This window comes from Rhinatrema bivittatum, chromosome 7, assembly GCF_901001135.1.
Source record: "Rhinatrema bivittatum chromosome 7, aRhiBiv1.1, whole genome shotgun sequence".
Taxonomy (NCBI): Eukaryota; Metazoa; Chordata; class Amphibia; order Gymnophiona; family Rhinatrematidae; genus Rhinatrema; species Rhinatrema bivittatum.
Window position 1 is genome coordinate 56367635 of NC_042621.1, and position 72089 is coordinate 56439723.

The window sequence follows — 72089 nt, forward strand, 5'->3', positions numbered from 1 at the left end:
CTACTCATATGTTGGCCCACAGGCTGGACCTTGATTTTGTTGTCTCAATTGCAAGATCCAACTTGTTTTCAGTTTCCAGTTCTATGGTATGACCATGTTTTTCTTTCATTTTTTTTTATCCTTGCCCTGCTAAACCCATTAATTCTTCTTCACGTAAGTGGGTGCTTTAAAAGAGGCTTTTTTTAGGGAACTTACTTATTGGGATCTGGATGTACCAGAACAAATGCATCCAGATCTAATTCTTGTGTCTGTATCTTGGGGTGGTTAGGGTTAGTTTTTGGGGTGTAGAGGGGAATAGACATGAGGAAACTCAAGGAAAAATGGACATTTGTAACATGGAAAGGCACTAGTAGTCGTTCAGAGATAGACTGTTGATTGTTTATATGTATTGTTGCCTTCTAGTGTATATGATGTTTCTAAGGAAGTCTTGTTGACTTTGTCTGCAATAACGTGTCTTAATAAAGATATTTAAACATAAAAGCTTTATAGATGTTGATGCCCTGGGAAATATCCTGACTTCTGAATTTTCAGGTTTCAATCATTATGATGCCATTTCTGCTGTCTCCATGAGGTTTACTTTACTTAATAAGGCCTTGGATAAAATTTCCCACCAAAGCCTTGTTGTATTCATGATAAAAAGCTGCTGAAATGGATGGCCAATGATATTTATGAATGCGGGCATAAATTGAACAAGCTTGAGCAATTATGGCGTCGTACCAGGAGTTTGGAATCCCTATTGGCTTATAGAGAGCAGCTAGCTGTATACAAATTCTCAGTTAATGAGGCAAAGAAAGCCTTTTTTTGGTTCCTAAATCCATGCTGCTGGCAGGAATGGTTCTTAGAATGTTAAGAATATGACCAGTTCTCCATCAGATCAGGATATTAGTGCTGATCAGTTTAGTTGTGATAATGCAATTCATTTTTTTTTATTAAAAAGATTGACATTTTGGCTACATTTGTGTCCACACCTCATGGTTTCATGATCTGCCTGAGAGCTGTCCTGCTAAATGGACACAGTTTGAGATATCAGAATTTGAGATTATGCAAATAATTTAATCTCTTAATTCTTCATACTGTATTCTAAATTCCTGTGGGGTTGATATCTTTAAAGCATTAAAAGATACAATTGCTCCATTTCTTAAAATTATTGTTAATTTGTCTTTTATACAGGGTTATGATCCTAATTTTTAAAACGGGCTTCAGTTAGGCCACTTTTGAAAAAACATGGCCTAAACACAGCCAATTTGCCCAATTATCAGCCCATCTCTGTTTTTTTTTTTCATTTCAAAGGTTTTGGAATGTCTTGCATTACAATAAAAAGGTTTTATTGAGCATAATCAAGTTCTGGTTCTCTACCAATTGGGTTTAGAAAATCTTTTGAGTACTGAGATTCTGCTGCTCTCAAGCCTTGATGCCATTAGAAGAGATCTTGACATGGGGCAGGGCTTCGTTCTTGTGTTACTAGATATCTCAGTGACACTTTGGAGCAGAAAATCCTACTTTATAGGTTTAGAAAATGTGGCATTGTGGGGCCTGGATTGAGCTGGTTTGAATCTTATTTAGCTGACAAATCCCAATAGATTTCAAGAGGTTCTGACAGGTCTGCTTGGTTTCCCATCTGAAGCAGTGTCCTTCAGGACTCAGCCTTGTCAGCTGCACTTTTTAATATTTATATTGCCCCAATTTACAAGCTGCTGGCTGGGCTCTGTGCGGGATACTGCTTGATGACATCCAATTTTTTATACCATTACAAACATCATGAACTGTGCAAAAATGGTTAACCCATACTAAGCTATCGTTAAATCTTTCTAAAATCGAGATCACCATTCTGCAGCATTTGCAAATGGACAAAATCCCTTCTGTCATACATCTTGACATGACCAAATACCAATTGTTCGGCAGGTTAAGAGCCTTGGTGTTTTGATTGATTCTAACTTGACATTTAATAAACAAATCAAGACTGTTGTCAGATCAGTGTTTTGTTTTTTTTTAAGTTGCATGTAGTGCGGGGATTGAAACCATTATGAAGAGCTTCAGATTTCCAGCTTGTGGTTCAAATGCTGGTCCTGCCCTTGCTAGACTATTGCATCTCAATTTATATTGGGTTGCCTGCTTATCCTATGAAGGCTTTACAAATTTTGCAGAATGTTGCAGACCAGCTGATATCTGTTTGTGCCTTTAGACAACATGTCACACATATTCTTTATGAGCTACACTGTCTCCCAGTATAGTGGCAGGTTCAGTACAAAGTAGCACTGATGTGACATAAATTGCACAGTCTGGATTCTTTACTAAGGACTAATGCAATGCTTCAGATTTATAATCCATCCCACTCATTGCATTCATTGGATGTCCCATCAGTAAAATTTGCTAGACTGGCTGAAACACAAAAGACCTATGTTGTGGAATTCTCTCCCTGAAAATCTACAATTGATGTCTTGCAGAAAAACTTTTAAGTCTTTTCTTAAGTCATTTCTATTCCAACAGCCAACCGATGTTCCTATTTTTTTGTTTTTATTTAGTAGCGGATGATTTCTGTTTTTGCCATATTAAGGATTTGTTGTTTTTATTTGATCTTACATCATTTTATTATATTGTTTTATTTTTATCTTTTATTTATGTGCATATTTTATTATGTATGTATTATTATGTAAGCCAGCTAGAGCTTGGCAACAGGCGGCACATATAAATGATTGAAGTAAATTAAACAAATAAAGCATTTGATCAGCTGGTTAATGGAATAAGCAGGATTGTTCTTATTGCTTTTACTTTATTGTTTGGTCAAACCAAAGTGAACTGTGTGCATTTGGAGGCTTGAATCTGAATGGCTTTACTTGGGTACACTCATAAACCGGACGAGACCAATAGCCAGTAAATAATGAAAGAGAATCTGTAAAGAAATTTGAAGACAGTAGGGTCAGAAGCAACAACACGCAAAGGCAGCAAGAAAGGTACATAGCAGCAGGTGCACCTGCATCGGTGCTCGAGGATAGTCATAGCAGAACAATGCAGCAAGAAGAACAGCATCAACATACCAAGGCAGAGAGTAAGGGAAAAGGCAGGAACAAAGAGACACATCACAATCTTAAAGCGCCAAGTGCAGCGCGAGGCAGCAAGCACAGTGTTCAATACCCCGAGGCACAAAGTGAGGAGTAAGGCAGGAATAAGAGTAGCATCAAAACACAAAAGAACCAAAAGAGGGACAAAGGAGCACCAACAACAGGGACAATAAAACCCCCTGGCAATAAGTGAGAGACAAGGCAGCACAAACAGTGGCAAGAAGTCCCAAGGCACCAACAGAGGGATAGGAAAGGCACCAAGAAAGAGGGAAAGTGGTACTTTAGAGGAGTCTATTTAAGGAATTGTAGGCTAGCAGTCAATATTCCTTTTGAGATGAAGGTGCTGGAAAGGTGGTGATTCATCAGATAACACTGTTTGTGGAAGTCGGTGGCAATTCAGATATCATTTTTTCACCGGCTGCACAGTCTCCCCTTCACCAGTGGCCCTCAGGAAGCCCTGCTCCCAGCTGTGCAAGTCACAACTTTCCTGGACTTCTGATGTCTCATTCCCAGCCCTATTTAACCCAGCCTCTCCAGTATCACAGAGCCTCTTCATTGAGTCACCTCGGCTCTCTGACCTAGCCAGCCTTACCTTGTTATTCTGCCTTGTCTTGTAGCCTAACTAGGCCTCCTATCTTGCATTATGGCCTCTTTTGGCTTCTTGCCTTGTTCTGTGGTCTCTCTTTGTCCTCTTGCCTTGATTTTGCCCTTCTAGGCCTTCTGGTCTTGCTCCGCAGCCTCCCAGGCATAACTGCCATGTTCAGTGCCCTCTTGGGTTTTCCTGCTCCACCTTATGGTCTTCAGGCCTGCTAGGTTCTGCTAGCCAGCTTTGTGCCCTAATGTGCTTTCCTGTTTATTGCTGCCTGTTCTGTCTAGTCCTTACCTAAGCCTTGCCCTTGTCAAGACCTGTCCTTGTTCTGTCCTATCCTTGGCAAATCCCCCCAGTTCAGTCCCTTGACTGTTTCTTATGCCTTGCCCTTGTCTTCTAGCCATAGCCTGTGCTCTGTATTCAGCCCCAGCCTGTGTTCAATATCCAGCCCCAGCCTATGCTCTGTATCCAGCCCTAGAATGGGCCTGCTCTCATCTTCCAGCCTGCCTTGCTTCAACCATCCTGTCCTGCCTTCTCCAACCTGCCTTGCTTCAGCTCCAGCTCCAGCTCCAGATCCAGCCTTGCCTTGTTCCAGTCTCCTGCCTTGTCTCACCACCATGATGTTCAACAAATCCAGCCAGGTGAAAATACAAAAAAGTGTCAATATGCTAGTTCTTACTTCACTACAGATTTGCTTTGGTTGTGAGGCTTTAAAAATGCCTTCCAAGCCACAAACACCAATGTTTTCCAGCACACAATCTAGTGAGGACCTTCTTTGAAAGCCACAGCATACTCAGACACAAGTAAAGATTGCCAAAGAAAAATAAAAACCGTACCTGTAAAGGTAAATTCTGCTTTAATACCCAGCACAGATCCATGAAAAGTATAGCTAATTCAACCACAACTTGCCTACTTAATTTAAATTCCTTACTAGAAAGAACAAATTCTGTTTCTATTTGAAGTGCTTCTTCAGCTATCCTTTCCTGGTATCAGATGGCAGATATTTTGAATGAGAGGTAGCTGGTTGATTCAGTCTCGGGTACTGAGCTTCCATCAAGTGTACATAGCAAACTGCTAACAAGATCAGCTCTGACCAATAGGAAGGTAGCATATATCTTTCCCATACTGGCCTTCTCTGGATCCCTCCTGAGTATACAAGGCTCAGAAACTAACTCCAATCCTGCTACACAGAACCCCCTCCAGATTGCTGTTCCCACCACAGAGTTTTGCCTTCAGTGAAGACCTGTGCATCTGATCAGTCATTATGCATTTGAAACATCTTTAATATCTTCTGTATTTTCTATATTAATGGTTACAGATTTTTCTACACTGTCTCTGCAGCCAGATGACCCAGTCCCTGCAGTGAACTTTCTCCAGTAGGACTCTGGTCCATTTGATCCAGTCCAGGAGAGGTCTGACCCAGCCATTCCAGCCAACCCACTCCAGGAGGAATCCAACCTGGCTGTTCCAGCCACCCAGCACCAAAGAGATGCTGTGCCAGCCATCCAACCTCAGAGGAAACTCTGAGCTAGCAGTTCCGCCTTGAAGTGACTCTGAGCCAGCAGTTCAGGTTTGAAAAGGCTCTGAGCCAGCAGTTCAGCCTCAGAGAGGCTCTAAGCCAGTAGTCCAGTATCAGAGAGGCCCCGATCCAGCTGCTTAGTCTAAAAAATGACACCAGCACAGCCACCCAGTGCCATATGAATTGTGGCCCTGTACTTCAGCACTCAAGAGACATTAAATCAGCACTTCAGCACCCAAGAAAACCTGATTCAGTGCTTCAGTTCAAAGACTACTGCCCCAGAGAGAGACCCTGGTTCTAAACTTCTCTTCCAAGTGCCTTTGTCCCCCTTCAAAACCTGGACTCCACCAACTGTACCTACTATCACAACTCCCAGAGCAAATGTAAGCCAGGAGGTGGGGGTCTTAAAGGGAATGTAATGTCACAGTTTCACCAGCTGTGTAGTGGTTTTACCTGCTGCACAACCTCCCCTCCAGTAGGGGCCCACAGCAAGACTCATTCCCAGTGTGCAAGTCCTTACTTCCCTTGTCTCCTGATGCCTCAGTTGCAGCCCTATTAACCCATCCTCTCTAGTATCTCAGTGCCACTTCATTGACTCATCTCGGCTCTCTGATCTGTCCAGCCTTACCTTATTCCTTCTTATCTTGTGGCCTATCCAGGCCTCCTGCCTTGCTTTGTGGCCTCTCTTGGCCTCTTGCCTTGACTTGGGCCCTTCTAGGCCTTATGGCCTTGCTCTGTGGCCACCCAAGCCTACCTGTCATGCTCAGTGCCCTCTTGGACTTTCCTGCTTCACCTTATGGCCTCCAGACATGCAAGGTTCTCCTAGGCAGCCTTGTACTCTGTTGGGCTGTCCTGTTTATTGTTGCCTGTTCTGTCTAGTCCAGCTTTTGTCTATTCCTTGCCTAAGTCCTGCCATGATCTGTTCAATCCTTGTCCAGTACTTGTTCTGTCTTGCACTGCCCAATCCAGTTCCTTGTCTGTTTCTCAGACCTTGCCCTCGACTTCTAGCCCCAGAGTGTGCTCTGTATCCAGCCCTAGCCTTTGCCTGCTTCAGCTTCCAGCCTGCCTTGCCTTGTCCAGCCTGCCCTACCTTCTCCAGCTCCTTGCTCCAGCTCCAGCTCCAGCCTTGCCTTGTTCTGGTCTCCTCCCTTGTATCACCACCATGATGCTCTACAGAAGACAAATCCTACTGGCCTCCAGAACCCATGAGCTTAACATGCGAGGGAGGGGGTTGGTTACGCAGAAGATTAGTTCCAGTCCTGTTCTGCAGCCCTGTACCACCTCTGTAGGGGTGCTCCCTGTCTCCAGCCTGCCCGTCCATGATATTAGGTGGATGGCAGGCTGCATTTAGTCAGGAGAACAGTACAGAGACAATTCTGCCTACTTTGTCAGATGATATACTGTGAGAAATGATGGATGGTGTGAACAAATACTCCTTTTCCTGCTAGATTTATCTTATGTTTTAAACTTGGTGAATCATGATATCTTAAGAGGTGTAAACAAATCGGGGTTGATTTTAAAAGGCGTGCACGTGCGTCCATGTGCACGCGGTTCCTGGTGCACTCACATGAACATGCCAGTTTTACAAGATATGACTAGAGCTATAGCCTCAGCAGAATATATATTCTCATGTTCAGTTTTATAACATGTACATGTTGGCACATGCATGTTATAAATTACATTTCCTGTGAACACATGCATGCCGGATTTTCATGTCAGTGCGTGCACGTGCAGCGGGTGGCCGGCTCCATGCGTGGAGAGGGGGGATTTTAGAATAGTACATGTGGCAACACACATAGGGCTTCCCCAATTCCCTCCCAGAACTTCCTTACCCCTAACCCTATCCTTCCTCCCTCTTCCCCTCTCCTCCCGAACCCCTAAACTAACCTTACCTATCCCCATTTTTTTTATTTTGGTAGTTACTGCTCCTCCGGAGCAGAAGTAATTGCGTGCTGGCAGCTGGCCAGCATGCGCTTCCCTGAGACAATGTCTAATGGCACTGTCCTGGCCCACCTCCCACCCCGCCCCTCCCTGCTTAGACCCCACCCCCAGCCCGCCCCTTTCAGCAGGCCTCGCACTTGTGCGCGTATTGGGGGCTATGAGCATGGCCGGGCCTGTTCTAAAATGTGTGCAACGCACTCAAGGTCCAGCCTCGCGCTTAACTCCTACTTTTTAAGCACATGGGCCTTTTAAAATTTAGACAATCAGGTTTGGAGGGGTTGGAATGAGTTGGATTGATTTTTTCCTATATGAGTGATCTCTTGCCATTAAGGTAGAAAATGTTTTCTCTCGTTTTTCCCAACTGCAATATGGCATCCCTCAAGATTTGACATTGTGATCATTGCTGTTTAATATCGTTATGCACCTTTTAGGGAATATATTCTAAGCCTTGTGTTAATGAGCTACACATATACCAGTGATACCCAGTTGGTAGTCTCTATGTGGAAAGTGGGGAAGATGTCACAAATGAAGTTGAATAAGAATCTGAAGAACTGCATTGATTGTGAATAAATTGATGTTTAATGGACAAAAAAATGTAAATTGTAAGGATAGGTCCCACAAAATTAGATCATCCTACTTGAGGATTTTTTAGTGGATTTATTTATTTAAAATCTTTTCTATACCATCGTTAAAATATTTACCATCACAATGGTTTACAAAAAAGGCACAATTAGTAAAAAAAAGTAGTTCAAATTATAGAGGTGCCAATAATGATCCGGTAACAAAGAATTCTAATATAATGACTAATTGATGAATTATGTATATTTTTCCTAATGGTACATGTTTCATGGTTGAGGTACATGTAAATCTTACCTGCAATTTTAAATTTTAACTACGGTTATCAGTGAGATTGAAAAAAGACGTCAAGCACATAGAAGCTAAGTACAGGGTGCAAATTTGCCGATGCCAGTTTTCCCTTACTTACTTTTATCTTTCTCTTTATAAAAGGCTTATTTATTTATTTATTTATTTTTAATTTTTATATACCGGAATTCCTGTATACAATACAAATCAGTCCGGTTTACATTAAACAATAAGATACCCTGGATGGGATGTTCTACCCTGGGCTTATTACAAGAAACATAGAACCATAATAGTTAACAATTGATATTAAACAGAGCGTGTGTTCAACTTTTTACAAAGAACTTTAGTAGCAACAACCGTAGCTTGTTTAAAAAAAAGTAGCTTGTTTAAAAAGCCAGGTCTTCATACTTTGAAATTTCTTTGTAATCTTATTTCAAGAGGCATTGTATTCCACAGGGTGGGACTGGCTAGGGACAGTACTCAGTCCCTGACTTGGATAAGTCGTGCTGTTTAAACAGATGGAATAGTTAATAGTGCTTTATTTGCTGACCTCAGATTTCTTTGAGGTACGCGTACACATAGTGCTGTGTTAAGCCATTCCGCTTTTTCATCATGAAACATAGAAACATAGAAATGATGGCAGAAGAAGACCAAATGGCCCATCCAGTCTGCCCGCAAGCTTTCACACTTGTTTTTTTCTCATACTTATCTGTTACTCTTGGCCCCCCTTGGTTCCAGTTGCCCTCCACCCCCGCCATTGATGTAGAGAGCAGCGCTGGACCTGCATCCAAGCAAAGCATCAAGCTCAATTGGTCAGGGGTAACAACTGCTGCAATAAGAAAGTTACTCCCACGCTTATTTGTTTACCCAGCCTGTGCCATTCAGTCCTTGTTAGTTGTTGACTGAATATAATTCCTCTTTTTTTATTCCTCCTGCCGTTGAAGCAGGGTGTTGTGCTGGATATGTATTCCCAGTGGTATCAGGCTTAATTGATTCAGGTTAGTAACCGCCATAATAAGCAAGCTACTCCCATAATTATTTGTTTGCCCAGACTATGTAATTCATTCCTTGTTGGTTGTTGCCTGAGTATAAATCCTCTTTTCCTCTTTCCCCCCTGCTGTTGAAGCAGAGAGCTATGCTGGATATGCAATGAAGTGAAGTATCAGACTTATTTGGTTTGGGGTAGTAACCGCCGCAACAAGCAAGCTACTCCCTGGTTTTTTTGTGAATGCAAATCCTTTTTTTCCACATTTCCTCTTGCCATTGAAGCATAGAGCAATGCTGGAGTTGCATTGACAGTGAGTATGTTTATTGAATAAGGGTATTAATCTCCAGGTAGTAGCCGTAATTCCCGCAAACTACCCCCATGCCTCTTCTCTTTATTCACATTCTTTAGACTTTATGGGCCCACAGTATTTATCCCACGTCCCTTTGAAGTCCTTCACAGTTTTGGTCTTCACCACTTCCTCCGGAAGGGCATTCTAGGCATCCACCACACTCTCTGTGAAAAAATACTTCCTGAAATTGGTTCTGAGTCTTCGTCCCTGGAGTTTCAAATCATGACCCCTGGCTCTGTTGATTTTTTTCCAATGGAAAAGGTTTGTCATTGTCTTTAGATCATTAAAACCTTTCAAGTATCTGAAAGACTGTATCATATCATCTCTGCTCCTCCTTTCTTCCAGGATGTACATATTTAGATTCTTCAATCTCTCCTCATAAGTCATTCAATGAAGGTCCTCCACCTTTTTGGTCGCCCTTCTCTGGACTGCTTCCTGTCTCTGTCCCTTCAGAGATATGGTCTCCAGAACTGAGCACAGTATTCTAGGTGAGGCCTCACCAAGGACTGTACAAGGAGATAATCACTTCCCTTTTCTTGCTCGATATTCCTCTCTCTATGCAGCCCAGCATCCTTCTGGCTTTAGCTATCGCCTTGTAACATTGTTTTGCTGACTTCAGATCATTAGACACTATCACCCCAAGGTCTCTCTCCTGCTCCATGCACAACAGCCCTCCCCCCCCCCCCCCCCATCAAATACTGTTCTTTTGGATTTCTACACCCCATATGCATGACTCTGCACTTTTTGGCATTGAATCTCAGCTGCCATAGCTTCGACTACTCTTCCAGCTTCCTTAAATCCTGTCTCCTTCTCTCCACTCCTTCTGGCATGTCCACTCTATTGCAGATCTTAGTGTCATCCGCAAAAAGACAAACCTTACCTTCTATCCCATCCACAATGTCACTCACAAAGATATTGAACAGGACCGGTCCCAATACCGATCCTTGCGGCACTCCATTTAACACCGCTCTCTCTTCAGAGTAAGTTCCATTTACCATCACACATTGTCTTCTGTCCGTCAACCAGTTTGCAATCCAGGCCACCATCTTGGCACTCACTTCTAAGCTTCTCATTTTATTCACCAGCCTCCTGTATGGGACCATATCAAAAGCTTTGCTAAAATCCAAGTAGATGACATCGAGCACTCTTCCTTGATCCAATTCCTTAGTCACCCAATCAAAACAGTCAATCAGATTTGTCTGACAGGACCTTCCCTTGGTGAAACCATGCTGCCTCTAGTCCATCAATTCTGCTGCTTGTAGATAGTTCACAATTCTTTCCTTCAGCAGTGACTCCAATATCTTTCCCACCACTGAGGTGAGGCTAACCAGCCTGTAGTTTCCAGCCTCTTGTCTGCTCCTGCTCTTGTGACGTGGGACCAGCGTTGCTCTTCTCCAGTCACTCGGCAGCACTCCTGTTTCAAGGGAGCTATTGAACAGGTCACACAGTGGAGCCGCCAGCACATCTCTGAGCTCCCTCAGTATCCTGGGATGAACCTCATCAGGCCCCATGGCTTTGTCCACCTTCAGTTTTCCTAGCTTTTCCCATACATTCTCTTCCGTAAACGAGTTTCATCCATTCCGCTTCCCTCCAGTTTCTTGTTGATTAGTGTCGGTCCTTCTCCGGGGTCTTCTTTAGTGAATACCGAACTGAAGTATTCGTTTAATAATTCTGCCATTCTTCATCTGTCTCCACCCATTGATACTTTTCACCTTTCAGTTTCAATATACCAGTTTGGACTTTTCTCCTTTCACTGATGTATCTGAAAAATGTTTTGTCACCTTGCTTTACCTCTTTGGCAATTCTGCTTGAATTTTTGCTTTCTTGATTGCTTTCTTCATCTCCCTCAGTTCAACTAGATATTCTTCCTTGTGTTCTTCTCTTTGGGATTATTTAAATTTCTTGAATGCTGTGCTTTTAGCTTTTATATTGACAGCCACCTCCTTTGAGAACCAGATAGGTCTCATTTTTCTCTTGCTTTTCTTTACTTTTCTAACATATAGATTAGTTGCCTTGGTAATTGCTCCTTTTAGTTTGGTCTACTGTTGTTCCACATCTCTCTCATTCTCCCAGGCTTCTAGTTCTTCCTCCAGGTACTTCCCCATTTTATCAAAGTCTGTGTTTTTGAACTGCAAAACGAGTCTTCGTGCTACTTCTCCGTATCCTATTTGTGATATGAAAACATAGTGTATGATGATCACTGGTGCTGAGGTGGGCACCCACCTGGACATTAGAGACGTTATCTCCATTAGTGAGAACTAAGTTGAGTATAGCTCCCTCCCTCATGGGTTCCATTACTATTTGTTTGAACAGAGCCCCTTGCAGGGCATCCACTATCTCTCTACTACTGTTAGATTCTGCAGAAGGGATTCTCCAGTCTACATCCGGCAGATTAAAATCTCCAATAATACCACTTCTCCCTTCTTTCCCATCTTTTGTATGTCTTCAACTAGAGCTTTGTCAAGCTCTTCCATTTGATTTGGAGGTCTGTAAACCACTCCAATAGAAACGGAAGCTCCATTATCTTTTTTTAGGTCAGCTCATAGTACTTCTTCTTTGCCCCATCTTCCTTGCAGCTCAGATACTTGGATATTGTTTCTGATATAAAGAGCCACTCCACCCCTTTCCTGTCCTCTCTGTCCTTCCTTAATAAGTTATAGCCCGGTATTGCCGTATCCCAATCATGAGATTCCGTGAACCACGTCTCTGTGACAGCAACAATGTCCAAGTCCACCTCTATCATTAGGGCTTGCAGATCTGGGATTTTATTGACTAAACTACGAGCATTTGTGTTCATAGCTTTCCAACTTTTCTCATTCTGCTTACAGCTTTTCTTGGATTCCTTTAGTGTCTTATTTAGTTGAATTTTCTTATCCACTTCACCCTTTTCCTTTGCATTTTTATTTGTATTTCAGGGGTGACATTTCTGTATGCATTGGGTTTCCTCTTTCTTTTCAGATATCACTTCAATCTCTTTCGCAAGATCTTCTTCAATAACTAGTACAGAGAAGGCTTTTTTCACTTTTATAACTTGATACAGTGTGTGTCTCCACATTACAGTTCTGATTCTACCAGAGCCCACTGTAATTCTGGCTTTTGAATTCCTTAATGCTCTATGTGAGTGAGGGGGTAATCTTGTGGGCTGCACAGCTGTCAAGAACGGGTGTCTGTCTGTGTGTCTGTTGGTCACAGTTTATGTATTGTGCATAGTGCTTTAAATTGCAGTCTTTGTTCTATGGGTAGCCATTTTAATTCAGCTAGTGTCTCAGTGGTGTGATCTCTTTTCTTTTTACCTGTGAGGATTCGAGCTGCAGAGTTTTGTAATATTTGAAGTGGTCTTATGGTTTTGTGTATGGTAATCCAAGTAACAGGGCATTACAGTAGTCAGTGCTTGCAAAATTAGTGCTTGTAAAAGTGTTTGAAAGTTTGATCGTGTCAGTAGCACTTTTAATTTCCTTAGGACCATTAGTTTTGCGTATCCTTCTTTTACTTTAAGTGATATGTGTTGTTTCAGATTGAGTTCTGGGTCGATTATTACTCCCAGGTTACATACCTTCTCAGCTAGTTCTACTGTTTGATTATTTTGAGCATAATTGATGATTGAATTAGATTTATATTTTTCCTTTCTAAGTGTAAGAATTCATTTTTTTCAATATTTATCACTAGCTCCATTTGGTTTAATAGCTGTTTGATAATGTCCAGATAGATGTTGGCTAATTTTAATGTTTTTTTCAATTGTGCCATCAATGGATAAAATTAGTTGTATGTCATCAGCATATATATAGAGGCAGATTTTATAAATCTGCGCACACGCGTACTTTTGTTCGCGCACCAGGCGTGAACAAGAGTACGCGGGATTTCAATAGATATGCGCATAGCCACGCATATCCATTAAAATCCGGGGTCGGCGCGCACAAGGCTGCCCAAAATCAGCAGCCTGCGCGCACCAAGCCACGTAGCCTACCTCCGTCCCCCCCGAGACCGCTCCAAAATCTCCCCCACCTTCCCCTCCCTAACCCACCCCCCCGGCCCTATCTAAACCTCCCCCCTACCTTTGTCGGCAAAGCTACGCCTGCTGGAAGCAGGCGTAACTTTGCGTGCGCTGGGCCGGCTGCCGCGCTCCAAGTTCTGGTCCGGGGGCTGGTCCGGAGGCCGCGGCCATGCCCCCAGAATGCCCCTGGGCCAAAACCATGCTTGCGGCGCCGCCCCTGAAATGCCGCATCACTCACGGCCTGGCCCCCAACACGCCCCCGACACGCCCCTCCATGCAAGCCCCGGGACTTACGCGCATCCCGGGGCTTGCGCGTGCCACTGAGCCTATGCAAAATAGGCTCGGCGCGTGCAGGGGGGGTTTGGGGTAGGTTTTCGGGGGGTATGCAGGTACCCCCTTTGAAAATCTACCCCATAGTGTATTATTCCAAGTCCTGCTAGTAGGTGGCATAGTGGTAACAAGTAAATGTTAAATAGTGTCACAGATAGTGCCGACTCCTGAGGTACATCTGTTTGTAGACTTATTTTTTTCTGAAATTGTATTTTTAATCTGCATTTGAAAAAATCTATTACTGAGATATGATCTGGACCAGAATGACATGTATGTATAAAGATTTTTGGGTACATGTGGATTTCATATTTAATTTTGAGATTCAAGTGCAGTTGGTGACTTGGGTGGTGGGTAGGACAGGAAATGCTGGGCCACCTTGGCCAGGTCTGATTGGACTACAACCTTGTTTGCCCAGTATACCAAGGGGTATGTATCCATGTCAATTGGCTTTGTGAGGTAGATTGTGTAGGGGTTTCCAGTACTGGGAGTGAGATAATAGTCTCTGCCTCCGATCACTGTGGTTATGTTAGCAGATCCCTTTCTGTGGTGGCCATTGGAGGGGGTGCCAGATAAAGGAGGGGGAATAATTGGTAGCTGACAGGATGCTTCTCATGCTGACAGCACTATGAAGGGTACCCACCTTTCCTCTGCTATATCCCCACTACTCTTCTGCTTCTGGTGTTTCCATTCAAGAACTCTTGCCACAAGAAATTCTCTGCATTTATCACATTATTTTTTTAAGTCTGTAATTGTCCTTGTCATCACCACCTGCTCCAGGAGGGCATTCACCACCCTTTCTATAAAAAAAAAAATACCACCTGACATTGTTCCTGAATCTTCCACCTTGGAGCTTCACATTGTGATCTTCAGTTTCCTTTCCATTGAAAAAGCTTTGCTTCCTGTGCATTAATACCTTTCAAGTATTTTAATGTCTGCATCATACCACCTATCTCACCTCTCTTCTATGGTAAACGTCTTAAATTCCTTTAGTCTCATTTCATAGGGTTTTTGTACAAAGTCTGTATCATTTTGTTTGTCTTTCTCTGGGCTATTTCTAGTCTCTCTAGATCCTTTCTGAGATACAGCCTCCAGAATTGAACACGGTATTCAAGGTGAGGCCTCATCAATGACCCATAAAGAGGTATTATTCTCTCTCTTTTTCTATTGGTTCTCCCTCTACCTATGCATCCAGGTATCCTCTTGACTCTGGTCTCCACCATATCACACTGTTTTGCTGTCTTGAGATCATCTGACACTATCACATCAAGCTCCCTCTCTGTATTGGTGTACATCAGCTCTTCACTACCTACTGAATACTGCTCTCATTGATTTCTGCAGCCTTTTGGCATTGAATCTTAACTACCAAGTATTAAGACCACACCTCAAGCTTTCTTAGAACACATTCCATTATGTCTATTTCTTCAGAGGTGTCCATTCTGTTGAAGGTCTAAGTGTCGTTTGAAAAAAAGGCAAACTTTCACCTCTATGGCAAGATTTCGTGGAAGGTGTACCTTTAAAAAAATAACTACAAAAAATACTTTACTTGATTAATCCGTACTTTCAATTTGTTGTTTGATTAGCTGTGTAATAGGAGAGGAGATTTTGTATATACATTACAAATTCAGTATAGGTACATGGACATATATCAGAATTAAATATGCAGTATACAGATCTGCTACATAGTTTATTAATAAACATTAATGTGTTAGTGCATGCATTTGTTATCTGTATATATAAATATATGCATAATACTTATTCTTATATTATTATTATGTGTCAAATGCTGTAGTATACCATACAAAATATATGGTGCATAAAAATGGGAACATTTTTTCTAGGTTCTAATTTAGACATAGTATGTAAATCCAATTTTAATTACTTTACCATGGAATATACATTTGAAATAAACAAATAAATAAATACTTCTTATACGTGGTTGGCCCATGTAGACCCTATGGACCCAAATAGTTAATGGGGTGGGGCAGTGGGGAAGTGGGGATAATTTCAAGTTAATCAAAACTGGTGAATAAGTCTGAAAGCATTTACAGTTCAACTTGGTTTGGATCTTTTTGATCAGATTCAGGTGTGAATATTTACATTTACTGGGTGAAGTAAATGTAAATAGGCATCATGAATTTCTGAAATGCTGCATTTATCCCAGAGTGCTTAGGTGTTCTCATCAGGAGTTGAGGAATCACTTATTTCTAGATATCTATTCACAGATGGAGACATGGAATAGCTATGGGCCCTTTCATTCCCTCTCATTTTGCATGTTATACTGTTTTGGTTTTTTTTTTTTTTTTTTTAAATAATTGTGCTAATGTCTATTTACCAGTTCCATGACTGTATGGTTAGATCCTAGCTGCAGTTTTTACATTCCCTTGGAAACAGTATAAAGATGGGTTTCACTGTTCTTGACGCATTCTGATCCTGAATCTGCTCCCATTACAATGTGCCATCTTCTGGGTACAGTTTTGGTACTGGAATGCAAAGTTGCTCCCTCATCTTCTACTCAGTGTTGTGACCTGTAGTTTTTTGTTACTTTCACAGGAAGCAGCCGCATGCCAGCCAACTCTGGTAATAATAGTAACACAGAAGCCAATAAGAAAGCTACAGAACTGATGTTATTTGCTACCTGAAAATTGTAAATGTATTTTGGGAAGCAGAATTAAAGAAATATATGTCTAGTGATAAATAGCTACTTTTTAAATGTCAGGTTTAATTAAGTTGTTTTAAAGTGTTTGAGTACCTTTTTAGTATTTTAGAAAATAATTCAAAGAAGAAAGATCCAGAATTTTTGCTGCCAATAAAATATGTGAGAAGAAAGGGAATGTGTTCTTTGGCCAAATGGCTTTAATGTACATATTTAGCAAATAATTTTCTCTTTGTTGGGACACTAAATTTATTCAAAGTGTTTGAGGTAGTATAGTAAAAGCAAGATTGAAGGACTGGGAAGAAAAATCACAAAACTCCTCATACAATTGCAAGTATTTTGCAAATTAATTTGATATTTGTGCACAATTAAGATTCATGCAAAAAAAAAAAAAAATCTTGCCGTTTCCTCTGGTATGAAATAAAAAGAATGTATACAAAAAATGCCACAAATCATTGCAGCTTTCTGCATATCCCCTTTCAATGCTGTACCTTTAGTCATTCGGTAGGTGTGTAAGTTAGCATCTTCCAAACCAGTGTCAGCTCATAGAGTCTGGACCACTTTGGCATCTCAGAGCAATGGCTATCGCCATTTTGGGTGATAAATGTATTTCCATGATTCCCTATTCAAGTCTGGCAGTCCCATTGGTTTTGCAAAATGTTATTTTTGAAAAAGAAAATCAGTTATCATTATAACAGTGCATGCTACATAATTTCACCTTCTTTAACTTACTGACATATGTATCTTACAGTAACTAACTAGTGCAGTTATTTGGATTTATTGGCGTGACTGTCTTCTGATTACTATCATCCAGGTGAATTTCAAAAGCCCTGTGCATGCCAAGACTGGGAGATATGTGCACAAGTTGGCTCAGCGCACGCCAAACAGATTTTATAAGCCACTCATGGACGCACCTATCTCCCGATGCACAAGGCAAAAGTTTATAAAAAGGGGTGGAGCATGGTCATGTTCTGGGCGGGGTGTGGTCATGTCATGGCCTGGCCAAGAAATGTGTACGTAAATATGCGTCCTTGTGCGTGCTGCCACATAATTTTACTACTGCTATGGATGGCGTATAAGTAATAAAACAAAAACATCTAGGCTAGTCAGTGGGGTTTTAAGGGTCGAGGCTAACAGTGGGGAAAGGGAGGCTAATTAACTAGGGGGGTTCGCAAGTCTTATCCATAAACTGGGTGAACATGGGAAGGAACTGGGAAAACTAGCTATGGCATCTGTGCGCGTTCCTTATATAATTCCCTCACTTATACGGTAGAAGCAGCATTTGCATGCGTCCATTTAAAATTGTGTGCACTTGTACACGTGTCCAGGCAATTTTATAACATGTACGCATATATGCCGAATATGTTATAAATTAGATGTGTCACTGGATGCGAGCCGGCAAGCACTCGCACATGTGTGTCCATGCACCAGTATTAAAGTTTCCATTCCTGTGAGCTTTATCTTATATTCATATCTTACAAGTGGTTATGTTCCATGAGTGGCAGCTTGGATAAATCCCCAGCGGTGTGCACAGCAGTGAGAATGGGCCAGATGCTCTTTTTCTGCTGTCATCTACTATTTTACTATATATGTATACATACAGTACATGCAGATATCTCTGAGATGGATCACTTGGCAGCTTTTCTTTGGCACCTTAACTCCATGAATGTTTCCAAGGTGTAGAAAGCACAATACCCTGAGTAAGCTGAGGCAGAGGGAAATAAAGCAACCCATTTCAAGGTCACAGAGGAACTCTGTTGAGGCAGCAGGGATTGGAACTCTTAAATGAAAAGCCTGCCTCCCATCCTGCTTCACAGCTGTGCACTTTTACCGCAGATCAGACCTTTTCTTCCTATCTTACTGCATATTGATTATGCTGAAAAATGTCTTAGCTGACCCAGCAGGGATATTCATTACTTGTCATTCAATTGAAGAATGAAGATACACCATGCATGAGTTCCATTTTAAAAATATGAATATATTCTGTGATATATTGCAATGAATACAGACAATAATGAACATTGAGGTTGATCTTCAAAAGAGTTGTCCAGCTAACTTTGGCCAAGATTCATCTGCAATAAAAAAGGGGTGTGGTTAGGCACATTTTCCTATTACCATATTGGTTTTTTTTGCAATGCAATTTAAACCTGTGTTCTTTTCTGGGCTGAGACAGAGAGAGAAAGATAGAGAGAACATCTGTAGAGGCGCACAAAAAAGTTAACCACTAGTAACTCGGGTTGAGGTTTCTGGGGTAGCGTGGATTCTGGGAGGCAGTTTTACATGCACAGTCATACATACAAAAAGAACAATTATCATCAGTGAAGATTTAATGTGATTTGGAGGGATGAAAGGTAAAAGAGGAGTACATTTGTACACTTTACTCTCTGCCTACCTTGATTGCAGCTAGTTAGAGAGAGAGAACATCATGCTAGGTAGAGAGAACATGGAACAAATCTAATTTTCGTTTATCTTTTATCACTCCAAATCACATTAAATCTTCACTAATAGTAACTGTTCTGTTCGTACATATGACTGTGCATGTAAAATTACCTCCAGCACCCACCCCACCCCCACAAACCTCACCCCAAGTTCATAATGCCCCCTCTTACAGTGGTATAAAAAGTTCAAATACAAGTAAACCTCCACAGAAGCTCTCTCTCTCTCTCTCCCTCCCTCCCTACCAGGATTTGCGATAAATCCCAAAACACACAGAAAAAAGGTGTAGTTATTTCTGGTGTTAAATCCCGTGATAGTGTGCATTACATTATTGCATGCAGCGATAACCAGCCCTCATTTCCATTTACTCCTTCCACTCAACTACTAATTTTAAATTTCTATACGCATTTTGCGATGCAGTATTTATTAGGGATGTGCTATCGAATTAGTCAGTTTCAACAAAATTGCCTAATTCATCCTGGTTCGGGGACCCGAAAACCCGAACAAATTTTTCCCAAAATTTCAGGAAAAATTTGGTTTCGGGTTAGTGCCCGCTAGCTCCCATTAGCGTGCACTAACGTTAAATATTAGTGTGCACTAAAAGGAGTTAGTGTGCAGTAACGGGAGTTAGCACCCACTAACAGGAGTTAGTGCGCGCTAACCCGAAATTCGGGTCCCCTTGAATTACAAAGGCCCGAACCACGGGAAATACGATATTTCACACAGCGAGCTGAAAACGAAGCCCGAACTAAAAGGTTTGGGCTTTGCACATCCCTAGTATTTATCGCTAGCGTTACGCCATTATCTCAGGCATTAGGGACCTAACGTATTGTCATTTCCTTTCCCCTCAGTGGATAAGTTTTGTATGTGTAAGTCATGCACACATAATTTATCAGCATAAAAGGAGGTAGGAGCTGGAGGCATTCCCAGGATATAAATTTTATGCACTGAGCGCAATTATTCAGCACTAGCCAGATAACATTTACGTATGTGCATAAGTCTGGTTGGAAAAATATCTGTCCTGAAGTTAGACAGATAAAATTATGAGGCAGATTTTCAAAGGGGTATGCGCGTAGGATACGCGCGTAACCCCCGAAAAGCTGCCCCTTCCACCACCTGCACACGCCAAGCCTATGTTGCATTAGGCTCGGCGGCACATGCAAGCCCCAGGACGTGCGTAAGTCCCGGGGCTTTCCTGGGGGGCGTGTCTGGGGCGTGTCTGGGGCGTGTCGTGGTGGCGCGTCATCCGGGGGCAGGGCCGCGGGCATGGTTCTGGACCGGAGCATTTTGGGGCATGGCCGAGGCCTCTGGAACTGCTCCCAGGCTGGGGAATCGCGCGCCGGCAGCTGGTCAGGGCGAGCGAGTTATGCCTGCCTCGGACAGGTGTAACTTTTATAATAAATGTGTGTGTGTGTGGGGGGTGGGGGGGTTAGGTAGGGGAAGGGAGGGGAAGGTGGGGGGAGGTGGAAAGAAAGTTCCCTCCAAGGCTGCTCCGATTTCGGAGCGGCCTCGGAGGGAACGGGCAGCATGCGCTGTGCTCGGCTTGTGCAAGGTGCACAAATGTTCACCACTTTTGCGCGCGCCAACCCCAGATTTTAAAAGATACGCGCGGCTACACGTGTATCTATTAAAATCCGGCGTACTCTTGTTTGCGCCAGGTGCACGAACAAAAGTACGCACGCATGTACATTTTTAAAATCTGCCCCTATGTGTATAACATTTTCTGTAAATATTCAGCAGCAGACTTATGCACATATGTTCCGTTAAATATTCAGACAATGTTGTGTGCAAAACTTGGTGGCCCTGATATTCAATGTTGGCCAGGTAAGTAACTTAGCTAGCTATGACTTATCCAGTTGTGTTAGAAGGGATATTCAGCGGCATAGCCATGCCGCTGAATATCTACAGTAGAGGCTGATCTAACTTATCCAATTAACTTAACTGGATAAGAATGAATATAGCTACTTATCCAGTTAAGTGAACTGGATAATTAAAGCCACCTGGACCTGCCCACTACCCACTCACAAATTGACAAGCTAAAAGATAGCCAGATAAGTGAATTATCCGAGTATCTAGCAGCCGCTGATTTTCAGCAGACCACTAGATAGCTGGATAAATCCTACTTATCTGGTTATCCAGCGCTAAATCACTTTCAATATTGGGCTTTATGCATCTAACAATCCCACTAGCTATGTGCTGAATATTGATCTCTTGCTTTTATGTTAATATATTTTTTTTTATCAAATGTATTTATTTATTGCATTTATTTATGGACATTTGATATTCCACCTTTTCCAAAGGTTGGATGGATTATAATACATTTAATTGAACAGAGGCATTTGAACAGCTTATAATCAGAATCAGAATTTGCAATTAGAGTAGTACTGAGGTCCAGCCTAAGAAAACCCATTTGCAAATACTTATTGCAGATCAGGTATATCTGTAGCTGAACAGAATACATTTTAATTGTGAAATGTGATCATTATTCTAGCAAGCACAGCTTTTATAAGAAAAACAATGTTTTAAGCTTATTTTTTTCAGACATTTTTGATGCTTTACAACATGAAATCATTTTTTTTTCTGCTTAAGATTAAAATTCTGGTGATCACTGGACTGTTATTTCTTTTGCCATACAACTCTTTACAGTTTTGAAAACAAAAATTACTCTTGTAATACAAGTTAGAGTTGACTTCAGTATTGAGGCATCAACCCTTGCTCATTTTCCATTGATCCTTCCTGATAAAGGGGAGCGTAGCCCCTGAAAGCCAGTCAAAAATATATGAAGCTCGACCAATGAAAAATCCTGTTCGCCGACTTTTCTATGTACAAATTAAAGTGGACTAACAAGGCAACCACACTATTTTATTTGATACTTTTGTAATAGAGAATACATTTTTGAAAAATGCTCTGGCACAAAATGTTGAATTTGCAATCCACTCTTACCGCAGTTATTTATGTGTTTGGAATATTAAAGAACACTCCTTTAATTTGCAGACAACTGAGCTGTCCTTGCTTGAGAATGCAGTGGTAGATGGCAGAGTGCTCCTCTCAGGAAGGAAACATGAATGTTGACATTCCCAGCTCACATACCATAAAGGATCTTTAAATACTAAGCTGAAAAGTCAATGGAGATCCAAGTATAGAATTAATTTACATCAAAACAGCCTATGTTAGTGAAAATATACCAAGATTATGTTTATGGTGTGAATTACCATTTTGATATTTTGAATACATAAAGTACAGATCATTATTAAACTAACATATGGTAACCATTCAGTGAAGTTTATTCAAAAACAAATATATTCTAAATCACAGGGATTTGGAGGAGAAGTTTGCAGACAACTGCAGTGCATTACTCTTTTCATTCTGTTTTTATGATAGAATATTTTGATAGGGTGAAAGGAAATGTGCACGGCCACTATTGGACACATGGCAGGCTTACAACAAGGTTGACTTAGCACTAATTTGAAATTGTGGCGTACAACATTGTTGACAGTAGCAAGCTCTTTCACCATCCTGTGTTTGTGATCTGGATGTGGGAACTGAATGGTTTAGGTGGGGCTCATGAATGGACATTAGTCAGAAGAACAAAAGGCTTGCCATACTGGGTCAGACCAAAGGGCCATCAAACCCAGTATCTTGTTTCCAATAGTGGCCAATCCAGGTCACAAGTACCTGGCAGGATCCCAAGGATAGCTGGATTCCAAACTGCTTATCCCAAGAATAAACAGTGGATTTCTTCAACTCTATCTTAATAATGGTTAATGGAATTTTCCTCCAGTAACTTGTCCAAACCTTTTTTTAAACATCTACACTAAGGGGTAGATTTTCAAACCAGCGCATGGGCGTACATGTGCGCGCACTACTCGGCATGCACACATGTATGCCTGATTTTATAACTTGTGTGCACGCAGGTGCGCGCAAGTAATAAAATCAGGGGTTGGTGCGCGCACCTTACTCGCGCCGACGCCCGCGGGCTTCCCCCGTTCCCTCCCAGGCCACTCCAAAATTCTTATCAAACCTTTTGCACCTGCCTTCAGGCAGGTGCAGGTTGCCCGCACCGGCAGCCTGCCGGCACGCGATCCTCCAACACAGCGGCAAATGGCCGCTGTGTCAGAGGCCTCTGGCCCCACCCCGCCCCCAGACCGCTCAACCCCACCCCCCCTGCCCCTTTTTGCAAGCCCCGGGACTTACATGTGTCCCGGGGCTTTACGCGCATCACCGGGCCTTTTGAAAATAGGCCCGGCGTGCGAATGTCTGGTTACACGTGTAACGTTTTGAAAATCTGGCCCTAAGAGCCTTCACCACGTACTCTGTTAATGAATTTCAGATCTTAATTATGCATTCAGTAAAAAAATATTTTCTTTTATTAGTTTTAAATGTATTACCTAGTAGCTTCATTGTGTGTCCTCTGGTCTTTTCGAAAGAGTAAACAACTGATTACGTTTACTCGTTCCATTCCACTCATTATTTTATAGACCTCTATAATATCTCCCTTCAACTGTCTCTTCTCTAAGCTGAACAAACAGTCCTAACCACCTTAGCCTTTCTTCATAGGGGAATTGTTCCATCCCTTTTATCATTTTGATCACCCTTCTCTGTACCTTTTCTAATTTTGCAATATCTTTTCTGGGATGTGGTGACCAGAACTGCACACAATACTCAAGATGAAGTTGCATCATGGAGTGATACAGAGGCATTATGATATTCTCTGTTATATTCTCCATTCCTTTCCTAATAATCTCTAGCATTCTATTTGCTTTCTTGGCTCTGCTGCACATTGAGCAGAAGATTTCAATGCATTTTCAGTGATGACAACTAAATCCTTTTCCTAAATAGTGACTCCTAATGTGGAACCCTGCATTTTTGTAGCTATAATTTAGGTTACTCTTCCCTAAGTGCATCACTTTGCACTTGTCTACATTAAGAACATAAGAAAATGCCATACTGGGTCAGACCAAGGGTCCATCAAGCCCAACATCCTGTCTCCAACAGTGGCCAATCCAGGCCATAAGAACCTGGCACGTACCCAGAAACTAAGTCTATTCCATGTTACCATTGCTATTGGCAGTGGCTATTCTCTAAGGGGTAGATTTTCAGACGAGCGCGAACAGCCTACTTTTGTTTGCGCTCCAGGCGCAAACAAAAGTACGCTGGATTTTAGTAGATACGCGCGTAGTCGCGCGTATCGGCTAAAATCCTGGATCGGCGCGCACAAGGCTATCGATTTCGTATAGCCTGCGCGCGCCGAGCCGCGCAGCCTACCCCCGTTCCCTCCTAGGCCGCTCCGAAATCGGAGCGGCCTAGAAGGGAACTTTCCTTTGCCCTCCCCTCACCTTCCCCTCCCTTCCCCTACCTAACCCACCCGCCCGGCCCTGTCTAAACCCCCATCCTACCTTTGTCGGGGGATTTACGCCTCCCGGAGGGAGGCGTAAATCCCCGCGCGCCAGCGGGCCTCCTGCGCGCCGGGCCGCGACCTGGGGGCGGGTACGGAGGGCGCGGCCACGCCCCCGGGCCGTAGCCACGCCCCCGTACCCGCCCCCAAAACGCTGCCGACACGCCCCCGCAACGCCGCGCGCTCCGGCCCCGCCCCCGACACGCCTCCCGACACGCCCACTCCGAAAACCCCGGGACTTACGCGAGTCCCGGGGCTCTGCGCGCGCCGGGAGGCCTATGTAAAATAGGCTTCCCGGCGCGCAGGGCCCTGCTCGCGTAAATCCGCCCGGTTTTGGGCGGATTTACGCGAGCAGGGCTCTGAAAATCCGCCCCTAAGTGAACTTAATAGCAGATAATGGACTTCTCCTCCAAGAACTTATCCAATCCTTTTTTAAACACAGCTATACTAACTGCACTAACCACATCCTCTGGCAACAAATTCCAGAGTTTAATTGTGCGTTGAGTAAAAAAGAACTTTCTCCGATTAGTTTTAAATGTGCCCCATGCTAACTTCATGGAGTGCCCCCTAGTTTTTCTATTATCCGAAAGAGTAAATAATCGATTCACATCTACCCGTTCTAGACCTCTCATGATTTTAAACATCTCTATCATATCCCCCCTCAGCCGTCTCTTCTCCAAGCTGAAAAGTCCTAACCTCTTTATTTCCTCATAGGGGAGCTGTTCCATTCCCCATTAACTTTAATTTGCCATTGCAAGCCTAGTCTCTCAGTTTTGCAATGTCCTTTTCCAATTTCTCATAATCCTCTTGTGATTTGACAACTTTGAATAATTTTGTGTCATTGGCAAATTTGATCAACTCACTTGTTTGCATTTCCAGGTCATTTATAGATATATTGAAAAGCAGTGGTCCCAGACTGCGTCCAAGACTGAATGACTCAAGTACCCATTCCTCAGGGGCCTTGCTGCACTCAGGGCTATCCACTCCTCGGAGAGCCTTCTCTGTAAGTCTTACCTTCACCAGCTTAGTGAGTACCTCTCGCTATTTCTACGGACGACCCTTCAATGTTCCTGTTCCGGGTCTCCGTTGCTGCTACAATGATATCTCTACTGCAACACCATGGAATGAGTACTAGACCTGATCTTCAACTCTGCTTCTCTCTTGCTGTGCAGATCCTCGGGTTACCCCGCTCTGCGGACCACTACCGGATCCACGTTGTCTTGTGCCTGCTGCCAACATCTATCTCCAGCCTACCCCGTGCTGTGGACCACTACCGGAGCTATCACGCACAAGAACTACCACCTTTCTCCATCAGGAAAATTTACTATTTAGCCCTACTCTCTGTTTATTATCTTTTAACCATTTAGCAATCCTCAATAGGACACTGCCCTCTATCCCATGACTTTTTAATTTCCTAAAAAGTTTCTCGTCAGGGACTTTGTCAAATGCTTTCTGGAAATCCATATACACTATATCAACTGGCTCACCTTTATCCACATGTTTATTTATGCCTTCAAAAAAATGTAGCAAATTTGTGAGGCAAGACTTCCTTTGGCTAAATCCATGCTGGCTTTGACCTGTTAATTATGTTCAGCAATTTTGATGTTTATGATAGTTTCTACCATTTTGCCTGGCACAGACATCAGACTCACTAGTCTGTAGTTTCTTCAATCACCTCTTTTTACAATTTGGCATTACATTGGCAACCTTCTAGTCTTCAGGTACCATAGATGATGTTACTGATATTTTACAAATTTCCAATAGTATGTCCACAATTTCATTTCTCAGCTATTTCAGCACTCTGGGATGTATACCATCTGGTCCAGGTGATTTGATGCTCTTTAGTTTGTCAATTAACCCTAGTACATCTTCCAGGTTCAGTGTGATTTGTTTCACTTCTTCTGAATCATCACCTTTGAAAATCATTTCTGGCATGGGTATATCTCTTACATTTTCCTCAGTGAATACTGAAGCAAAGAATTAATTTAGTTTGTCTGCTATGTGCTGTGCCTGTTGGTCGCAGACGGCTGCAACCTTTGCTGCTCACCTCATTTTGCCCTGTAGCTCCGATTCTGGCGAAGATAGCCACTGCTGCCTCTGTGCGCTGACCTCCCTGGCATTCCTGGTTGCCATCTTGAATCTGGTGTAACTTAGGGCACGTGCGCGCCTGCCTCCGCCTTATCCACGTCATGGCAGGAACCTCGGGGCGTTCCCTCCGCATGACATCACTGCCTATGTGTACTTAAGCCTACCGGACCTTCCTACCAACTAGTTAGCAAGGATTCCATCTTGCTCAATTCCTTTTCTCAGAGATGCTTCGCCTCGCTGTTCCTGTGTCCAAGACTGAATGACTCAAGTACCCATTCCTCAGGGGCCTTGCTGCACTCAGGGCTATCCACTCCTCGGAGAGCCTTCTCTGTAAGTCTTACCTTCACCAGCTTAGTGAGTACCTCTCGCTATTTCTACGGACGACCCTTCAATGTTCCTGTTCCGGGTCTCCGTTGCTGCTACAATGGTATCTCTACTGCAACACCATGGAATGAGTACTAGACCTGATCTTCAACTCTGCTTCTCTCTTGCTGTGCAGATCCTCGGGTTACCCCGCTCTGTGGACCACTACCGGATCCACGTTGTCTTGTGCCTGCTGCCAACATCTATCTCCAGCCTACCCCGTGCTGTGGACCACTACTGGAGCTATCACGCACAAGAACTACCAAGAAGCAAGTATTTCCTGGGTTACCCCGCTCTGCGGACCACTACCGGAGAATCCATCTTAGGTCTTCCTACTCAAGGACTGAGTTTACAAACCCGCTCCTCGGGTTTCTCTTTGCTGTATAATAAATATATCTCTGACTCCTGTGTCCATCACTGCTGAGACCCCGCATGTCATGGAGAGTCCCCACAGGGCTCCTCCCTGTGGGTGGAGTCAGCTCTCTCCACGACCCAAGGGCCCACAAACCAAATTCAAGTATAACACTATGGCTTTGTCATCCCTAAAAGCTCCTTTTACCCCTTGATTATGTAATGGTCCAGTTGACTTCCTCACAGGCTTTTTACATCGAATATACCTGAAAACAGATTTTATTATGGGTTTTTGCTTCCACGGCATGCTTTTCAAATTCTCTCTTTGCCTTTCTTATGAATGCTTTGTATCTTACTTGCCAGTGTTTGTTGTTTCCTGTCTTCTTCATTTGGATCCCTTTTCCATTTCTTGAAAGATGTTCTTTTAGATAATATAGCCTCTCTCACTTTACCTTTTAACCATGCCAATAGTCATTTAACATTCTTTCTACCTCTTCTAATACATGGAATACATCTGGTCCTGGCTTCCAAGATGGTATTTTTAAACAATGTTAATGCCTAAACTCTTAACCTTTGCAGTTGCTCCTTTCATTTTTTCCTAACCATTTTCCTAATTTTATCATAGTTGCCTTTATGAAAATTGAATGCTGTCACAGTAGATTTCTTTAGTGCTCTCCTTCCAGTTATTAAGTCAAATTTGATCATGTTGTGATCACTATTGCCAAGTGGCTACAACATTGTTACCTCTCACATCAAATCCTGTGTTCCATTAAGGACCAGGTCTAAAATAGTTTCCCCTCTTGTTGGTTCTTGAACCACATGCTCCATGAATCAGTCTTTTATTTCATCGAGGAACTTTACCTCTCTAGCATGTTCTGATATAACATTCACCCAGTCAAAACTGGGCTAATTGTAATCACCCATTACTACTTTGCTGCTGATTTTGTTAGCTTCCCTAATTGAAACCTCAGCGAAGATGTTTCCCCTTACAAATTTCAATCTCATGCTAATTCAGTCATCTTTCTGTGTGCTGCTTTGTGTGTAACAAAGTCCATGCCTTCTTCTGTGTGTTGACAGGTTATGTTCTGAGAAGGCTGGCATTCCAAAATCAAAGGATACAGACCCTTTTTGGTTCAAGTCATCACTTTTCTATGAGGGTCATTGAATATATATATATATATATATATATTTTTTTTTTTTTTTTACAATAGTTTCACAAACTAAAAGCCTAAACAGGGTTAGGTCAGTTTAGAAATCTATGTAGCCAGATATAGGAAATGTGGCAATTTGAGTCTTCTCCTGTATTGTATCTTACCTCTGCTTCTTAGGATTTTGCCTTCTTCTCTCATTTCCTCTAGCTCCCTTTCTCCCATGTCCTTCAGACTTTTAATCTTTAGTGCAGTCTTGCTTATGAACTCTTTCTTAACACATTTGTTTGTAAGATGCATTTGGGCTGACTCAGAATTTCCACTCTAGGGGGTGTCATGCTGAACGGGGAACCTCCTCCTCCTCCATCCTGGTGGAGCTTTCTAATCGCTTTGATCTTCAGCATGAATGCCATTTGGAGCTCCGTAGGATTGTCACTGGCCTGCCCCCTCTGCCTTTAAGGGGGGGGGGAGGTCCAACAGGATGCTTGAGCTCCGCCTGAGGAGCACGTAAGAGAGAGAAATCTTCCTATGAAGGATGAGGTGCCTCTTTCACCATAGAGCACTTTCTCCTGCTCCGCCATCTTGGAGGGGGAATCCAGCCCTGCACATGGACACTGAATGCATATAATAATCTTTATGATTAACATGGGCTAGGGAAAAGCAATAATGAAAGGCCTTTTCACAGGTAAAATAGCAGCAGAAATCGGGGCTTTGCTTCTTGCCCACCCTCAATGCTGGCACAATTAAGTGTGTTGTTCTACATTATGGGAAACTTTGTCTGCACTGTAAAGAGGCAATCTCAGTGGGGGGATGGAACAATGCGCATGGTTGTTATATAATCAATTCACGCACGCGTTTACTCCAAAAATTACCCGCAGAGAAAGAATGCACAAATCTTCAAGGGGGCAATAATCAAAGCAAAAGCAGAAGCATACTTTTGCTTTGGTTGTTGACGTCAGTCACGGGTGCAGTTTGCACCAACCCAGATAATTTGATTATTGCCCCTTTTACCAAAGAGAGGCAATGCTATGTCACAATTCAATTGATCCATTGTGTAAGTGAAAAGACAGGAAAGGTGAAGCAGTTTAGCGCGCGGTGCAATCTTTATTGAAAATGTAAAATCATCTTTATCTGGCCCGTTGCCTCCGTTACAGAAAACAATTTATATTTGTTGGAAGACACTGGGGGCGCCACCGTTGTTCATCCATTCATTCACCCGCCTCTCTTTGGTAAATACAACATTGAAAAATGCCACCTTCTCCCCCCCCCCCCCCCCCCCCCCCCCAGTGGCTGGTGAACCCCGGTTCAGCAGTAAACTCAATCCATGGAAGCCACTGAGCGCAAGGGTCTCCATCAGGGGGCATACGTTGCCTTTCCTGTGTGGAGGTATCCAGCAGTGAGCAGCACCGGATCGCGATGAGAGAAAAAAAAAAAAAGGTGTTTTTAGGAAACAAGCGCGCGGTTTGCAAACAATATGGAACTAGTGACTGAGAGTGCTGCGGCAACGGAGCCGTATTTTGAAACGGTCTCTCGTGTGCTGCCGCTTAAAGAGGTTAACAGTGACAGTCGCATCAAACATTTGCGTTAAAGATAGCGTAGATCATAAATTTTAGGTTACTGAGAATTCATTTTTAGTTAAGAACATAAGAAATTGCCATGCTGGGTCAGACCAAGGGTCCATCAAGCCCAGCATCCTGTTTCCAACAGAGGCCAAAACCAGGCCACAAGAACCTGGCAATAACCCAAACACCAAGAAGATCCCATGCTACTGATGCAATTAATAGCAGTGGCTATTCCCTAAGTAAACTTGATTAATAGTTAATGGACTTCTCCTCCAAGAACTTATCCAAACCTTTTTTGAACCCAGCTACACTAACTGCACTAACCACATCCTCTGGCAACAAATTCCAGACCTTAATTGTGCATTGAGTGAAAAAGAATTTTCTCCGATTAGTCTTAAATGTGCCACATGCTAACTTCATGGAGTGCCCCCTAGTCCTTCTATTATTCGAAAGTGTAAATAACTGATTCACATCTACTCATTCAAGACCTCTCATGATCTTAAAGACCTCTATCGTATCCTCCCTCAGCCGTCTCTTCTCCAAGCTGAACAGCCCTAACCTCTTCAGCCTTTCCTCATATGGGACCTGTTCCATCCCCTTTATCATTTTGGTTGCCCTTCTCTGTACCTTCTCCATCGCATTGTTCCTTAAGACTGTCGCTGCTCAGCTGTGATTTTAGAAGCAACTTCAGAGCACATGTCCAACAAAAAAAGGCAGACTGCCGAAGGGATAAACTCTTTTATGACCTAGATCTCGACCTTAGGGAATGAATGTGTGCATGGGTTTTTTTTTTTTTTTTTCTGTTAAGGTAAAAGTCAAGTTCTCTGAGTCCAAATCAAGAAAGGCTCTGTTAAAGCTATCTGAGTGCATGTCCCCTTTCTTCTAAACACACTTCTGCGAGCTGAAGCTCCATTTTGAGTAGCCAGGCCGCCAGCGAGTCACTGCTGCACAAATGCAGACCAGGTAATAAATACTGTTACAGGGGGGGCAGAGACCTCTCCGTGGAGACTGAAACACTGAGCTCAAAGCAGCAAAGATGTAATCAGAACCTAGCCTTACTGCTTGCCCGGCGGGGTTGTGATTTTGCTTTGAATTCTGAATACCGCAGTTTTAGAATTTTACTTTAGCTTATAGTCGTCCCCCCGATCAGCTTGTAGGTTTTCCTTATTGTTAAGCTGGTGAGGGGAGGATGTTGTGTGTGTGTGTGTGTGTGTGTGTGTAGGGGGGGGGGGGGTCTGGGGAGTGATGGCAAAGGGGAGGGTCATTTGTTTTTTGTAAAAAAAAAAAAAAAGAAAAAGAAAATCCATCAGCTCTTCACCACCATTATAGAATTAATTCCATCTCCCTCTTTTTGTTCTGTTACCAGAAACATTTACAATTTCTTAAACTATAAATAAAACTATAAGCTCAGTGAACACATTGCTATTTGTGCTTGAATTACAACTATTATCACACATCACCGAAGAACAGATTGTATTCTCCGTTCAATATAGTGGATGGCCCATCTGCACTGCTGTTTAACAAAGAGTTGGCTACGCTTCTTAATGCACGCAGTGCATGTGCATTGCAAATTTAGCATCTTTCATAAGCTGTTTTCCATCCCCAGGCTCTTTGTTTTAAAAAAAATATAACAGTCTATATAAAGATTAACAAAGCAAGGTTATTATGTAACTGGCAGAAGGTCACTCTGTTCCCAAGCTTGTAACTTTGCTATGAAACTTTTTGGATTTTCTATGGAAACTTCTATTCTTCTTCTTCTAAAAAAAAAAAGAAAAGAGAGAGAGATATTTTCTCCCATCCCAAGTCTACTGCAAAACTCTTTATAACCAGAGGAAATCAACAACTTCATTCAGCAGTAGTGGGCTAAACGGGTGGTTCATAAAGGTGGATATTTTCTTGGTCGCAAGGGGGGGGCGTGCTATTGCTGCAGCCCTAGAGAGATGGATATTATTATTCTGGAAATGCTTATCTGGAAGAAATAAGATAAGGCGGGTGTTTATCACAAGCTGTTCTCTGCTGCTTTATATCTTCTCGCCTTCCTGGAATGATCTTTACCTTTTTTGTATTCCAATGCCATGTATAAAGAATAATAAGAAACTACAATAACTGTAAAAAAATAAGCTCCAAGGAGATGATTAGAAGCACATCTTTATTTCAGAGGTTTGTTCCTGTAAAACTGGGTCAGTTAAGGGCCCAGGATTCAGGACTTTGATTATAGCAGTGCCTCTGCCTCTGAGTGACTTTGATCAGCTTGCCTTCATTCTCCATACAGATTTTCGGATTCACTTTGGATTGTTCTTTGAAAAGGTTCATAGAGCTGATTCAAGGGGACCTTTAAAGGTTCCCAGGCTTGTCAAATTATTCACTGAAACTACCTGAAAGACGTTCTCATGTATTTGTTTTGTGCTTGGGGCCTCCCTTTGAGGCTCACACGCAAACTGCACATGATCCAGAATGTTGCAGCAAAGCTGATTTTGGGCAAATCGAGACGAGGATGTCTTATTCCCATACTACATGCCTTGCCTTGGTTCCTCATACTGGCAAGAGTCAAGTTTAAGCAGTGTATTTGCTCACCGGGTGGAGTTCCGCTGCTGGGGCTTCTCCCGCTGGTTCCTCACTGCAGTATCCCAACGTCTCTTGATGTCTGGATGTGGCTTTAAGCAAAGATAAGTCCCCACACACTCGGGTTGTAAGTAGAACTGTTCAGAAAAGCCATGGGATTTCCCAAAACAAAGTCCAGTCAGGGGGTGCCTGCTCCTGAACCGTGGCATATGGTAGCACTGGCCCTGAACACAGTTCCAGGAGTTTGGCCTTATCTGGAACCAACAGCTCCTTCACATTCGAGCAGTCTGGCTGTGCCTGTCTCCGCGGTACAGCCTACGCCAGAAAAGGCTTTTAAACTCGGGCGCTAAAGCCGGGCTCTGTCCTAGCCCAATGGTTCCTAAAAGCCAGAGTTCAGTTCCAGCTGCGCCCTTCCCAGCTTCACTGCTCAGAATAGCCAAATCCTTAAATGTAGTTCCCTGACGCTTGGCCCACTTTCAGGGGCCTAATTCAGGCACAATCCCCACAATGTCCTTCCCTTCCCCTGCTCGGGCATCTCCCCAGAGCTGAGGCAGATTGCCTCCTTCCCTTCTGTAGGAAAATACCAAAAGCTGAAGAAACACTTTTCAAACAAAACACACGTACCGCAGCGTTTTCCTACTCCATCGCAATCATCCAGCCGGGCTTACGGCTGCCGTTGGCTATTAGTTGCTTCCATCTTCGCTGTCCTCTTCCTCCTGCCACTCCCACCAGTCTCGTGTCTCTGTCTTCTCTCTCTTAATCCACTCCACACCTGGTTCCCAGCGATGCTCAACTTCCTCTCCCTCAGCCCTCTGGGAGTTGTAGTCCTCCCCTCCCCTGACTGAGCGTTTGGTCTATTCAGCCCTAGCTTGCATTCGCCTCCTGTTCAGCTGTTGTAATAGGACGTAACTCCCATTACAGCAGTTGATGCTAACATTTCAGACAATGAGAAGGAATGGGCTAGGGTATCAGTTGGATAAGCTCAAATACTATACCCTGGGCAGAGAACTCAGATCAGGTCAACAGGCTCCTGTATCTGTGCCTACTATTTGAGAGGTATCCCTGGCTAGTGGCTAGATCTAGTTCAAGGGCTTTCTCTGTGACTGCCATTTCTCTGGAACAGTCTTCCTCTTGACATCAGTCTGGAGCTAAAAGGAAAAAGCTTGTATTTTTCCAGAGAGTTCAATTTTCAAAGAGTTTAGGTGCCATATGTTGGGAATTAGGCTCTTAAATTTGCTACAGCTGAATGCCTAAATTTAGGCTCCTAGGTTCACTGGACACCTAAAATAAGTACCCTAAAAAGTGGGTGGCTACAAGGGTGGAGTTAGGACAGTGAAAAAGGATAAAGTGCCGAGCAAAGAATTTCAGCAGTATGCACCCACCTAACCCAAGGCCCTAAATCTAGGCAAATGAATAGCAAACCTAAATTTGGGGACATTTAGATGAATTTCCAAAAAAAGCTGAGCTCCTAAATTTAGCCATGTAACAGGGTCATTCATCAAATTGCGTTAGGGCCTCAACACGCAATTAAAGGGGGTCTAACGCATGATAATATAGGCGCATACATACGTGCATAGTATAACATAGGCTGAAAGTGCATATGTGTGCCATATTTTAATGTGCATACACATGTACACACACGTTGATTTGTGCACATATACTGATTTGTGCACATCATGCCACACCTAGGACCAAGTGTTAATGATATCCACGTTGATATGTCTGAAGATCCTAAAGTTATCAAAGGGAGGCTTTTCCAGTGTATGCATAATCAGTGTGGATAACATCAACACCTGACTGCCTTGGAGTGTGGAGGAGTGGGTTAATTATCACAAGTGCATGCTTGGGATGATATCCTCTATGACCCTGCAATCCTGATCCAGGGGTCTCCCTAATGGCTTCCTATGTGGCCAGCGCCTGGAGTGGACTTGTGCATGCAGCTGCTCTTGGCCCAACACAAGGAAATGAGGATACAATACGGTAACATAAGAGTCCTGGAAGATTAAGCCTAGGGAACATGTCTGTTCACTCCATCTGCACATGGGCATTAATATAGGAAGTCTGTAACTCTATGTGCCCTGCCTCTCTAAAAGTGTCCATGCCAGATTTTATGTTTCACCCAAGCCTTTTCTTCTTCCTTCCCATCCTTTTTTATGATGTCAAATCAGTATCAATGAGAACTAGTTGGGGGAAATCCCATATTGCCTGAATCTCCAGCTGCTCTGCTTGCTGCTCTGTTAAATACCTTCAATCATGTCACAATTCTAGTCCATTGCATGTTCAACACATAGAAGAGGTTGAGGGAGCCAGCACTGCATATCAGCAAGAAGGGAGCTGCCTGAAGCCCTTGGAGCTGCCTGAAGCCCTCGGAAGAGTAGGATGTAGAGAAGCTTTTCTTTTGTTTGATCATTGAAGGGGTTTTCAACGGCTACAGATTCTCAGCATGGAAATGGGTTAGCTGGCTGATAGTTAGGGATGTGTAAGAGCCTTTTTTTGGACAGGTAGCTATTAGAGATGTGCATCGTTTTTTGTGTTCGTGTCGTTCTTCGTTTTTCGGCCGCCATGGAAAATGTCGTTTTTTTTCGGTTCGGGTCTTTTTTTTCACGAAAAATCGATTTTTAGTTAGTGCGCGCTAACTCCCCATTAGTGCATGCTAACTCCCCGTTAGCGCGCACTAACTGAAACCGTTAGATTTTGTTACTTTTTGTTAGTTTTTGTTAGCGCGCACTGACTCCCGTTAGTGCGCACTAATTGGAAAAATGAATTTTTGCGAAAAAATTGGAAAATCCTGATTTTTTTCGGGCTCCCTGAAACATGCCAAATTGGACAATTTCGTTGCAATTTTCCAATTCTGCAAAAACGAATGCACATCTCTAGTAGCTATTGCATATCAGTTGTTTGTGTCACATTTCATCTTGTACTCTATCTACCTGGAGTATGCACATTTTGAAGTCCTAGAATGTATTGCTGTTCTTGTAGTCATCTCTGTGTTAGTATGTTTATTGTAGTATTTTCAATTGATTGAATTCATTTGCTTGCCTTTAGAGCCTCTGGAGGTGCCAACTTTCTCAGGACTGCCTTTTGCAATGCATCTTCTGGTATGGGGCATCCGATATATTTTGGTAGCCTTATATTGTTGTTCTTTGGGTCCTTATTTTGCACTTTGCCTTTTAATTCTCTTTCATTGCTTCCTGACAGCTGTTGTGAAACCTGATCCTCCCAACGGACCCAGAGTGGGGAAAAAATGGTCCATGTCAGGGGACCGGAAACTGCCTCATTAGAACTGCATTTTCAATAAATTGTGATTATTCAAAGAGTTTGGATCCTGACTACTTACCAGCGCTATGCTCTCATTCTAAACACGTATGTTTTGTGACATTTGAAGTAAATGGGATTATAAAACATTTTTATTCTTAAACTTATACCCTAACTATTTCTTCACATTCTGCAAATACTGGATGAGCACAGGTAGCTAAAGGACCATTGCAGATTGGGGAATGCAGGATCACAATGGAAAACGGTAGATGGCTGATAGAGACCATGAGGTTCTCTCACTTCAAACCCCTCCTGCTCTTTGCTCTGGTGCCCTAGCCCACTCCTTAATTACAGTCAGGCCGATACAGTACAGTGCGCTCCGACGGAGCGCACTGTTAACCCGCCACTGGACGCGCATTTTCCCTTACCCCTTATTCAGTAAGAGGCCGAAAACGCGCGTCCAATCCGCCGAACCTAACAGCGCCCGCAACATGCAAATGCATGTTGATGGCCCTATTAGGTATTCCCGCGCGATTCACAAAACAAAATGTGCAGCCAAGCCGCACATTTTGCTTTCAGAAATTAGCGCCTACCTTTGGGTAGGCGCTACCCAAAAGGTAGGTGCTAATTTCTTCGGGCACAGGGAAAGTGCACAGAAAAGCAGTAAAAACTGCTTTTCTATGCACCCTCTGACTTAATATCATGGCGATATTAAGTCGGAGGTCCCGAAACTTTCCAAAAGTAAAAAAAAAATTAAAAAAAATTTGAAGTCGGCCGGCGGCTGTCGGGTCGAAAACCAGACGCTCGATTTTGCCGGCGTCCGGTTTCTGAGCCCATGGCTGTCAGCGGGCTCGAGAACCGACGCCAGCAAAATTGAGCGTCGGCTGTCAAAACCAGCTGACAGCCACCGCTCCGGTCCAAAAGGAGGCGCTAGGGATGCGCTAGTGTCCCTAGCGCCTCCTTCTGCCTGTTTTTACCGCCGGGCCTCATTTAAATACAGAATCGCGTGCACAGGAGTGTGGCCTGTGCGCGCGCCGGGAGAGCGGGCGTTCGCCCGTTCTCCCGCAGACATTACTGAATCGGCCCGAGTGTGTTTCTGGGTACTCTGTTCCCCCTTCATCCTGTGGTAATAAGGCTCCTATGGGTAATCCCCCTACTCCCTGTGATTCTGGAGTAGTTCCTCTCCCAGTCACATAACTCTGTACATCTTGTTTCAATATTATTTTGGGGGAAACAAACCAGACTAGCTTTCTGGCAGGTTTTTTATGGGACCCAAGAAAGTGGTGTAAAGCTAGCAGTATACATTAGTTCTGCCTCTCTCCTAGAAATTGAGGTGAGCTGGGGGTGGCAACCTGCTCTTAGTTCCCTGCACAGAGCAGAACGCTGATCACTTCTGACCATCCAAGGGAGGCACAGCATAGCTGTGAGTGCTGGAGCTACTTATCCAGAGGCAGGATAGCCACATGACCCAGATTTGGGTGTTATGTGTTGTCATAATTGAGAAGGCCATGAAGTCTAATGGCCAAGCCTGAAGAGACATAGGCGATTACCTGTTTGTCCCACTACTTCAGGCAGTTTAGGTGTGTCAGCTTCCTGGCTGAGTTGCTGCTTAGCACATGGCTTCCAAGGTCCCCCACCATCTCTAGGGACCATACCAGGGCAGGGGGAAGGCGCAAGAGAGTGAATGAGGGGATGGTCAAGAAAAGCAGGGTTGCATTAAACTAATTGGGGGGGTTATAGGTAGAATGAAAAATAATCTAACACAGTGCAGGCAGATGCCCCTCTTCACACAGATAATAACAGACTTCTCTGAGTAAGTGGGGGCAGCCAACACTTACCCAGATAGCCTGTCAGGGATGCCTCCACCCTCTCCCCTAGTTAAAATGGCCATTGCACCATTGCAAAATGCAAAGTTAACAGTTTCTTACCATTTAGAAACTCCAGATGCATTAGCATATCATTAGCTTACTGCATCAGGACCTTAGCAAAACAATAATATTGGTGCAAGGAAAACTGGTGCACCAATTTTATTTGTGACAAAATTATTGCATCAGCCTGTCAGAGTCTTGACCCCCTGGGAAAGACAATGGAATTGAGAATCTCAGTACTGAGGCACGGTTAGCACTGGAGGGGGTTTCATGACCAACCAAGATCTACCCTGGCAACCTGCGAGACACAATAAATCAAGCTCTACAAAAGAAAGGGCACACACGCAAAGTTGCAAATAGAAAAACATTTTATCAAAATTGTTAAAAAATAACTATATACATGTTTTTAAAAACAAAATAAAATTGGGACAGGTGTGGGGAATAACTAGGAACCAAAACTATATATACAAGAGCTTAAAAAGGGGGCCTGGGCAGTAGGGAGGCCAGTGACAGCAAGTTTAAGGGCCTCGCAAAAATGCCCATCTGTCAAGCCAAGGTTTTGGTGCTACTGGACTTCAGCTTGACGTGCGCCTTCTTTGACAAGACCCCAAGAGCTTCTCGTATTGCCCTCAGCTCTCTCGCCATCATCTGCATGGCCTGTGCAAGCTGTGGCTGAGAAACCGGCTCAGGGCCTGGAGTAGGTGCTCTAGGCGCTGAGCCTGATTATCCAGCCAGGCCAGCAGATGATGCTGGAAGAGGCAGAGTGTGATTTGGGCCTCCCTCAGCCAGCAAAGGCTGGCCAGTCTGGGTGTCAGCGGCCCTACTAACATAAGCCCAAAAGGGGAGTAGGCCCTACTTGGATGGGGAGAGGGTGCTGTGGTCCTGGATGTGCCTCCTGCTGGAGGTGGTGAACCATCACCGCTGCTGCTTCTCCTCCGGGTGGGGGAGGAGCACAGACTGTTCCTCCCCCAGTGGTGGCATCTGCGTCAGCAGGGACTAGGGCTGGGGTTGGGTCATCGCCGGTAGCCTCCTCTGGCTTCTCCTCCTCCTGCTCTTCCTCCTCTGCCTGCAACAAGGTCTCATCTGTGAAGAGAACATCAATAGTGTATCATGTGCTTTCATTCTGTTAGAGGGCATTGCTCTAGTTGAGAAGGTGTAGGGCAAGGGAAAAGCTAAGGTATGAAGCTATGACATCCTATATGTGATACCTAACCGATGGATAAATTCTTGGACATTCAGAATACCTATTTCAGCTGGCTGTTCTTTGAAGCTGCCTTGCATGTTCAATGGACTGTGTGTTTTACTCTGTGACAGGGTTTGTAGTAATGGGTAGTGGTCTAAATAGCAAGGCATCTTGGGCCATGAGGCTGTGTATACCAACTGTGTTGGATAGGGCCCACATCATTTGCATGTAAAGAAAAATTTGAGTGTTTGTGAAGAACCTGAAGGTTTCCCAGCTAGGCCAGAGGGTACCTTTCAATAAACACCTCATTAGGCACTGCCTGTGACCCTGAGAGAATTCTCGATGTAAGCATGTGTGAGTGAGGATTATTGTTAGCTGAAAGCAGAGGCAAGGTCATACATGCTGATAGAAACAGGATTTACACAGACCATGTGAATATGGCTGGAGACGAACTTACCTCCAGTCCCAGTCCACCAAGCCCGCAGCCAGTCCATCTACCTCCTCTTCCTAAGGCACAACTACTGGGCTTTCTTCTTGAGATCCTCAATCTATAGGAAGAAATAAGATGAAAAAGTTGAGTGTACACTATAACTGGAACAGGGACTTGAATAATTGTATGTCATAACGTATCCTACTGGGTAGCATGGCTCTTTGCACCCATTACTGTTCATAGAAGTGATGCAATGGCACTTGCACAAAAGGTATTCCTGCACAGGCAGCCTGCATGAAGGGCACTAATACCCTAGGTCACTATTAAGGTACCTGTGCAGTGCAGGCAGCAGGAGTATCCATTTACAAAGAGGAGACAGCTTTATGGAGTACAAAAGAATTATGAAACAGGCCCTAACAATGTATGACAGTCTATATATAAGTATTACAGCCAGAACTGTCCAAAATATAGCACCTGAGTAAATATGTTTGCCTGTATTATGTTATATATGTATATTACAATAGGCTTTTTAATATATATAGCATTAAAACAGGCAAACATATTTACTCAGATGCTATATTTAGAACATAAGAACATAAGAAATTGCCATGCTGGGTCAGATCAAGGGTCCATGAAGCCCAGCATCCTGTTTCCAACAGAGGCCAATCCAGGCCACAAGAACCTGGCAATTACCCAAACACTAAGAAGATCCCATGCTACTGATGCAATTAATAGCAGTGGCTATTCCCTAAGTAAACTTGATTAATAGCAGTTAATGGACTTCTCATCCAAGAACTTATCCAAACCTTTTTTAAACCCAGCTACACTAAGGGGCAGATTTTAAAAGTTACGCACGCGGCCTACATTTGTGCGGGCTCCCCGGCGAGCACAAATATACGCCTGACTTTATTTCATGACAAGAGCAAGGTTCGAGGATGAGACCATGGGAGCACTTTAGACATTTTAGGGGAGGGACTGAGGAAGGGAGCAGGCCGTTGCCGCACAGTTGTAATTAATTTTTTAATTTCGGTGGTGGGGGGGGGGGGGGGTGGAGGGCACTGCTGCATTGGTAGGCAACAGGGGTCTCAAAAATCCTCAGAATGATTTTGTAAGGATTGGGAGGCCGCGATTATTTGGGCCTTAAGCCTTTTAATTTTACCTTGGGACCAGCGGGGAACCGCATTAGTGTCCTGATGCTCCCTTCGAAAAAAAAACAGACTACAGCTCCCTTAATTGAGCTAAAATAATGGGGCTAATTTTTTTTATTAGCATAGGATTGGCCTATGGATAAGCTGCTTGTTATGGCAATATTGTATGATAAACAACATTTAACATGCGTTACATGCTGTTTAACTCATGATATTGCCTTATCTCAGGTTAATAAATCAATCTATTAGCCGGATAAGTGTGCTCCACCCCAGCATGCCCCCAGACCACCCTGGAATTAATCAGCCAACTATTTATCCTGATAAAAAAGTTGACTGACTAAATCAGGGGTGGTTTCTCGGACACGACACTTTCAATATTGACCCCTAAACTTTCAGCTGAAAATTCAAATTCATTCAAGGGCCTTAAACTTAAATCCCTAAATTTAGGCCTTCTATTCAGTTGCTTAGATCTAGGCTCCCATGTTAGGTGCCTAATGATAAAAATCAGTGCCAAGCATCTAACCTTCTTACCTGCCCTATCTCTGCCACTCTACCCATGCACTCTTTTATGACCCTAAATTTAGGGATGCAGCACTAGCAATTTTTCAAAAGGGTTAATTTAGGATCCTAACTCCAAATTGGTGTCTTAGGGTTCTTGAGATTGGCTAAAATTAAGCACATTACTTAGGGGGTTACCTTCTAAAGCTATCGCACGCGTGCGATAGCTAGATAGCTAGCTATCGCGATAGCTAGCTCGGGGCAGAGTCAGCCCTGGAAGAGGAGGAGTCGGGGTGGCACCGGGGCTGACGCCGCGAAGACTGCGCTGACAGCGAAAGGTAAGCACCTTTATCGCTGTCAGTTTTGCACCAAATAACTTTTATGGTGTAAGCTATTTGGCGCGACACCGGCAGTGATCACACCGCCGAGGTGCAATAGCTGCCGGCTAGCGCAGGACCGCCCCCTACTTCGCTACCGTGGGATTCACTATGCCTTGCGGCATTAGTGAATCCAGCTCTTAGGTTCCTAATTTAGGGCCCTACATTTAGGGACTTGGACTTTTGTGTATATCAGCTTCAAAGTATTATATCAACCTAAGAGGCACAATGGTAAAGAAAGGCACTTGAGGTGAACTTGTATCGAATAGTTTAGTTTGTTTGTTTATCTTGTGTTCTTATATTCTTATCTTATTTATTTATTTAAAGCATTTATATTCCACCAATCCAAATTAGATTTCTGCAGATATGCTGTAGGGAAGATGGGTAGCATCTGTTGAGCAGTGTGGTATTTCTGGATTGCTTGATTTTTTGTAAGGATCCATTACCGAGTGCTCCTCCAACCTGCAGGTGGTGCTGTGAGCTGCTTGAACTCTCTAACTAGTCCTCACAGCTCTGTTCTCTTTGCTTTCCCCCAATGGCAACCTTGTTTCTTGTATAGACTTGACTATACTGAGGCAGTCTCAGCATCAGTTGCTAGAGCTTGATCCTACCTTCTGATCCTCATACTCTGGCTCATCTGGAAGACTACTTAGCCTTCAGATTCTGCATTCTATGCTCTTGCTTGTTCTCCCTCCTTGGTTCCTGGATTCCTGGTTTGTTCCTGTTCTTCACCCTGCTCTAGGCCTCTCGCCCCCCTGTTCATGCCAGCGTCCATTCCTGCTTCTTATGCCACCAGCACAGAAGGGCTCAACCTGAAGGTGTCTGGCCCAAGCAGAAGTCCCTCTATCATCAGTGGCCTGGATTTGACTCCCCTGGCACTAGACCACTCATTTGTGGGGCAACTTACGGAGGACAACCATCACAGTTTTTAATTTCTTGACATGGTAGGAACTAACTCCCTAAGGAATTAGTGGGGGGAGGGGTAGCAGAGGGTGATGGTGGCCTGAATAAGGTCAGACTGGGTTGGCTGGCTTCTGTTTATTATCTTGTTTCACTTATTTATTGTTTTCATGTATTGTGGCAAATTTTAATATTATTAGATGTGTTTGGCCTACTGCCTTTTTATGCTTTTGTATGCTGTTTTGCATGGCTTTTAGAAAGCGGGGAAACAGTTTATAAGTATGCTAAAATAAACAACTAAATAAATAATCAAATAAATGCACTTAATTATCATTGTGCTGGCAGTGCACCCACATGGGTAGCCACTCCAACCACTTTGGAGATAAATGCATTTGTGCATTTGAAATGCTAAAATTCCAAAGCATATTAACATCTCAAATGAAAGAAACAATCTAAAACAAATTACAGTTACAATTACTGCATAATACTTTCTAGAAATGATGAAACTGCTATTTTAATTCGAAGGTCCAAAGAAACATAGCAACTTACACAAATTTGCAGTTTCTTTGCATCAGTATTATTGTTTATTCTTTTAGCAATTAATAGCATTTAGGTTTCATTGTAGTCAGTTTTGATTAAGCAAACATTAAATTAATTTGGTTTACAAATAGCCAGTCTCTGAGAACTATTGAAGGAAGGCAGTGTCTGGATGGACAGAGGGACACATCTTCATTGGATTGCTAGCCAACCCAGAGTAGTTAACAGTCAGATCAATACGGCTCCTGGAGCTATAATAAAATGGGCTTCGACAAGCTCATCTGTGACTGAGAGCAGAGTATACACATTGATTTCCTGGCCTGGTGTAACCCATTTACCTATTCAGCTAGTCTGCAAAGGAAGGTGTGAGGCTATAGAGGCCCAAGGGAGCAATGATGTCTTTAAGTAGGTTAGCAAATGCTTGGAAATGTCTTAATCTGCCTTTTCAGTTACTACTTCATGGAGATATTTTTCTGTAAAAAAAAAAGAAAGGAAAGATTCCATACAATTCGTGCAATTTAATCAAATCATGATCTTTAAATATGAAAATGTGAAAGACTCGGGTACAATACAGTACAGGTGTAACCCTATGCCTCAGGAGTACAGCTCTGGTCCTCGAGGGCCACACACACACCAATTTGATTTTCAGGGTAAGAAAACTACAGGATGAGGAAGCTAGCATGCTTCTTAGATTGGATATAAGCAAATATATCTCATGAATATTCATTGCTGGCATCCTGAGCTCCAGACCGGTTTATAGCCCTCAAGGACCGGATCTGTACACCTCTGGAGATTCCACCAAAACCGAACTTCTGAACTCGTCTCCTTCCCTGTGATAATATTGCTGACTCGTGAGAAAGCTGCAAACTCTTAAAATCACAAAAGAGAGGTCTAGAAATAAACCTTGGTCCTTCATTTACTCACTCACACTGCTCTTTCATTTTATGGATAGTAGCACAGCACTTTACTAGAAAATAATCCAGCAAAATATCAGAACTTCATTTACAACAAATAGGTCAAACCTAGATAATGATGCTTTTACATGGGAACAGTATATTTACCTTGCAGGTTATTGCTGGTATATTTCTCAGATTTCCTATGCTGGTCTTTAAAAATTGTATTTTAACTTTCTGCATATCAACATTATAGTGTAATGTGTGGGACTCTTGTATTAGATTTGTCTTATTTTCTTAGAGCCTGATATTCAGCAGCATGGGAAGCAGACAAGCTAATTACTAAAAGTAGCCAGATAACTTGTCTGGGATATGCAGCAGAATGCTGCCGATTAGGATCTGCTAAATACAGCAGGGGAAAATCCTAGGTAGCCAGATAAAATTCATCTGGCCAAGCTGAGGACAGCATTCTGGCATGACCAGACTAATCCGGGTCACTTATCTGGCTAACTTTGCTCTGCTCTGGAACACCCTCAACTGCCTCCAATTTGAAAAGACCATGGTTTGACTGGCTAAGTCCCAAACCATTTGAATATTGACTCCTTAGCGTGCAGAGTCACTTAGCAAGCATCATCAATTCATTCACTGTGTTCTATTTGTATCTAAAGTGACTGCTGACTGGTCCACTAAAAACCCCTACCCAGTAGTGATCTGTTTTAATAACTTCCGTCACATCACTGGCATCAAGAGGCAAATGTGACAAGGGAAGAGCAAGAGAGAATGCTCTACCTCTCTACGGATCCATTGTCACTGGCCTTTGCTTCCGTTTTGGTGCCTTGGGGTGTTCTCATGCCATTGCCTCTTCCTGTCTTAGCCCTCACTCAATAGCTGGGGATATTAATGCCACTCCTCATGTGTCCCACTCTTCGTTCTGTGCTCGGTGGGCGTCGATGCCACTCTTCTTGCTATCCTACCCTTCGCTTTATGCCTTGCTGATGCTTTCCTCCATGCCCCTCAGTTTATGCTTCGGGGTGTTCATGAAACGGTTACGCTGCTCTTCTCTCTTTAGGGTGCTTGGGGCATTCATTTATACTTCTATTGCTGATGCACGAAGCCCCTCTTTTGGTGCCTTATGGGTTTTATGCCACTGTTGCAGTGGCATTGTTGGTGCCTTCTGGGTTGTTCTTCTGCTTTTTTTGCCCCTTTTTTTGATGCTTTGCGGTCTTTCTTGCCAGTGTTGTTGGTTCCCTTGGCCCTGCTTTTGGTGCCTTGGGGGGGGGGAGGAGGAGGGGTCTTCATTCTACTATTATACTGTTCTGCCCCTCTCTTGGTACCATGGGTCTTTATGCTATTGTTCTCGGCGCTCTTTGTCCCCTCTTGGTGCCTTGGGGTGGTCATATGCACTTTTGCCCTTTTCTGGTGCTTGTGGGTATTCACGGCACTGTTGTTGCTGCTTTGTGTGTCTCACAAAGCCTTGGACTGTTCATACCACAACTGTTGTTATTATTTTTATTATTTATTTATATTCCGCTTTTCGGCGCTTCACAGAGGATCACATTCAGGTACTGTAGGGATTTGGTGAGGCTTCCCTCTGTATTGGATAGGAGGTTCTAATTATTTCCAATCTCCAGTGCTTAAGGAGGCAAATAAATTCTTCACCACCTCCAGCAGCTGGGTCCTCATGGGCAAGGACACTCTGCACTGGAGAGAGAGAGAAATCCTCTTCAGTTATTGCTACAACTTTTTACCCACTCTTGGTGTCTGGAGTGCGGTCCATCTTCAGCTGATGCCAAAGTTTATTAGAAAAACCCCAGCATTAGAGCCCAAATAGGATGTATTGCTTCCGTCACTGACTTTAATGGAAACAAATGAAATGAATTAATGATATAAATGAATGAACTTGGGAATTAAAATGAATAAAAAAATAGCAGATGAACTGACTTTTTTTTTTTCTGTGCACATCCCTATTAAACAGTGCAGAGGAGCATGAAACCCTTTATAAATATATGCATTAAATAATTATTTAATGATGGCCCAAGAAGATGATAGTACTGGAAAAATGTCCCCATAATCTTTTCAGAAAACTTAAAGTTTATTCATTTAACTGTATTTATTCTGCTCAGGATCTCTCTCTATACATACTGGGCAAGATTTTTTAACCTACGCGTGGGCATAGATTTTATAATATGCACGTGCATGGGGGTGCACACTTGTGCACCTTGCATGCGCCGAGCCCTAGGGGAGCCCCAATGGCTTTCCCCGTTCCCTCCGAGGGCACTCTGAAATCGGAGCGGCCTCGGAGGGAACTTTCCTTCCGCCCCCCCCCTTCTTCCCCTCCCTTTCCCTATATAACCTGCCCCCTAGCCCTATCTAAATCCCTCCTACCTTAGTTTTATTATTTACGCCTGCCTCTGGGCAGGCATAGGTTGCGCGCGCTGGCCGAGTGCCGGCACGCGATCCCCGGGCCCAGCAGCCACGCCCTCGTCCTGCCCCTCCCAGCCCCGCCCTGCCCATTTTTTCAAGCCCCGAGGCATACGCACGTCCCGGGGCTTGTGCGTGTCACCGGGGCTATGCAAAATAGGCTCGGCACGCGCAGGAAGGGTTTTAAAGGGTTACGTGCATATATTACGCATGTAACCCTTTTAAAATCTGCCCCACTGTGTGTGTGTGTGTGTATATATATATATATATATATATATACATATATATATATATATATATATATATATATATAGTTTATTGGATCTAGGCTTTAAATGGTATATCCATCAAAGATCCCTAAAATAGGGTAAGTAACACCACTAATGTTTTAAATGATTTGAAAGATGATTAATGTTGCAAGTTTTATTACGCAATGGCAAAGAATATCAAAACTATTCAAAAAATATTTCAAAAAATAAAATTGGCACAATAACACACATATATCACTTGCCCTAGTCAATCATTCCTCATTCACACCGCTTCTAAACTCTCTGGGGCGGATTTTAAGAGCCCTGCTCGCCTAAATCCGCCCAAATCCGGGCAGATTTAGGCGAGCAGGGCCCTGCGCGTCGGTGAGCCTATTTTACATAGGCCTACCGGCGCGCGCAGAGCCCCGGGACTCGCGTAAGTCCCGGGGTTTTCTGAGGGGGGCGTGTCGGGGGCGGGCCCGAACTGTGCGGTGTTTTCGGGGCGTGTCGGGAGCGTTCTGGGAGCGGGCCCGGAGGCGTGGCCGCGCCCTCCGGACCCGCCCCCAGGTTGCGTCCCGGCGCGCTAGCGGCCCGCTGGCGCGCGGGGATTTACGTCTCCCTCCGGGAGGCGTAAATCCCCCAACAAAGGTAAGGGGGGGGTTTAGACAGGGCCGGGCAGGTGGGTTAGGTAGGGGAAGGGAGGGGAAGGTGAGGGGAGGGCAAAAGAAAGTTCCCTCCGAGGCCGCTCCGATTTTGGAGCGGCCTCGGAGGGAACGGGGGTAGGCTGCACGGCTCGGCGCGCGCTGGCTATACGGAATTGATAGCCTTGCGTGCGCCGATCCAGGATTTTAGCGGATACGCGCGGCTACGCGCGTATCTACTAAAATCCCGTGTACTTTTGCTTGCACCTGATGCGCCAGCAAAAGTACGCCAAATCGCGCGGTTTGAAAATCTACCCCTCTGTGTTGTTATGCATTTATTGTTAACGTGTATAGATATATATATATATATATATATATGTGTGTGTGTGTGTGTGTGTGCATGCATGCGTATGTGCACGTATGTGTGTCTGCACGCATACATTTTGTTCTAGCTCTTTAGTGATATGTCTTATTTTCTCTATACCGGGAGGCCCCACTGAGCAGGTGCAAACTCAAATCCATTCATGAGGAAAGAGATATTGAAAAAGACAGAGTGGTAAAGCTGCTGATAGGTGGTTATTAGATTCAGATAAACTGTAATCTTAAATCATTGTATGAGCATACTAATTACACAATGACATTACCTATATAAAGTGCCTTTGCTTTGTTAACATGTTAGGCAAGGTCCTTTATTAACACTGCAAGAAAGGACTTCCTTTCATTGCATGGTTATGCAAAACTATAATTATACTTGCCGGTGAGAAAAAAAAAAATTGTGAAGTAATGAAAAGCTGACTTCTTGAGGGCTGTATCTCTTTGCAGATTATAATCAGTCTCTTTCAGCACGGATGATGATACAGTTTCAAGTAAGAAACGTGTTTCTGCCCAGAGTTTCAATTTCACTAATCTTTTTATCTTTATTTTAAGATAAAAGTCATTATCTTCGCTGTTATTGAGTTAAAACAAAATTAATGATCATAATACTAAATTTAGACAGCGCACTTAGGCTTGAAAGGGACTTTTGGGGGGTGGGGGGAGTCTATCCTTATGGAGCAAATTAGCAGAAAGTAGCACAAAGATTGTGAAATCGCACAAGAATCTATTTATTTAGGACCTTTGATACAAGCTAAAAAAAAAAATGAAGGAAACCTTTGATGAAGCTTTCCAAATAGCACGATAGCCCTAAATATTATACCCTTGAAGTATGTTTTTACCTGATTTAATGTGCCTTGAAATGACCTCTTCATAGCTTTGACTCAGTCTTTCTCAATGTCTCCTAGGATAAAGTAGTGTGGTTGCTGTGTATGACCAACTGAATGCATGGAAATAAAGTTTAACCATCAAAGCGAGACAAAAATATCCAACATTTTGTGTATTTTGTGAGTCAATCTTCTTTTCGGGTAGCTGTCCACTTTTGTTTCAAAGTGCTCATTTTGTTTTGACCTGCTGAAGGGACTATAAGAGAGCTAGTCAAGTAATGTATTCAGTTTGAACAATAAAAGGGATCGCCTTTTTAACATTTTATGATGACTTTTCAAATGTTGGACCTGTAAAAATCAGCAGATATGCAAATAAAATAGCATATTCTCGTGCCTCAGTATACACACATAACTAATGATTGGCGGACCGTGGGGTACTCCCTGGCTGGTTCTCTTACCTCTGCCTCAAGGGGAGGCAAAGATACTGCCAGCAACCCCTGCCCCAGACTGTCTCGTCACTCTTCCATGTGTCGAGACACCGCCGACAACCCCAGTGTGGCTGGAAGACACCACTGACTCCTTACACAAGGTGTTGCCTTCTGTATTTAAAGGGACAGTGGCAGGAAATCCCCTGTGAACACTACTGATGACATGCAACACTGAGGCCTATAGAAGGCCTCTCCAGCCATGACTCCAGTTCTTCAGCAACAGGTCAGCTTGCTTCATTTAGTAGTGTGAGTTGCCAGTGTCTTGTTCTTCAATTCCAGCTTGTCTTCGTTTTTCAGTTCCAGCATGTCCCTGTTCTTCAGTTCCAGCTTGTCTTTGACTCTTTGTCCATAGTCCTTCTTTACTTCTTCAGTTCTGACAAGTATTCCTCACCTGCCTGTTTGTTCCTTGCCTTCTTGCCCTACATTTCCGTTCATTTTTTTTCCTATGGATGGATACCCGGTACTTGACCTTGGCCTGATTCCTGGACATCCTTGCTTGCCATCAACCCTTGTCTCTGGGACATCCTTGAATGCCACATGCCACTGTTCCCAGCCTGCCTCAGGATACGCCTACTCTCCATCCGCTCTGACTCTGCTATGTCGAAGGATCCCCGTCATCCGCAGAGGCCGCCTCCTAAGACCTACCGCCCTGGCACCCAAAGACTCAATCCAGGGGGAAGGAAGGCTGGTAAAGGTGAAGCTCCAGCTGGGCCTCTGCCTCTCCCAGATCCACCTGCCAATGGTGGGGACCTTCAGGGCTCCTCCCTGCAAGTGGCATCAACTCTACCTTGGCCTAAAGGTCCATCCCTGCAACATACGGGTTCATAAGTAAATTTGCACATGTAAAAATGGGGTAGGCCAGGAGCATTCTGGAGCAGGGCCAACATTTATGTGTTTAAGTTACTATTTTATAAGAAATTTATGCATGTAGATTTGGCAACCTAATTGTGTATATTTACACCTGTTCTATATCTGGAATAAGTGATCATAAACATCTTAAAAGTGAAATATTGACCAGATTCAGGGTCTGATTGAAATGGAGGGACTTCAGGCTGAAGAGCCTGAACTTGGACTGGTGACCTGGTAGATTTACTGGAAAAAATGGCAATTTCATTACCTTGCTCATGTTAGAAAATTTCCCGACTTACATGCGTAAAAAATGACTTACAGTGGGGGTTGGGGAGGGGGAGTAAGTACTTGAAAATTATGCAGATAAAATTTGCATGTATGTTTTTAAAGATAGATGTAAAAATATGTGAATATAGCAGTTACATGCTATTTATCTGGTTAATCTTGAAATTGGTACTTATCCAGACAAGTTCTGATTTATCCGGCTAAGTAGCAGCAAAGGCACAACTTATCCGAATATGTATTAAAACTTATCCAGCTATCTGTCTTAGGCCTGGATTTTCTAAGATCGCAGACCTTAGAAAATCCGGCAATAACGGGGGGGGGGCAGGGGGTGAAGTGGGGGGCGGGCCCGTGAAAGCGCCATTGTAAAAGGTGCTGCTATTGGGCGTGAAACTGGCGACAAAAAGGGCCCTTACCTTTTTGCTGTCAGCGACGTTTTTGAGGCATCCACCCCGGTGCCATCCTGACTCCTCCCCTTCCGGTGCAGATGCCGCCCAGAACCCGCCCCGATCTAGGTATCTCACCCTCCTGGAAAGGTGCTGGAGCCAGGATCCCCCCGGCCCCCCACTTACCGAGTTCGGTGCGGATCCGCCAGCTAGGACTAGGCTGGAGCCGCCAAGGCCGCAGTAGGTCACCACAGCCTTGGCCTAGGCTGGAGTCCAGACCTAGGCTCGTTGCTGAAGCCCGGCCCAGAGGCTAAGTCCTGATGCTGGGATGTCAGCCTATACTCAGACCTGATGCCGCAACCTGACCCAGAGTCCGGGTCCCGAGTCTACCGCCTTGGAGCTTCATATCATGCAGCCTAGCTCCAGAGCTTATTGTTTATTTTTTTTCAGTATGGCAAATGAACCAAATTGAAATAAACATTAAACAAACAAAATCCAAATTAATTCCCCTCCCCAAAATGAAATAAAATCACCAAAAAGTAAAATCTTCCTTCATCCTAGAGCATATAATCCAAAGTCTATTTAATGCTAAATAAAATCACCATGGTCAGCCATAAGAAAAACTGGAACCTCGCTATAGCATGAATTGTCTATAAAAAACAAAAATGTTTCCACACATTTAGATAATAGATTGCCTTGAAATATACAGAGTGAGCCCTGGATTGATCGATTATATTTTCATCATAAAAAAAAGTGGCAGACTATACTCCATCTGAATCATAAAGTTGGATAATATGTCAACCTTAACATCAAGATCCAGCAAAAAATATTTCAGGGAAGGTCCTTGTCTGGTACAGAATCCATTCCATAATCTCGTTAACCTTTTCGGCTATAGGTTTAGCCTTAATCCCAGAAATACTAATCATTAACAGATAACATTGCACCTACTATTTGTAGATGACTTGAAGCTTTACAGCTCCTATGATCTTCCCTTAGTGGAACAACTCTGAGTAGTGAAGAGCTTCTCAGATGACATCAAGAGGATATTTGGCCTGGACAAATGTGCTAAGTCAACCTTCCTGAAAAGAAAATGAAATAAAATTGAAAACATCTCTCTGATTGAAGGCTGCAATATAAAGGAAGTTAAGCAGGAGTCACACCTTCAAAATGATATAAACCAGATGGAGTCAGTCCATAGAGTAGCTAATGGCCAACTTCTTAAAAGGGACAGATTTAAAGATCTAAACATGTATACCCAGGGGGAAAAGGGAAGAAATAAGGCTTACGTGCAAAGGAGGCAGGTCTCTTTTAGTGGAGGGGTTATGGGATGAAGGTGAAAGGGAGTAAAATCAGGAGCAATCTATTTCATTACAGAGAGGGTGCCGGAAGCATAAGAACATAAGAAAATGCCATACTGGGTCAGACCAAGGGTCCATCAAGCCCAGCATCCTGTTTCCAACAGTGGCCAATCCAGGCCATAAGAACCTGGCAAGTACCCAAAAACTAAGTCTATTCCATGTAACCATTGCTAATGGCAGTGGCTATTCTCTAAGTGAACTTAATAGCAGGTAATGGACTTCTCCTCCAAGAACTTATCCAATCCTTTTTTAAACATAGCTATACTAACTGCACGAACCACATTCTCTGGCAACAAATTCCAGAGTGTAATTGTGCATTGAGTAAAAAAGAACTTTCTCTGATTAGTTTTAAACGTGCCCCATGCTAACTTCATGGAGTGCCCCCTAGTCTTTCTGCTATCCGAAAGAGTAAATAACCGATTCACATCTACCCGTTCTAGACCTCTCATGATTTTAAACATCTATCATATCCCCCCTCAGTTGTCTCTTCTACAAGCTGAAAAGTTCTAACCTCTTTAGTCTTTCCTCGTAGGGGAGCTGTTCCATTCCCCTTATCATTTTGTTCACCTTCTCTGTACCTTCTTCATCGTAATTATATCTTTTTTGAGATGCGGCGACCAGAATTGTACACAGTATTCAAGGTGCGGTCTCACCATGGAGCGATACAGAGGCATTATGACATTTTTCGTTTTATTCACCATTCCCTTTCTAATAATTCCCAACATTCTGTTTACTTTTTTGACTGCCGCAGCACATTGAACCGACGATTTCAATGTGTTATCCACTATGACACCTAGATCTCTTTCTTGGGTTGTAGCACCTAATATGGAACCCAACATTGTGTAATTATAGCATGGGTTATTTTTCCCTATATGCATCACCTTGCACTTATCCACATTAAATTTCATCTGCCATTTGGATGCCCAATTTTCCAGTCTCACAAGGTCTTCCTGCAATTTATCACAATCTGCTTGTGATTTAACTACTCTGAATAATTTTGTGTCATCTGCAAATTTGATTATCTCACTCGTCGTATTTCTTTCCAGATCATTTATAAATATATTGAAAAGTAAGGGTCCCAATTCAGATCCTTGAGGCACTCCACTGTCCACTCCCTTCCACTTAGAAAATTGTCCATTTAATCCTACTCTCTGTTTCCTGTCTTTTAGCCAGTTTGCAATCCACGAAAGGACATCGCCACCTATCCCATGACTTTTTACTTTTCCTAGAAGCCTCTCATGAGGAACTTTGTCAAACACCTTCTGAAAATCCAAGTATACTATATCTACTGGTTCACATTGAATAACCTCTCAGTGGAGGTGGTCGAGATGGGGGTCAGTGTCAGAGTTCAAGAGAACATGAGATAAGCGCATAGAATCTCTGAGAGAGAGGAAGGGTTTGCAAAGCTAAGCAAGAGGTGTGGATGGGCAGACGGGAGGGGCCATATTGCCTTTATTTGCCATCACGTTTGATGTCTCTATGTAGAAAGGCGCATATAAACATCTACATTCTCTCTATTTAATCCCCAGCTTCTTTTCTATGCTCCAAGTTGTATTACTCCCTTGTTTTATTGTAACTGCATACCTTAACCTTCTCTTGTTTAATGTTTTTTATCATTATTATTACTACAACTATTATTATTATTATTAAGATAAATGTTAGTTTTTTTACCTTGTTTGTTACCTATCCACTTGTTAATTGTAAACCGACATGATGCGATATCTATTGCGAATGCCGGTATAGAAAAACTTAAAATAAATAAATAAATAAATCTAGTAGAAGAAGGTGCAACAAACTTATATTACAAAATCCTGATATTGACTGATATTGAAAGTGCTTTAACAGCATGAAATAAGATTCAGGCCATCAAGCAACTTGCATCCTGCACACTCTCATACAGTTTTGTAAACATAGACTGGCCCCGGAAAGATCTTCTCCATACCCTCCAGGTAATTTATAAAAAACTCTTTTGGTATTTTGAGACAATTGGGGGTCTTATTTGACTGCTTGGATGGGTTTTATTATTAGGTGTTTTGAATGGCATTAAGGGGTAATTCGTTTTTATTTTTTTATTAATTCAATTTATCATTTTTATATATTAGGTTTTGTTGAACTGTATGGGGCTTATTTGATAAATATTTTATCAGTGTGCATTCTGTTCATCGTGTTTAATACTTAGTTTTATAAATCACTTTGAGATTTTGATCACCAAAAAGCACAGGATGCCTGTCAGCTGTTCTTAAACAGCACAGATAGACCTGGGGTTTTAAATATTGGCAATGTGCTATCCTAGCAGTATTGCTGGACATAGCATAGAAATGCAGGCATCACACGCTCACTGTCTGACCAAGATGGGGAGCTAACAGCCGAGCCATCACTTTCACCATGACCCCAGCTACCACCCCACCTGCATTCTTAGAATTGCTCTTCAGGCACAAATACTGGGATGAAGAGGATAACCTCATAAATCATGCTTGTGTTGTCACCTGTCTTTCTGTGTGAGAAGGAAGGGTTTACACACACATTGTTGATGGGTCCAATGTGTGTTGCTACAGTGGGAGTAAATCTTTTCTGTAGACTAATATTTTACTTTGAACTCATTGGACTCAGTTCAACAATGAGCGTCTTCTTTTTCTCAGATGTTTTTCAAACTGATCCAGATGCTGTGAGTTAGCTATTCCTGGTCCAGGGCACTCTGTGTTTTGAGTTCCAGAAATCAGAAGTAAAGGGGGAGCAAAAGTGCCCTATTAGAGGACCCTCAGGGGCATGAGGGTCCAGAGGATGAGCTGAGCTGTGTCTAGTGGAGATGGTCTACCTCTTGAGTATTCCCTTCTTGAGGTTTGTCATTGTCCATCACGCAGTCAGGTGTGTGCGTCTGCAGGTACATTTTCATGTCGTGTTTATCTTTCTATGGCATGCTGTTGTGTTCTCTTGTTTATGTGTGTCATTTGATCCATGACCCCTCCACCTGCCCCTTGCTGTTGTAGCTCTATGTGTGTGTGTATGTTCCGTGGTGGTACTTCCTTTTCACTGTTTTGGCATGATTTTCTGATGCGCACAATGGAAATGCATGAACTGTTTCTGAATTCTCTTGGGGCAATGTATCCCAGCGGGTTTCTTCTTATGCCTCCTGCTGAAAGTGTGGTTATTTTTGATTGCTTTCTTTCCTGCTTTGCTCCTGCTGTTTTCTTTCTTTTTTTTTTTTTTCATCATCTGTGAGGCTTCCTCAATGATTGTCCTTTTGATCTCTTAGCCTTGCTTGGACATGATTATGCTCTGCCTTTGGGAACAGGAGAAGAAGATAGCCCCTTCCCCTATGAGACAGATGCAAGTCTTACACTCCCAGCCCACCCTGGAAGCCCAGCACACTTTCCCATTCGCTTCCTGAATTGGGGTAAAATCATAATAATTAATTTTTCTTTCTTTTGGTTGACATTGGGTATCATTTGTGAATACGTGTGTCTATGTTAATTCTGACAGAGTATACTTATGAAAGTGATTATGAGAAAGAGGTATAGATGTGTGTGTGCGTGTGCATGTGGGGGTAAGTATGGGATAGCCTGTGTGGGTAGTATGTTGAAAAGGTTGTTCAATAGATAGGGACTGCTAATGTTGATTTCTAGTAGACAAGTGTCACAATATGCAGAAGTCATTGTGGTATTGTCTCTTTAAAAGTGGCTAGAAATGGCTCTAAACAGGGAGATCCAAGATGGCGTCGTAAGGAGAGGATGCGCTGAGAGGAGCTCCTCACTCGTTTCTTAAATTTTGTGTTCCTGAAAAAGAATGCCTCATACCAAGAGGAAGGGGAAGGTAAGGCTGGTTTCTGCATCCACCGCCTTACCAAGTCCCCTCCAACCATAGATTGAGGGCTTCTTTGGCGCGGCATCAACTTCGACCCCAGAGAGGAGGCCCGCGGAGGCGTCGGGTATAGAGCAAACCCAGACGCCGTTGGGCATGTCGACATCTCTTAGTCATGGGGCGCCCAATACTCCCTCTCCCCCTATCCACGGAGCGATCTCTGAGCAGGCCTGGGCAATGTGGCCGGATGGGCCGATAGGAGGTCAGGCGGATGCGACTGTTTCCGGGTCTGGAGCCGTTGGAGCAGCTGCGCGTCCGGACGCTCGAGGAGAGCAGACTGAACATCAAGGATCCGCCGTGCAGGCTGGGGCGGACGAGAGCACTGCTGCGAGAACCATCGTTGAGGGAGAGGAACCGGCAGAGGAAATGTTGAGAATTTCGGATGTCTGCCGGAGCCAGGAGGTAAGCCTTGATCCCAGCTTCAAATTATCAAGGCCACAAGTAATAACACTAGATATTGTATGGAGTGCCCTGGTTGCTTTGGAGAAGGCAATTTCAACCCTAACTGTGGCAGTAACAAGTTTACAACAAAAGGACAGTAAAATTAAACCTATATTGGATTCTCATGAGAAGAAAGTTAAAGAATTTGAAGAGAGTATAACAAAAATTCAAGAAGTTCAAGTGAACTTAATTCAAAGTGAGGCAAGCACCACGAGAAAGCTGGAAGATTTAGAAAATTTTCAAAGATACTTAAACCTCAGGATACTAAATTTTCCTTCTATAAAATATGTATCATTGCATGATCTCTTCAAAAAATACTTGATGGAAGTTCTTCTATTTCCAACCGAGGCTATACCACATATCACAAATATAAATTTTGTAAAGAAAACAACCTCAGCAGGAACAGAATCCCTCTATTAATATAGGGGCTGATTTGACTGCACTTCTTGAAACCTCTACAGTGGAGCAAGTAGAGTTCCGTGGAACAGTAATGTGTACATTTGTTTTCTCTGGGGATCGAAATTCAGTCTTAAAGTGCTTTCTTCGTAATAGAGAAAAGTTGTTTTTTGATGAAAAAATTAGAATCTACCCGAATATTGCAAGAAGTACACAGTTACGTAGAAAACAAATGCTACAGATGTGTCAAGAAGCCAGACAATTAGGGGCAAAAATAACAATTAGATATCCTTGCAAATGTTTAATGTATATTAATAATAATAGATATGTGTATTATGATCCTATACAGTTGCGTTCCTTTATAGATAATTATGGAGCTTAGAGAGCTGAATCCTAGAGTTTGCGCAGAAATGAATAATGTGCACCTCTCCTTTTTGATTTCTTATAATTTAGATTTTGGAAGTAATGCTCATTTATAACTTCTTGGATCTCCCATTTACATTCCTTAACAAATGTATTTAATGATTACAGGAGTGTGATCTGAAATCCTTTTTGGTATGATGTATAAGTTACATGTCTTTTTTTTTTTTAAAATTTGAAAATTAGGATAGATATATAATTGTATTGTATGTTGTAAAAAATCCTGAAACTCTTGTTAATTATTGAAAAAATTTAATAAATAGAAATGGCTCTAAACAGGACTTCTTTTTGCAACTTTTTTCTGAGACTGTTTTTTTCTGGTTTCATTCCCATGGGTAGGAAATTATAGCTGCATTGATCATGCAACAGACAATGAGACCTATGAAGGCAAAAGGGGGGCTGGCTGGACTCATTCCTGCTCTGAGCTGAATTAGGAATATTTGGGGTAGAGGGAAAGTCTGGATGTCCATTGCAAAATACATAGGAAATCAGAGGAATATACGAAAATCTCATATGCAGTATGATTATTATAGGAAGAATGTGTAATTCAGCTTTAAACTGTTCAAAAATAAATAATATTTGTCCAATTTCGAAACAGACATTTATTCAAAATACGTCACCAAATATAGTAGTAAAGCTTTACAGTCTGTCGACATGATCGTGTTTCACCAAAGAGCAGCATCGGGAGGAACCAACAAAGGAATTTCACATCCATGAAAGAGAGGGTCTAGTTAGAATAGAAATGCATAAAGTAATAAAAATTACTTAACATTTCAGAATTTTAAAAGGAATTCTTTGGTGAATTTTATGCATCTACAGAAGAAAACTGTGCATGAGTCAATCAAAGAAAACAGTGAGAAATACAGCAATTCAAGATTATAGCATTTAAAGGTGCTATTAGATTGTTCAGATAACAAATACGACAGCATCTTCATACGGCACCATTTCACCTACTGAACAGAGATATCAACAGTGTTTTATCTTAAGCAAGCAAAAAGCATGCCAAAAACGTTCAACCAATCAGAAGTCACATGACCCAAACCCTCCTATCAGGGTTAAAGATGAAACATCAATCACAAAGAAGAGTATCAGCCAATTAGAAGGGTCAAATACAATCCATAGTGTCTATAACAATATGAAAAGTAGTGCAGTTAGTGTAGCTATGTTTAAAAAAGGATTGGATAAGTTCTTGGAGGAGAAGTCCATTACCTGCTATTAATTAAGTTGACTTAGGGGTAGATTTTCAAAAAGCGCGCCTTCGCGTACTTTTGTTGGCGCATCAGGCGTACTTTTGTTGGCGCATCAGGCGCCAACAAAAGTACGCTGGATTTTAGTAGATACGCGCGTAGCCGCACGTATCTGCTAAAATCCTGGATTGGCGCGCGCAAGGCTGCCGATTTCATGTAGCCGGTGCGTGCCGAGCTGCGCAGCCTGCCGCCGTTCCCTCCGAGGCCGCTCCGAAATCGGAGCGGCCTCAGAGGGAACTCGCTTTCGCCCTCCCCTCACCTTCCCCTCCCTTCCTCTATCTAACCCACCCCCCCGGCCCTTTCTAGACCCCCCCCTACCTTTGTCAGGGGATTTACGCCTCCCGGAGGGAGAAGTAAATTCCCGCGTGCCAGCGGGCCGCTAGCGCGCCGAGACGCAACCTGGGGGCGGTTCCGGAGGGCGCGGCCACGCCCCCGGACCGCCCCGGGCCGAAACCACGCCCCTGGGCCCGCCCCCGAAATGCCACATCCCGTCCCCAAAACGCCACGCCGATCCGACACGCCCCTGACACGCCCCCCCTCGAAAAACCCTGGGACTTACGCGAGTCCCGGGGCTCTGCGCGTGCCGATAGGCCTATGGAACATAGGCGCACCGGCGCGCAAGGCCCTGCTCGCGTAAATCCTGGCGGATTTATGTGAGCAGGGCTTTTAAAATCTGCCCCTTAGAGAATAGCCACTGCTATTTTTAGCAACAATAGCATGGGATAGACTTAGTTTTTGGGTACTTGCCAAGTTCTTGTGGCCTGGATTGGCCACTGTTGGAAACAGGATGCTGGGCTTGATGGACCCTTGGCCTGACCCAGTATGGCATGTTATTATGTTCTTATGCAAATAGATGTTATTCAGAAAAAGGAAGACCACTCTATTTCACAATTAAGGGCAAAAGCAAACAGTGAGTTAAGTTCAAATATCAATTTCTATTCTACAGACCAAGGAGGTTGAAAAATCGCCATTTCGGTTTGAAGGATAATCCTACTCAGTCACAATGAACCTCAAATCAGAGATATCATGCCTATTTTCTGCCTTCTGGCGGCCGAAATGCAGATAGGACTGGTGCTCAATTATACTAGTTCTCAATTCTCATGTAGTTTTTCCTACATACAGTAGCGAGCATGGGCATTGGATAACGTACACCACTCCTGTGGAGGAGCAGCTGGAATGAGCTTTAAGTATGTAGGTGTTGCCTGCAATGGGATGCATGAAACTTGTAATGGATAAAGAGTATGCACACCCTGAGCAATGGTTACAAGGAAAATGTCCAGTTGCTGATGTATCTGAAACTAGTAAATCCGGTCTAAGCTCAGAAGGGACCATTCCTTTTCTAGAATATCTATATATTGCAAAATATAGACAATCTAAAGAGGGAAAGGTGGAAATGAAGTATGCAGTATTTCTCAAGGACATATTTTGGATTGGAATATGACTGATTCTGCTGAACAAATAGGCTCTCTACTATCTCTGTTACTACTTCTTAACATTTCTATAGTGCTACTTGACGTATGCAGCTCTTTAATCATTAAGGAAGTTTTTTTCTAGACTGTTGATTGTTTGAAGCCTAATATAGTGAGATTTCTCGCTGATGACACTGAAGTCTTCTTTCCTCCTTGTTCATTGAAATAACTTGCTTTGGGGTATTTAGGACTTTCTAGTGAAGTTATTTGTAAATCAGTATCCATTTCTACTTCATTGCTTCAATTGTTTTTGTGGTTTTCTGAATCAAGTCAACCAAAACATGAATTTCAGAGGTTGTTTTTAAATTTCATTTTTAAATGAAGAGAAAGGAAATGTTTGCTTTTTTTGATTTCATTTAACCCATTATTCCCAATTTTTTTTTTAGAAACTGTCCTCTAAATAGGACATTGGGGCATAATGGGTTAAAAAAATAGCTGCTTGTTTTCACTGGGCAGGTAAATTGAGCAGTTCAAAATGTAGGCATTCTAGATGTGATTTGGTCAAGAGCAAACTTAGGACCTGATTCATAAAGGCTTTCCTCCCACTTTGTGTCTGTGGGAACAATGCTTAGTAAATAAGACCCTTAGCTAGTGCCAGGCCTGGATTTACACACAGGCCTATTAGACCTATGCCTGGGATGGCAACATTTTGGGGGAGGCAAATTTCTTCTCCCCCTCCACCCTGTAATCCTGCCTTGGACCTTGGAGGAGCCCTTCCTGCTGCTGCCACCACTGCCTCCTCCCCCAGGACTTTGGCTCTAGTGGTAATCTTCAAGGCACAATGAGCATAGGGACTAGGCCTGTGCTTATAGGCCATGTCCCCTCTGGGCTTCCATGCAGAGGCATGGCTTGTAAGTGCAGGCTTAGTTCTCATGTTAACTGCACCTTGAGGATCACTCCTGGAGCCAAGCTCTGGGGGCACCACACATAGGGGCTGAGGCAATACAGTGCGCTCAGCCTGGAGCAGGCATTAATTGCTGAGCGCTCCTTAAACCAGTACAGACAAGCAGAAAAAACTGCTTTTCTGTACTGCCTCCTACTTAATATCATTGCGATATTAAGTAGGAGGAAAAACAAAGTTAGAAAAAAAATACTGGCAGTCGGGTACAGGAAACAGACGCTCGAATGACAAGCGTCTGTTTCCTGAACCCCTTGGCTGTGCGGCGTTTAGGAAAATTGACGCCGATAAACTCGGCGTCGGTTTTCCTAACCGGCGGACCGCCAACGCCGATCGGGTACACGTTAGCAAGCAGGAGCTAGGGGCGCGCAAGGAACCCTAGTGCCTCCTTACTAACGAGACCCCCTAATTTAAATATTGCATGGCGCCCCCCTTGGGAGCACCTGGGGCACGTTAAGAAAGCGGGCGCTGACTGATCAGCGCCCGCCTTCTACACAAATTTATTGCATCAGCCCCATATCTTGGAGATTTGTCAGGGGAAAGGAGGGGGAATATGGTGCTAGAACTGAATCAGCGTCTACGGATAATGGCTGACCAAATCTAACACCGGCTAGTGCTGAAAATTGATGCTAACCAGCTTAGGCCTGGATTCACTATTCCAGAGAATGGTGAATTGCAGAGAATAGTGAATCGCACGGTACCAGGGGGTGGGGAGGTGAAGCTGGGGGGGTGGGCCTGCGAAAGCCGGCAGCCAGCGCACTACTGCGATGCGCTAGCTGCTGGCTTTCGCACTGAATAACACCTTAATAACACCATAATAACACCATAAAAGGTGTAGTTATTTGGCGCGAAACTGCTGCGATAAGGGTCCTTACCTTTCTCCACTAGCGATTAGAGATGTGAATCGTGTGATCGATCGTCTTAACGATCGATTTCGGCTGGGAGGGGGAGGGAATCGGATCGTCGCAGTTTGGGTTTTTTAAATATCATGTAAATCGTGTAAATCGAAAACCGGCACACTAAAACATCCCTAAAACCCATCCCGACCCTTTAAAATAAATCCCCCACCCTCCCAAACCCCCCCAAAATGCCTTAAATTACCTGGGGTCCAGTGGGGGGGGGGGGAGGGGAAGGGGGAGGGCGGGAAAACCGGCACACTAAAACAACCCTAAAACCCACCCCGACCCTTTAAAATAAATCCCCTCCCCCCCAAAATGCCTTAAATTACCTGGGGGTCCAGAGGAAGGGTCCCGGTGTGATCTTTTACTCTCGGACCTCCGTGCGTTGTAGAAATGGCGCCGGTGCTACGTTTGACCTGTCATATGACAGGGCAAAGGTAGCGCCGGTGCCATTTTGTTTTTTTGTCCCCCGATGGCAGGAGCGTAGGAGATCGCTCCCGGACCCCCGCTGGACCCCCAGGGACTTTTGGCCAGCTTGGGGGGGCCTCCTGACCCCCACAAGACTTGCCAAAAGTCCAGCGGGGGTCCGGGAACGACTTCCTGCACGTGAATCGTTTTTCCGTACGGAAAATGGCGCCGGCCATACTGGCCGGGTCAGGAGGCCCCTCCAAGCTGGCCAAAAGTCCCTGGGGGTCCAGCGGGGGTCCGGGAACGACTTCCTGCACGTGAATCGTTTTTCCGTACGGGAAAAACGATTCACGTGCAGGAAGTCGTTCCCGGACCCCCGCTGGACTTTTGGCAAGTCTTGTGGGGGTCAGGAGGGCCCCCCCAAGCTGGCCAAAAGTTCCTGGGGGTCCAGCGGGGGTCCGGGAGCGATCTCCTACGCTCCTGACGTTGGGGGACAAAAAAACAAAATGGCGCCGGCGCCATTTCTACAACGCACGGAGGTCCGAGAGTAAAAGATCACACTGGGACCCTTCCTCTGGACCCCAGGTAATTTAAGGCATTTTGGGGGGGTTCGGGAGGGTGGGGGATTTATTTTAAAGGGTCGGGGTGGGTTTTAGGGTTGTTTTAGTGTGCCGGTTTTCCCGCCCTCCCCCTTCCCCTCCCCCTTCCCCCGATTTACGATTTTTTGATGATAAATCGGGGGAATTGTTATTGTATCGCGGCTCTAACGATTTTTGACGATTTAAAATATATCTAACGATATTTTAAATCGTCAAAAAACGATTCACATCCCTACTAGCGATGTCTCAACAGTGTCAGCCCTGGTGCCACCCCGACTCCTCCTCTTCCGGGGCCGACTCCGCCCCGATCACCCTATCACCTTCGAAAGCTATTGAAAATGACCCCCTTAGTTTCCCCAAAGATAAAACCCTGTCCCCAGAAATGTATTCAGTTGAAAGCTTCTGGTCCTGCTAAACTGTGTTGGGATAACCCTGTTCCAAAATATACTTGCATTAGGTTATATTACTTTTCTGTGCGATGAAATTGTTGGACATAGAAGACGGTCACTTCTAGCCCTGGTGAGACACTATCATGCATGGTTTATAAGATAGTCATGGAAACCAGATCTATCTGTGGACCTCTGGGAATGGGGTAGAACATGCCTGAACTTGACTCTGTTTGACCTATATTCCTGCAACACTAGGGATTATTCCCTCATCTGTTATCTGAAAGGCTGATTAGTTTTCTGAAAAACAGAATTAATTTTCCTACCTGAAAGAGGCAGAAACTTTCAAAATGAAAAAGAAAAAAAGAAAAACCCCAAAGAAAAATAAAGCAAACATCATTTTTATTTATTTATTTTATTTATTTACTTTTATATACCGGTGTTCGATTTTACGTATCACATTGGTTTATACATCATAGAGTATATACAAGGGAAGTGATGTTTACCTAATAAATGAAATAAACCATTTACAGTATTTTTCTTTTCACTGAATTCATTGCCTTAAAAGAAGATCCATTTAAATAAATAAAAATAACTCTTGGCAAGTATTACTATCTAAGTATAGAGTGGGAGATGGATTGTGAGCTGTAGTAATGCAATTTGCTGTACCACCAGCAACATGCTTTCCTATGGGCACTTCTGGGATATTAACACTCTAATTCTGGCTCGGTAATGTGTTGTGGCTGATAATGCATGTCTCTGGTTCATGGTAAGCTCTCAGCATCACAGCTTTTTGTTTTCAGTGGGAACGGTTATACAAACAACAGCAAACACCCAGTAAGAGAAAGATGAATACGAGAGCTAAGTTTTTAAATGCTTAGTTGGGATCTGTGTGACGTAATACGGAGTTACGCATGTAGCTTGATTGATTGAATGCACTTAGATGGATTTTCAACTGTCTAAAACTACGCGTGTACATTTAGAACGTGCATTAATACGGTCACATGGAAAGAGGTTTTTGGAGTTGCAAGGGGGGGCTGATATTTTGGAGGATATTGTGAATCTGCATGTGAACACTTCATTTGCAAAAAGTACAGGCGTAACTGGCATGTCATTAATGTGTGTAACTTATGCCACAGTTTTGAAACGAGTAAAGCTTTGAGCATAAATTTAGCTGCAGAATAGCCCTGATATACAAATATGTGGGCCCCTTTTTTTTTTTGGAAAATCAGATAGTTTGGTGCGCGCTTCAAGTGAGCACGTAGGTATATAGTTAAGCGAGCTGCTGAAAATGTACGGGTCTTCTCATCATCGGGATGGTCGCCTCTGGCTTTGCCCTCAGAGAGATCAGCTAGTCAGTGCCCTCTTGTCGTTTAAATCCAAGTTGTTTGAGTTCTGCTTGAAGACAATCAGTCATATGAGCCAAGACAGTCTTGTAATCAGACTAATAAATAGTTGAAAGGAACGGAGTCAGAAGACTGGGCCTCTGCCGTCAGTCTGACTGAACTAAAGCAATTACCTAAGTAATGCAAGTAATAAACAAAAAGAAATCTAACGGTCTCTTCCTTTCAGAATAAATACGTTGCACCCTCTGAGTGGCACTGCCAAGTTAGGGCATCACTTGCACCTCAGAGACCATAGCAAGTTATACCTACAGACTGGAACATGAAACAAATGGTTTAAAAAAAAAAAAATATATATATATATCTATGTGTATATACACAATAGAGCAACATAAGACATTATTAATAGCCAGAAAAATTCAGTACTTTTTTGTTAAAGAAAATGTAAAAGAGGGACACTGTAGGAGAAATCAGTCACTAGGCAATGAAGGTAGGAAGAAAAGCTGACTTTCTATTTTTCTTCCACAGACATACATGCACATGGAGGTCAGAGAGAGAATCTGTACGGTAAGCCTGACCGGAAATTACTTATAGGATTAAGAACTTGATCTATATTCTGAGGCATTTAGCTGGACACTAAATGCTGATTTTTGAATATTTTGGGCACCTATCCAGCTAAACTTTAGCCAGATATCTCATTATGCAGCTAAAATTTAGCATTTCGGGGGCATTTTAGGCAGGAATTAGGTTAGCTGGATAACATATCCAGGTAACTCTGGTCATGCCGCAGAGCTGTCCTAAAGTTAGCTGGTTTTTGCTAGTAAAACTGGAGTGTACACAACAGTCATTTTTTAAATTTAATTAAATTTATTTTATTATTTAGAGCTTTTTTATACTGGCATTCATGATACAATCATATCATGCCGGTTTACAGATAACAGGGGGGTGCAGTAACTTCGTACATATAACAAGTGTATAAGAAACAAAAAAGTTACAATACAACAGGGTTGCTAGAACTGGTGGAGCAAGGAGACAATAATTAAAGAATTTATACAGAAGTAAATTATTTACATTGAGCAGTATTTACAATGTCAGCAATGGTCTGTTAATGGATATTAGACTCGGGAAAGGCTTGTTTAAATAGCCAAGTCTTAAGCCTTTTTCTGAACGTTAATAAGCATGGTTCCAGTCTGAGATCAGGTGGTAATGTACTCCCTCGCCGTGGAGAAGGCCCGGTTTCTGAGTGCTAGATGGTGTGTGGATTTAGTAGAGGGGATAAGCAGGGAACCTCTGTAGGCTTCTCTGATGGGTCTGGATGAAGTGTGTAGTCTGAGGGGGATTTGGAGGTTGGGGGGGCTTGGGAATGGATGGTTTTATGGATGATGGTGATGGACTTGTGTAGAATTTTGAAGTGTATTGGTAGCCAGTGTAGATTTTTTAGAATAGGAGTGATGTGGTCTCTTCTTCTGGTTTGTCAGGATTCTAGCTGCCGCATTCTAGAGCATCTGGTGGTTTTATGGATGAGGCCGGGAGACCTAGCAAGATCATTTCGGGGGCTAAAATGCAGGCAGGAATTAGGTTAGCTGGAATTCCTGTTAAAAACAAAGGAAAACATAGGGAATGAGTTACTCTGTCAAAACTTTTTCCATGAACAAAAAATAGTTACAAAAAGATCCCCAAAACCCTTCATGCATCATGCTAATGTTTTTATATACCGATATTCCTGAAACATCATACCGGTTCACAAAGTTTAAGGCACATAAATAATAATGTCATTAAAAATATCCTCATACAATATCAAATACAATTAAGATACAGAAAATAAAAGAATTCATAAAATACAACAATAAAATAAGAAAATATAACTCATATTAAAATAAAAAATGCATCAATTAATAAAATAAAACAGCTAAATGGCCAAGGGAAAAAGCTTAATAACCTATGGGACCTTAAAATTCCATATTTGCTCACCAAATGCCTGCTGGAATAACCAGGTTTTTAGGTTCTTCTTAAATGTCTGGAAGTTATTGTCGATCCTTAAATCATATGGTAAAGCATTCCATAATTTTGGTTTGGCCAATGACAGTCTCTCTCTGACACAATCTAAGTGAGCCAGCTTAGGAGATGGTATTGTTAATAAAACTTTATTACTAGAGTGCAAATTTCGTTGAGGTATATGAAAATGGAGAGCAGCGCTAAACCAGTCAACATTGTCGTTAAATAGAGATTTATGGATCAGGGATAAAACTTTAAATTGGATTCAGTAGAAAATGTGCAACCAGTGCAAATCTTTTAAAACGGGTGTAATATGGTCGTACTTCTTGGAGCCTGTTAAAACTCTCGTTGCTGGTATTGATTTAATGGTATTGATTAAAGCTATGTTACATAGGAAAGGGATGGTGCAGGGGACTGGGCAGTGGTGAGATAGAAGTGTTGGAGACTGGTTCCTAAATCTTGCCCTTGTTACTCCCTCTCTGTCCTCCCCTTCCCTCTGAGATTTGGCTTTCAGGATTAGGGATGTGCATTTGTTTAAAACCAATGGGTAAAATGCAATGAGTGAGACCATTTTCATGTCATTTGTGGATCCTCAAAACAAATGGAGGGTACCCACAAATTTAAACAAAAATGTTTGTTTCATTCATTTATGTTTCCTAATAAAGTTCATGACCCACTGAAAAGTAATTCAGTGAGACTGTTACCTATAGCAACCAACAATTCCTGTGTGAGATAGCAACCAGGCTGGAGTCAAGACGGGAGAAGTAGGGAATTAGACAGGATGGAGGACCAACCAATGTGAAATATTTTTTTTAATTAGCCCATAGCTGGCATCTGGATCAAGTAATATTGATGTCCTCCTACTAAAAGGTCTAAGCATATGCAAAGAAACTCCATTTATTTTGTTGGAGAATACCATCTCTAAGGGTCATTCAGGTGGAACAGACTAGGGAAGTGAATTTTTCTTACCCAGGGCCTAATCTTTGGAACTCCCTACCATTATTCTTGAGAGTTGAGATAGTTAATTTAGAAAAGGATATATGACCTAGCTTTATAACAAGAGTCTTTGAAGATACAGCTCAATGAGTTACTACTCCTTTTCATTATTTTCGTACTCCTGCTAAGAGCTTCAATTTTGTCTGGTTTTATTTTTTTATTTCTTTTATAATGTTTAGTTTTAGTGTATTTTATGTTTTTTAGCTTAGATTTTATGATTTGATTTTTGTTATTAGTTTGTCACTTATATATCATTATTTTATTGTTTTAGTTTAAATTTTATGATTTGACCCTTGTATTATGCCTTGATTGTCTATGATAAAAGGCAATTTATCTAATTTATTAAACTAAACTATGGTACAGTGAGACCAATGCAGCAGAAAAAAGATCAGAACCAACACTTTAACAGTGTCAAATCCTAAAGATTCTAAGCTTTTTTAAAATTCTGTGAGAGCTTCAACAAACACATCTTCTTCTGCCAACAGCTAGAGAGGAAATACAGACTGCTTCTTGCACATGCTCAGACTTTACAGTGGGAGTAGATCAGTGTCACTTGATCCAGATAGTAGCTACAGGGTATTTAAAAAGATGCTGCACTATTATTTGTCCTTTCTGTGGTTTCATTGACAACTTATTCTGACTCAGTTCTGACAAGTCTGTGAGGTCACACAGCCAAACGTTGGCTGCTATATTTACCTCCATCTGATAATTTACACAGAACACTGCTATAGTTTTGGAATGGGAAACAAATAAATGAGACAAATATTTTTTGTTTCATTCATGAAATCCCCTCCATTCATTTCAGGGGACCACAAATAAAACAAATATACCCTCATTTGATGTGCTTTACCCATTTGTTTCAAATGAATGCACATCCTTATTGCCTCTGTACTGAGCCATGGTGTGATCACACCATGAGTATTTTATTTTCTGGTTGATTCATCCTCAAAAAGATATAGAGGTCAATATTTAGACATAGCTGGCTAAGACATCCTGGATATTCAGTGGTGCAGCTGGGTCACTGAATATACCCAGGTAAGTTTGAAGTTAACATATAAGATAACTGGCTAACTTTAGACCTGCTCACTAGTTTAAATATTGTTACTTATCTGTCTAAGGAGGTCATTTATCAAATTGCTTTATGGCATTTTTGCATGCAAGTTTGGGACAGAATTTCTAAATAACTACACCTTTTTCATTAGGCTGGGTGATATGGCTATATTACACTGCAATCTTTTCACAAATAGCATTTTAAGAAGGGGGAAGAGAGAGAGAGAGAGAGAGAGAGAGAGAGAGAGAGAGAGAGAGAGAGAGAGAGACTGACTAGCTATAAAGCCCTTATAGTAGTTAGGCATTTATACCTCTATATGAGGCCCGTCTAGTAACTCAAGGTGAGATTTAAGTAGAAGTGTAGGGATTAGGGGCCCCTTTGATATTCAGAGTGAGACGTACGAACAGAATAGTACACTCTTGTGAAGATTTGATGATCTTCGGAGTGAGGAAACTCACACAATGTTGAGATTTGTACAATGTTCTCTCAACCTAGCTTGCTGTTACTCAGGTAGAGAGTCCATCAAGCAATAAATAATAAATCAATAAATAGGCTATTACCATAAAACACACCCTTTTTCCTATTGCATGCGATATTTACTGCCTTTTGATAAATCTAGACCTAAGTTAGTCAGATAATTTATTTATTTATTTATTTATTTATTTATTTATTTATTTGTTTAAGAACTTTTAATATACCGATGTTCGTGGGGCACATCACACCGGTTTACAAATAACTCTGAAAGGAGGAAAATACAATGAACGAGGAGAGGGGAATGGGGCAGATAAGAAAGAAGGGGGAAGAGGGGCGGGCATAAGAAAAGAGGTCGAAGAGAAAGGGCAGAAAGCGAGAAGAGAAAAGCAACCATGGTAACTTAGGTACCTTACAAAAATTATAAACAAAGGTAACTTGAAACTTATAAAATAATAACTTTACATCACATCAGTTTAAAGACATCTTAGTGCAAGCAGAGAATGAGCAGTAGGGATGTGAATTGTTTTCCATATCGTCTTAACGATAGAAATCGTGTGGCAGGGCAAGAAAATCGTCTTAGGCACGATTTTTTAGTTAAAAAATCGTTAAAAATCGTTTTTTCCGATTAGTGCGCACTAACTCGAGTTAGTGCGCACTAACGGGAGTTAGTGCGCACTAACTGGGAGTTAGTGCGCACTAACTGAAAATGATACAATTTGACACTTTTCAGGTCAGTTAAGGTCAGTTTAGGAATGAATATGTATTCCTATTGGCTGCCCTCTTATTTATTCATGTTACCAAGTTTCCTACTGACAGTATATGGGGGATGGGAAATGGAAACAGTTGGTAGCTTGACAAAACAAGTAATGTGATCAGTCAATGTGACTAGAACTTGTGCCCTAACCCTGATACCAGGGGTATTGTGATCTTCCTGCACACAGTGCCCTATCCCTATTAATACCAGGAGTGTTGTGATCTTCCTGCACACAGTGCCCTATCCCTAATACCAGGGGTGTTGTGATCTTCCTGCACACAGTGCCCTATTCCTGATACTGGGGGTGTTGTGATCTTCCTGCACACAGTGCCCTATTCCTGATACCGGGGGTGTTGTGATCTTCTTGCACACATCCCGGTATCAGGGATAGGGCACTGCATGCAGGAAGATCACAACACTCCTGGTATTAATAGGGATAGGGCACTGCATGCAGGAAGATCACAACACTCCTGGTATTAATAGGGATAGGGCACTGCATGCAGGAAGATCACAACACCCCTGGTATCAGGGATAGGGCACTGTGTGCAGGAAGATCACAATACCCCGGAGGAGTGAGGGTCAGGCAGCTCTCCCCTGTCTGTGAAGCCAGCCTCTCACTAGTAATGCAGGGAGGGAGCTGTCTCAGACTTCACCATCCTCCCCCCCCCTCACCCACACACCATTCACTAGCTGGGACATGGGGGAAGTCAGGAGTGAGGGTCAGGCAGCTCCCCCCTGTCTGTGAAGCCAGCCTCTCACTAGTAATGCAGGGAGGGAGCTGTCTCAGACTTCACCATCCTCCCCCCCCCATACCCACACACCATTCACTAGCTGGGACATGGGGGAAGTCAGGAGTGAGGGTCAGGCAGCTCCCCCCTGTCTGTGAAGCCAGCCTCTCACTAGTAATGCAGGGAGGGAGCTGTCTCAGACTTCACCATCCTCCCCCCCCCCACACCCACACACCATTCACTAGCTGGGACATGGGGGAAGTCAGGAGTGAGGGTCAGGCAGCTCCCCCCTGTCTGTGAAGCCAGCCTCTCACTAGTAATGCAGGGAGGGAGCTGTCTCAGACTGGTATCAGGGTTAGGGCACTGTGTGCAGGAAGATCACAACACTCCTGGTATTAATAGGGATAGGGCACTGTAAGAGATGACTGTAGTAGATTGAATAAAGATCTGATGTTTCTGCTCTCCTCACACCAAACAAAAACAACACACAAGCAGAGAAGCCCTTCTTACAAAGCTGAGCTAGTGAGTTAAGTAGGAGGAAAAGTAAACATACTTGTGCCAGTGTGGCTACTTAAAAAATACACTTACCAACAATCAATTACATATATTTGAACTGTGTACAGTTCCAGCCAGGACCACCTTTCTAAAATGCACAGTGATTGGCAAATTCAACATGCACTAGCATTTCAGGTGCCTGCTAACAAAAATAATAAACAAACAAGTTCTAGTCACGTGAGTGCTGATCATTACATTACTTTTTTTGTCAAGCTTCCAACTGTTTCCATTTCACATCCCCCCAACCATTACCTCAGTATTAGCCTTGGTAACATCAATAGATAAGAGCACAGCCAGCCAATAGGAATACATACATACATATTCATTCCTAAGTGACCTTTACTGACCTGGGAAGTGTGAACACTTTGTTTCATTTTCTGTTGGTGTTCGTTAGTTTCCAGTTCCATTTCCCATCCCCCCAACCATCACCTCAGTGGTAACCTTGGTAACATCAATAGATAAGAGGGCAGCCAGCCAATAGGAACACATATTCATTCCTAACTGACCTTCAGTGACCTGGAAAGTGTTTATTTGTATCATTTTCAGTTAGTGCGCACTAACTCGAGTTAGTGCGCACTAACTCCCCGTTAGTGCGCACTAACACGATTTAACGATTTTTAACGATAAATCGTTAGAATTTCTATTGTATCATGTTCTATAACGATTTAAGACGATATAAACATTATCGGACGATAATTTTAATCGTTGAAAAACGATTCACATCCCTAATGAGCAGGGGTGAGGGAGAATACTGGGGGGATGGAGGCAAAGGGTCTAGGTTTGATTGGCATCAGGGTAGGCCTGCCTGAAAAGCCATGTCTTGATTCCTTTTTTAAAGGCGTGCAGGGATGGTTCAAGATGTAGGTGGGTGGGGAGAGAATTCCAGAGGTTAGGTCCCGCAATGGTGAAGGCTCTTTCTCTGGTCATGGTAAGGTGAGCAGTTTTGAGGGGTGGGGTATGTAGGGTGCCTGCAAGTACTGATCTCACAGGGCGCTTGGAGGAATGGAAGTGTGGCATTGTCTTAAGCCAGGCGGACTTGTTTTTGTGAAGCGCATTGTGAAGGATGGTGAGGGTTTTATATTGGCAGCGGAACGGCATGGGTAGCCAGTGCAGATCCTTTAGTATAGGGGTGATATGTTCTTTCTTACGAGTATTGGTGATGATTCATGCCATAGCATTCTGAAAGGTTTGTAGGGGTTTGATGGTAGAGTATGGGAGGCCTATGAGCAGCGAGTTGCAGTAGTCTAATTTCGAAAGGATGGTTGTCTGCAAGACTAGACGGAAGTCTTGGGCATGGAGAAGGGGCTTGAGCTTTTGGAGGATATGAAGTTTGTAGAAACCTCCCTTTAGTAGAGCTTTAATGTGAGGTTTAAAGTTAAGGTGTTGGTCTAGAGTGATTCCCAGGTCTCTTACAAAGGGTGACGGGGAGAGGGTTGCGGTAAGAGGGGGTGAGGAATCTTGTTGATTGGTGAAGGTGAAGATTTCCGTTTTTGCTGCGTTATGGGCTAGGTGGAGATTAGATAATAATGAGTTAATGGAGACAAGACAAGAATTCCAAAATTGAAGGGATTCTTTAAGGGTGTTTTGGATGGGGATGAGAATCTGCACATCATCGGCATATAAGAAAAAGTTAAGGCCTAGGTCAGAGAGGAGCTGGCAAAGAGGCAGGAGATAAATATTGAATATTTTAGAATTAGATAAGTCTAATTCTAAGCTATGAAGACATAACTCAGGTAGGTAGGATGGATTTGAGACTGAAGTTTTGGAGTGTAAAACAGAAATATATTGCTTATGAAAAATATCCTTTAATGTACAATGCTAGTAATGAGTAATTAGGTCATAGCAAAGTGTTCAAAGTAGATAAGATGATTTTAGTATCATGTTTTGGCTTTTTGCCTATGTAAAATTTCTTTAACCTATTTATTTCATTCTCTTTAAATTCTATCTAATTATGACTGATTTTTACACTAGGAGTGATAGATTTCTATTTTTTTTCTTTTTCTTTTTTCCCCATTGATTCAAT

General features: G+C 43.0%; 1 long non-coding RNA gene across 1 annotated transcript; it reads right to left on the minus strand.

Annotated features, from left to right (window-relative positions):
• Positions 1 to 18268: 18268 nt before the first annotated feature.
• Positions 18269 to 32941, minus strand: LOC115094985. Its single transcript, XR_003857662.1, has 3 exons — positions 32813 to 32941; positions 21663 to 21833; positions 18269 to 18355 (listed from the first exon to the last, which is right to left on the minus strand). It is a non-coding gene; the product is annotated as an uncharacterized LOC115094985 (long non-coding RNA).
• Positions 32942 to 72089: the final 39148 nt, after the last annotated feature.